The sequence below is a fragment of the Armigeres subalbatus genome, chromosome 1 (genome assembly GCF_024139115.2).
Source record: "Armigeres subalbatus isolate Guangzhou_Male chromosome 1, GZ_Asu_2, whole genome shotgun sequence".
NCBI lineage: Eukaryota > Metazoa > Arthropoda > Insecta > Diptera > Culicidae > Armigeres > Armigeres subalbatus.
In genome coordinates, this window is record NC_085139.1 from 133,783,641 (window position 1) to 133,855,133 (window position 71,493).

General features: G+C 41.2%; 6 protein-coding genes across 10 annotated transcripts; 3 read left to right on the plus strand and 3 right to left on the minus strand.

The window, feature by feature from the left end:
- The first annotated feature begins 820 nt into the window (after nt 1-820).
- Nucleotides 821-13,192, plus strand: LOC134205144 (uncharacterized). Of its 4 annotated transcripts, none has more exons than XM_062680103.1 (4): nt 821-1,162; nt 1,213-1,352; nt 11,967-12,069; nt 12,137-13,192. In XM_062680103.1, the coding sequence occupies exons 2-4, from the start codon at nt 1,303-1,305 to the stop codon at nt 13,151-13,153; spliced, it is 1,170 nt and encodes a 389-aa protein (XP_062536087.1). In that variant the 5' UTR covers nt 821-1,162; nt 1,213-1,302; the 3' UTR covers nt 13,154-13,192. The 4 variants fall into 4 exon arrangements, with proteins under 4 accessions (XP_062536087.1, XP_062536086.1, XP_062536085.1 ...); XM_062680102.1 differs by having other exon boundaries at nt 821-1,153; XM_062680101.1 differs by having other exon boundaries at nt 823-1,352.
- A 10,592-nt stretch (nt 13,193-23,784) lies between these two features.
- On the plus strand, nt 23,785-37,983 carry LOC134205145 (hatching enzyme 1.2). The gene is made up of 2 exons (XM_062680105.1): nt 23,785-24,593; nt 37,618-37,983. The coding sequence occupies exons 1-2, from the start codon at nt 23,948-23,950 to the stop codon at nt 37,887-37,889; spliced, it is 918 nt and encodes a 305-aa protein (XP_062536089.1). The 5' UTR covers nt 23,785-23,947; the 3' UTR covers nt 37,890-37,983.
- Nucleotides 37,968-47,620, minus strand: LOC134205141 (uncharacterized). 2 transcript variants are annotated; one of them, XR_009978068.1, is made up of 6 exons: nt 47,487-47,620; nt 47,077-47,289; nt 45,095-46,147; nt 44,473-44,708; nt 43,134-43,837; nt 39,138-39,277 (listed from the first exon to the last, which is right to left on the minus strand). XR_009978068.1 is itself a non-coding variant. In XM_062680098.1 (5 exons), coding segments are annotated over exons 2-5 (1,776 nt in total). In that variant the 5' UTR covers nt 47,079-47,289; nt 47,487-47,617; the 3' UTR covers nt 37,968-38,792. The 2 variants fall into 2 exon arrangements, 1 of the variants encoding a protein (XP_062536082.1); XM_062680098.1 differs by lacking the exon at nt 43,134-43,837 and having other exon boundaries at nt 37,968-39,277; nt 47,487-47,617.
- Nucleotides 47,621-48,023: 403 nt separating this feature from the next.
- Nucleotides 48,024-49,914, plus strand: LOC134205142 (uncharacterized). Its single transcript, XM_062680099.1, has 2 exons — nt 48,024-48,285; nt 48,356-49,914. Exons 1-2 carry the CDS (start codon nt 48,244-48,246, stop codon nt 49,841-49,843), a joined length of 1,530 nt encoding a protein of 509 aa, XP_062536083.1. The 5' UTR covers nt 48,024-48,243; the 3' UTR covers nt 49,844-49,914.
- A 4,390-nt stretch (nt 49,915-54,304) lies between these two features.
- Nucleotides 54,305-56,242, minus strand: LOC134206567 (uncharacterized). Its single transcript, XM_062682293.1, has one exon. It carries the CDS (start codon nt 56,240-56,242, stop codon nt 54,305-54,307), a length of 1,938 nt encoding a protein of 645 aa, XP_062538277.1.
- A 2,258-nt stretch (nt 56,243-58,500) lies between these two features.
- On the minus strand, nt 58,501-60,538 carry LOC134206568 (uncharacterized). The gene is made up of 2 exons (XM_062682294.1): nt 60,250-60,538; nt 58,501-60,188 (listed from the first exon to the last, which is right to left on the minus strand). Exon 2 carries the CDS (start codon nt 60,070-60,072, stop codon nt 58,501-58,503), a length of 1,572 nt encoding a protein of 523 aa, XP_062538278.1. The 5' UTR covers nt 60,073-60,188; nt 60,250-60,538.
- Between the last annotated feature and the right edge of the window lie 10,955 nt (nt 60,539-71,493).

Here is a 71,493-nt window from a genome sequence, read left to right on the forward strand (position 1 = left end):
AAGCAAAAGAAAAATATGATTAAACTTCGGCAAGCTCTATACTAAATTGAGGCATAATATAAGTAGGGCGGAAGATAGCCATAGAATGCGCCAATGATCTAATGAAGGTTGAGCCTAAAGTTTATTATTCCAACAGTCTATTATGTTAACTAACATCCCGCACCCATTTTCCATGAACATTTAATAACATTGCCACCAAAATCCCAGCAAAAATACCAATTTTCGGTCAAATATACCGAGATCTTAACTGTTGAATTATCTGCAAACATTTGCCAAGAAAATATAACTCAGGTATTACCCCGCTGAATAATTGTCTCCGGATTATGGTAGTTTATCAAAAATAAAAGTCTTGGATGAATGTAAGAAAGGCAGTATCATTACTAGGAGAAATAATTTTAGTTTTTATTTAAGTATGGCCCTAACATTTCAAAACACTTCCAATGCCTTGCCTTGATAAGTCCCCACGCATAACGCACATTCAAATGTAAATATAATTTGGATAACTGTTTTCGTAAATATTCACTAAAATAATGCAATAAAAAAACAAACACAAAATAAAGTTTAGAAAGGATAACTCGAAACGGAACGGAAATAGGTATTTCAAAGGAAACTGATATCGAATGTAACTATGAATTATTCACACTTCAAATGACTGAACGGGTAAACTTGAGCAGTTTCGATTTCAACTTAAATTTGAGCGCTCTATCAAGTCTAAATTGGCAACGTTCGAAGCTCCCCTGATTGAGCAGTATATGAACCAAACAACCACATTATGGTTGAAGCCACCCTTTTCATTTAAAAAGGCATTAAATGCGCTCTCATTAAGATGTTTGTTGTCGCTGAGTTGCATTAAATTAAAACCTGTGCCACTGCAGTGTAGAGGATGGGTTAAGCTGGTTACATTCAACCGCACTCGTTCGTTACCACTACTGACTTGCTACCAACTACGGTTGGTCGATTCGAATAGAAGGCACCGCAGCACATCATCTACCAAAGTCGCATGTACTTGGGTCAGAGCCTTCCAAAAACGATTCCCCGGGCATCAGTTGATCACAGCCAACGGAAGACATCGGAGGTAGCATTTACTTCTATCGGCGGGCTGCGTCCGGAAAGCGGTGTTGCATTGGCATTTCCCATGTTTTACATCAATCGCGTGAGAGACGTTCGTGGTTTGGTGGAGTTCCTGGAATAGATTGAATTATTTATTTGCAGACTTATAACGCGATCAAATGAGTATCATACAACTAAAGAACATTTCTGTTAAGTGCTTATGACCTACGAGTTCATAGAGAAAATGAACGTATGGTTTGGGATTTTGCTGTTGTATTCTTTATCATCGCCTGCAGTCATAGGTGAGATCTGGCGCAGTTGCATGTTAATAAAAGTGAATGGTGACGTTAAGGAAGGCTCTAGTGTAATTTTTGGATTGTGGTAACGAGTACAAATAGCCGTATTTAGTAGATGGTGTAGTTTGGTGAAACACTTTCGAGGAAATGAATGATTAACCTTCCAGGACTTGCACCGTTGTGTAAAGTACAACAACAGCAAAAAAGCATGCTTGTCATTCATAATAGGATCAGGACTGTCTATGTGATCTAGGGCCATGCGAGTCTCGGAATAGAACTCATAGGAGAGTTCATAAAGTTTTTTTATTAATGCATGGAAAGCATTGCAATTACTCAATCCTTAATTCTAACCTTCTCCATTGTTCGTGCACCCAACCAGTGACTGTTAGATTTTCTAAGCACCAACCAAAACCTGTATATACGAACTGGGCATATGCGAAAATGTTAGATTCTTATACAGAAAAAGTAAGCTCACAAACAAATATTGTAAGAAAAACTTGCAAAATTGTAAGGTCTCATACAAAATTTGTATAAGAATCTAGCTTTTTCGCATATGCCCAGTTCTTATACAGTTTTCACCATGTCTGCGGGTAAATATTATAACCCATAGCTGATCTTGAAATAGTACGGCGGTAATGAAGTTGGAGTTACATGATGCACGATAGATTTGTGATGTGCTGTTAATGCTACATTTTTTAGGTGACTTAATGTATAAGAAAAATAATTTTCCGTTGCCTTGATAAATTTCTCAAACCTCAAGAGCAATAACGAAGGGCTGAATCATTGGCATGAAGTTTCGATTGTAAAATTGATGAATTTTAATTATCCTCTGTACATTATTAAACTGATTCAAAATTATTTATCAGATCGCTCACTGCAGGTAAACTATCAGAATTCTAAATCTAATAGATTACCTGTAAGAGCTGGTGTTCCCAAAGGCAGCATACTGGGGCCCATATTGTATAACATTTTCACTTCTGACTTACCTAATTTACCACCAGGGTGTCAAAAATCTTTGTTTGCTGATGACACGGACCCCTCAGCCAAAGGACGAAGCCTTCGTGTCATTTGTAGTAGATTGCAAAAAAGTTTGGATATTTTCTCCACTTACTTGCAAAAATGGAAAATTTCCCCGAATGCTTCCAAAGCTCAGCGTATAATTTTCCCACATACGTCGAGAGCTTCTTATTTGAAAACTTCTAGCAGGCATATTGTCAATATTAATGGGATTCCAATTAATTGGTCTAGCGAAGCTAAATGTTTAGGACTTCTGCTAGATCAAAAATTAACTTTTAAAAGTCACATTGAAGGCATTCAAGCCAAATGTAACAAATATATTAAGTGTCTATATCCACTTATAAACAGAAAATCAAAAATTTGTCTTAAGAACAAACTTTTGATTTACAAACAAATTTTTAGACCAGCCATGTTGTATGCTGTGCCAATATGGACTAATTGCTGCAATGCCAGAAAGAAGGCACTTCAAAGGATTCAACATAAAATTTTGAAAATGATTCAGAAGTTGCATCCGTGGTATAGTACCAATGAACTTCATAGAATTTCTAATATTGAGACATTGCAACAAATATCCAACAAAATAATTTCCAATTTTATACAAAAATCGTTGCAATCCTCTATTGCAACGATTAGCTCCTTGTACCCTTAGTATAAATTAGGTTAAGTTTAGTTTGAGTTTAAAACAATGTAATTCCTACATAGTTCAATTAAACCATAGGAAAAATACTAACTGCCAGAGGCAATTGAACTGTATTAATAATAACTAAAAATGTAACATACCAAATAAGGATGATAGTGTTAAGAAAACACGGAACGCCTAGTCTAAGAGAAGAATGCATGAATTAGCCATCCAGAAACCACGTGGTTATATTTTTTCAAGATTTTCAACCCCCTCCCCCCATGTGGTTTATCGTGGGCATTTGGTGGACCCCTCCCCCTCTCACCCACCTATGACCACGTGGTTTTTCCCCTCAAAATATATGATAAACACGCTGAATTTTTAAGATGGACAAAAACAGGAATTTATCCTAATTTAAAATCATTCTGAACGCACCATGATGGGAGTTGAATTTTTTCTTGAATACGGAAATTCCGATGAAATCCTCATGTTGTAATGTGCATCAGGTATTAGGATAACTAGAACTCGCACACCTCTTCGATGCACCAGATTACAAAAAATATGGAATCGCGAATATGTCTCTAGAATTTCGAGAAAAATCTGTTATGGTTTAGAATTTTCGGAATATCCCTAGATTCCTAAAAATATTTGAGATTTTTCGTAGCTCTGGAAGTATCCGGAATCCAGTTCAGGAATCACAGGGTCAAAATATATTCTATGTGTTCTTTGAGATGCAAATAACCTTCTAGTTGTTTCTTTTAGTAGCATTATTGTAGAAATTTCAGAATTGTTTTCTGAATTTTAATATATCTGGAACACTGCTACTTTCCCGGTCTACTGGATGCGAGGTATTTTAGTGAAGGTGCCTAAAAAGAGTATATGCGATAACTGGCGAGGCATTATGTTGCTGTATACCGTTCTCAAAGTTCTATGCAAAGTTATCCTGTTCACGAGGATTCAGAAGAAAATCGATGCGGATCTTTGGCGGCAGCACGTCGGATTCCATACCGGAAAATTCTGTGTGGACCATATTGCCACGATCGTATCATACTGGAGCAGGTCAACGAATTTCAAGAGTACATCAATCGTCTAAATCACGAGAATATGCGGGGTGCCCTGGGACGCAAGGGGATTCCTGATAAAATCATCGGTTTCATCGAGGCACAGTACAAGGCCTTCTCGTGTAGAGTGCTGCACAATGGAATCATGTCTGACCATATCCGGGTCGTAGTTTATGTGAGGCAAGGATGTATTCTATCACTGTTACTGTTCCTCATCGTAATCGACGAGATTCTGGTAGGTGCGATTGACCGTGAACTGAATCGCGGGCTGGTATGGCAGCCTATAGCCATGAAGCACCTAAACGACTTCGAATTGAGGATGATGTAACACTCCTCGCTCAACAGCGTTCTGATATCCAGAGTAAGCTGAACGACCTTGCCAAGCGCTTTTCGGCAGGTTTAATCATCAACGTCAACAAAACAAAATGGTTGGATGGATATCACAGCGACCCCTCCCAGTGAAAGTGTTGAAAACTTCCAATATCTTGGTAATTCCGAGTTTTTAACTTTAATGTGAAATCTGTACTGTTATACGCTAGTGAAACATGACGTGTATCAGTGGAGAACACTCAGGCTGCAGGTGTTCATCAACAGATGCCTGCGGTACCAAATTCGTGCCTGGTGGCCTCACAACTGGATCTAAAATACCGAGCTCCATCGTTGTTGTACCCAGAGACAGGAATTTGGGATCGGAACTAGGGCTGGATCGGCCACACCTTACACAGGAGCGGAAACGAAATCTGCAAACAAGCATTAGACTGGAGTCCAACGGGACATCACATGATATCGATTTTTGAATAGGGGAACTGTTCCGTTTTCCATCTCACTGAACATATATTCATCTCATCGCAAAACAAAGAAATACAGCACCAATCTCGTCGCTTATTTTTGCTAACATGTGAGCACGCATGTGAAAAAATCACAAAATTAAGAAACAAACCAAATTCCTTTTCATTGCTGTGTTTTTAATGGGATGGAAATAGGAGCTAAGGGATGAAGTGCTGAACCGTTCCCCTATCATAATGTCTCGGCTCCGCTGAGGAAGTGCTAATAGTATACTAAGTTGAAAAGCCGGCCAAGTTCCAGTTGAAATGTAGAGCCATTGAAGAAGAAGAAGATGAATAAGCAGAAGAATGAATTTTACGATCAATTATCCTAATTGGTCAATGGGATTATCATAAAAAACAGGCTTCCTAAGGAAATTTATTGCCTGGAATAATTTTCAAGTCCCAGTATCGCAGGACTTTTCGTCGACACCTATGTTTTCTTCATATTTGTGCAGCTTCCCATTTGAATTGATTAATTTGGTGTAAGGGTGGGTGCTGAGGGTGGCTTCGATTTCTGGTGCCGGTCTAGGCAATTTTCGGATTGGAAATTGTCTCGACTTCCCTGGCCATAAAAGTATCATCGTGTTAGCCTCATGATATACGAATGCATAAATGGTATCTTGGCTTAGAAACCTCGCAGTTAATAACTGTGGAAGTGCTTAATGAACACTAAGCTGCGAGGCGGCTCTGTCCCAGTGTGGGGATGTAATGTCAATAAGAAGAAGAAAAAGAAGAAGAAATTGGTGTAAACTTAATAATACCATCAGAGTCGTAGAATATAAGAAGCAATTTATTTTATCTCTTCAGAATCGATGCATAACTAGAAGTAGGAACAAAAATGTTTGGTGTCACGCAAACAACATTTTAGCCAGAAGCAGCATGTTCTGTCTAGGATTGCGAAATTATAAAACAAACAAAAAATCGGCTGTAACAATGTCAGTCTAACTCATTCGACTTCGATCAGAACTATTTAATTTCCCCGATTTTTTTTTAATTTCGGCTGAGTTTTTTTTTAATTTACATAATTTTTGCATCAAAAATTGTTCGGAAGGTCAACATTTTTTTTTCAATTCGCGAAAAGTCTATCTGAATTTTAAGAATAATTATGCTGGAATTCCATGGGAAACCCTTCATAAAACACACAAGAAATTCTTTGGAGTCCCCACGGAAAAAAAATTGTAACTTCCACGACAAATTGTTCGGAAATTCCTTGGAAGAATTCCAATGTATTCAACTGTCTAAGTATTTCTGTGGAAATTTCGAAGAACTAGCGGTGGACGGATTTTCCGAAATACATAACTATTTACGATAAATATTCCAATAAACATCCAATTCCGAATAACTTTTCGAATTAGAAAGAATGTCCAGCTGATTTTTTTTCAGAATTTTTATTTGATTTTTTTTAATATCCTAGGAAAACTTTTCCGAATTTTCAAAGGAAATTCTTTTGATTTTTCAATGGAAATTTTTCTATTTTCCAAAAGAAACTCTTCAAAATTTTCAGTAGAGTTTCTTTTAGATTTACAAAAAAAAAAACTATTAGAAATATGCCAAAATAATTGGAGGAACGTCCATGACCGACGATTATGGAGCTCGACAATACGCCAGGCATAGGCGTATCGACGCTGTAGCCAACCAGGTAGGGGTAGCGGGGGTAAAGTGAACAGGCGGGGTAAAGTGGGTAACGGCTTGTTTATCCCCTGTTTATGAATTTATCGTATTATTTTCCATGCTACACCATAAATCAAACATTTCATGCTCTCTGAGCTATTTCAAATCATGAAATATCTATTTAGCAGCTAGGTTTTAGCAAAATTCTGCGCGCTTTCGCGAAATGCTAGCTTGATGTAATTTCGGCACTGTTGCATTTAAGCCATGAAAACTCTAAATTAGTAGTTCTAAACCAAAATATCGTTCACATCGTTCATTTTGCTTGTTATGAAGCGGAACTGGTTGATAGAAGTTAGTTTTTTAATTGTTTTTCTTAGTTTAGGTTTCTTAGTTTATTTGAAAAACATGTAGCTATGGGGTAAATTGGCCATGTCGCCTGGGGGTAAAGTGAGCAATGTTCTGACAGAGAAATGGAGACAAACTAGCTCAATTTTCAACCTTAATCGGTTCGGTTGACAGTGGGATCATTAATCAGGGGGTGAAGAAAAGGGGGATCTGGTCATTTACGCTACACATACACATTGTCGTACAACTTCTACACTCCTGAGCGAATATTTCCATACAACGCACCTCGTTCATGGAAACATCCATATCTCAGATGTTTGTCATCCGATCTGTGATATCCATATATCAATCAACTCAGTAAAAGCTCTTGTTTATGTAAAAGAGTATAACAAGGGCCAACATTCTATCCATTTGAATAATATAGGCGCACAAAATCTAGTATTTTTGAGTTGCCCTAAAATAATCCAGAATTTCTCCTGCGGCCAAAACAAGATTTTTCATCCGTTTTTTCAAAACTAGATGAATTTCTTGCCGAACCATGCCAAAACCAAAGGAACCTGGTAATATTTCACTGAGCAATGGTCAATTGAATATTTAAAAAATCCCGCCCTATAATTTTGATCAAGCACGGTACGTCTGTTTGTCTGTGATAAAACGAAGGGTTTATACCTGTCAGGGAACATTTAGAATATTATTAAGAATATGTATTTAGTTTAAAATATTTTGATCGACTTATTTGCTTTATTTACAATATTGTTCACTTTACCCCACCGCCTGACCATTTTACCCCGCCCAAAATAAAATTGAACTATTTTGGACTAATTTTAAATGATCAAAATAATATATTCAAATATTTTTCCAAATTTTTTTCACAACAGGCTTTGTTAACCAATAAGATAAGCTTCGACACACCTGCATTGAACAATACGAATTCTTGATAGCCACTTGATAATCAGCAGCAGTTCTTAGGGTGTCCAATTTACCCCCACCACCCCTATCCATGGATCACTTGCCAAATTAATTCCTAAGAACTCCCAGTAGAAATTTGAAAATAGTCCATCTGAATTTCCAAAAACAGAATTTCCCTAGAAAATTCCGAAGATTTTTTTAGTGCAAATCACAAAAGAACTTGCGGTTGTGTTTTTAAAGCATTTTAAGCAGGAATTCCTGCTGGATGGAGATCGCGAACTCGTTACTTCGACTGGGAGTACCGGTAGGACTGTACAAGATTATGGGAAGTTACTTTCAGAAGCGAGTATGGATCTACGAGATAGACGAAGGCTTGGTTAGCGCCCCCATCACGGCAGGTGTCCCACAGGGATCAATTTTAGGTCCATTGCTGTGGAACGTGATGTACGATGGCGTGCTGAGGTTAAAGCTCCCACCAGTCGTTAACAACCGGAAATCGGTTTAAGAGGCGACAATTAGAGTCGGCGGCTGCGACATCACCTCCAAGAGATCTCTAAAACAATTGGGGGTGATTCTCGACGATAAGTTAAGCTTTAAAAGTCACGTCGACTACGCCTGCAAGCGCGCGTCGACGGCGATAGCGGCACTATCGAGGATGATAGCGAATAGCTCTAGGGTGTGCTCCAGCAAGCGCAGGTTGCTGGCAAGCGTGGCGGTTTCAATACTACGATACGGAGGTCCAGCCTGGGGATCGGCGTTGAGTGTAAACTGCAACGTGCGGAAGCTGGAGAGTACGAAAGCCCTCAGAGGCACCGATAACACTCGAAGGAATATCAAGGCAGCAACGGTAGCCAAATGGCAGAAGGAGTGGGACAACTCGGCTAAGGGAAGGTGGACCCATCGCCAAATGTGCCAGAACCCAGAACAGTGGAGAGCGCGGTCGCAAGAGGATAGCCAGAATAGCCAACATCCTACAACGAAATTGGCGAATAGAGCAGCAGCAAGCAGCTTTTACAGATAGCGGACCATGAGTACTCCGCCGCGTAATTCACCAATATATGTTGATAATGAATGGGAACGCCAGCGCCAGTAGCTACCGCGCGTAGCCTCAGAACGTGACGAAACGGCCGGTTTCGGAGGAGCTCCCGCTTTCGGGGAACTTCTCGTCGGAGTAGGTTAGATCCGCCGTCGGGGACTATCCGAGTCGTTCGCGATCGCGACCAAGGCGGTAGCTAAATGGCTCATCGAATAAGGTGAGAGCTGAATGGCTCAAGTCAATCGAAACTCGGTTATCAGAGTAGGCTAGGCCCTCCGCCGGGGACCAGCTGAGTAGATCGTGGCATGCGAATGCACTGGCTCTGGGTCGTCAGGGCACCATTGAACCGGCAGTTATCTCCACCCGGAATCCTTGGTCTGACCTCGGCACTCGTCCGGTCACACGTTGAGACGGGTCGCCGGTTACGGGGAGCTTCCGACGTCGGGGAACTCCTCGTTGGAGTAGGATTGATCCACCACCGGGGACTATCCGAGTACTTTGCGACCAAGGAGTGAGCTATATGGCTCAACGGTTAAGCAAGAAGCTAAAAGGCGCAGTACATGGGAAATCGGTTAATCGGAGTAGGCTAGGTCCACCGCCGGGGACCAGTTGTGTAGATCTTGGCGCGCGAATGCACCGGCTTTGGGTCGTCGGGGCATCACTGAACCGGAAGCTATCTCAAATCTTTGGTCAGACCTCGGCACTCGTCCGGTCACTCGTTGAAGTGAGAATGTGCATAGGACTTGAGTGGATCTATGAACATGCTAACCAGGTGAAAGTGTAGTGTTGGTAATGTAATAGCCTTCCACGGATGCCGGTCGTCGGTATAGGGTGAGCTTCCGCCGCCGGGGGACTCCCCGTCGAAGCAAAATAGATCCGCCGCCGGGGACTATCTTAGTAGCTTGCGAGTGCGTTGAGAGCTAAATGGCTCCTTAAAATAAAAAGAAAATAGATGTGGTGCTGAATGGCACAAGGAAAAAACAAAGGGCTCAACGCTTTTGTGTGCTTGCTGACACCAACAAGGGAGCCAAAGGGCTCAGACGTAGAACAAAACATCGAAGAGAGGCACTGTGAAAGGCGTCGTTTTGGGAGGAGTACTTTCAGTACTGCTTTCCCCCACAGAAGTAATACTGTAAGGTAGTCCCAGGAGGGACAGGACATTAGAAGAGAAGGTAACTCAAGTAACCTTCTGTTACTTGGGTTGGTTCAGTGGGTCCGGCGGTCTGGCCTTCTGCCTTCCGCGCCAACCCCATTCCTTGAGTGATAATTTCAGGTGTCTGTATGCAGATTTGCCTTCATCCCTTTATATAAAAAAGCAGGAATTCCTAAAAAATATAAATGAAAACTTCGAAGAATTGTTGATTGATTTGGTAATTTCCTGTGGATGTCTTCATAATTTCTGAATCATTTTTTGTGCAACTTTCGCATGGAAATTGGTAAAAAAAAACACAAGAAAATGTAAAGTAAAAATTTTAAGCAATGTTCAGCTAAAACAATAAAGTTATCAAAATAACTTCCCGAAATGAATGAATTCCCGATTAACTTCGGATAAATTTGTGGTGAAAACTTAAAACAAAATCCGTGTGAATTCTGAAGATTTATTCTTTGAAATTCCAAAGATTTTTCTGAAGTTAATCCAAAGATTGTTACGTGGAAATTTTGAATAATGGCTCGGATAGAGAGAGAGTAAAAGAGTCCCGAAGAAAAAAAAATCCTTGGAAAATTCTAAGAAAAATTATTAAAGCTCTTTTAGTGGAATGTATTTAACTGCCTAAGACGAGTTTAGCACTTTCCATTTAATTCCACTACGTTATGTTATCTTTACACGATAGGTATTTCGACCTCATCTGTGATGCCGTCTTCAGTGTCTCGTACTTGACTCGAGTAAAGTGTATCACATGAAAGTTCAATAAAAAGAGTTTTGAAGTGTTTTGAAAAACTTCGGAAATTCTCGTGAACATTCGGAAGAATTCGCTAAATAAATTCAACAGAATCGATGGTAGAAATAAAAAAAATGTGATCTTTTTTTTAACCGGAAATCATTTGTGATTGCTTGGATTTTTTTTATTTTTATTTTCATTTTTTTATTCTTTATTATTTATTTTTATCCTACATTGAAATCAAGCACCACATTCACCTTGATCTCTGATAGCAATCTGAATAAGGATTTCAAAAGAAAAACATGAGTATCACTAGTGTCCAATCTACGAAGAACACCGTAACTATGCTATGCTATGCAGAGTTGCTTTGAATTTTTAGACAGGACTCCCATGAGAATATCTTCGGAGTTTTAAGGAAATTTACACTGGAGATTGTTTTTTTTATCAACAATTCTTACTAATTTCCAAGCAAATTTCTTCAGAGATTCTTGAAATGAGAAATTAGGATCCACGAGAAATGTCTAAAAAATAATCGCAATTCCAACACAGAATTGTATGAAGCAATTTCAAAGCTCTTAAAGAAAATTTTGTTACGGGATTTTCTTGAATATGGACAAAAAGTTCTTTTGAAGTTCTTAAGATTTTTTCTTTATTTTTTTCGTGAAAACATGAATTTTACCGAAATTTTAGCAGCAGTGGGCTAATGTAAAAGTGTCGGAGGCGTTATGCCAAAAACCATCTGCAGCGGTGGCGTGACCAAAATTTGTTTTTATATCGTATGCTACATTCCAAAATTCTTTGTGGACATTAAGAATGAATTATTTTTTAACTGATGTGTGTTTTTCACATCGCTGTTGTTGTAATACACCAAGAGCATTTCGCGTAGAAAACTAAAATTAAAAAAAACCACGTGGTTCGGAGCTAAATCCACCTCCCCCCCCTGTGACTTATCGTGGTCATTTTCCAAACACCCCCCTCCGCCACTATACATATAACCACGACACCACGTGGTTTCTGGACCATTATCGTTTTAGTTTCATGACCACCATCCGATATTTGTTATCGGGTAGGGTTGTTCTCAGTAGTAGGCAGCACTGACCGACGACGACTTGTAAGATTTTTCCAATATAAATAAATATAAATAATTTTTATGTATATGGGGCGTAAGAAAATGGCAGATCCCTCTTCCCCCCATAAGTGCTTACGTAATTAGTGTACGACCCCCAAGAGGCTGAATCGTATATGCTGCGAACTAATACCACAGACAAACAGACATAACACCTAATACTATACTTGTATTTTCTGTTTCAGGCAGATCAAGATCCAGCCGGCATATTTATAACCAAAAATGTGCATCTCGTCTAGAGTCCGCATTAGACACCACGCTACGCAGAAGTCAACAGCGTTCAGGATCCAGTGTAAACCTTCATTATTCTTTACAAATTTGCATTTTGCATTTTTCTATTTAATAATACATATTTTCAGTCCCTAATCGATTTTTCGGAAACCGGTCCACAAAAACAGTCACTTTTCAATCGATCTCCCTATAATAATTACGAAGAAGACATTGAACAAATTGTATCCGAGTACAAAAATAAGTTTAACAGCCACAACAAGCACCCTAGCAGTGGGAGTACGTTTTTCCCGCCGTCCGGACTCTCTACGACATCACAAGTTGAAGTTGCCAATCTCAAAGTCCGTATTCCACAGAACCTGCAATGGGTAGTCGTTGATCGATGCAACTTCATAGAACAAAATCGAACTTTGGATACCAAACTTGAATTTCCAGACCTACAAATCAGTGGAAGGATAATAATGCACCCCATTGGAGGCCGCTGTGACATGATTTTACGATTAAGAAGAGCTGGCATAGAGTTCAGGACGATTCCGCTGATTCCTAGCGGATTGGGTGAAAGAAGTAGGCAAGCAAATGTACGGACCGACTCGCACTTCTCTGAACCTGGTTTCATATCTGTGTTTGCTCATAGTTGTGAGGGGCCTACCGGCATCAAGTATCGTATTAACTCCAAACGAAGACATTTTCTTGCTAAACATCCAACAAATTATGATGCTTTCTACAGTAAGGATTATAATAACGAATTTCAGCGAAATATGGAACATAAAAGATCCCTCAATTTGGACGAGGATCCTGAACTTACGGATAGTGACGTGTTTCAATTGACCGACGGAGATTCGCTATTTCTATCACCAGCGGCATTTCTTGATGAGGACTCCCATGATCCATCCACGTTCAGTGCGGATAGTAGAACTGTTTTCTCCGACCGAAATCCGTTTGCTTATAACGCCTATGCTGGCAATGGTGCTGGTTGGCAAACGGTCGAATCAAATGACGCACTAGATGAAGCGTATTCCAATGAAATTGACAATCTATTTTCCAAAGGAGTTCGTGGACTATTGACCACATACATGCAGAAGGCTCTGCAGCCCGCGATCAAAGAAACGCTGATGGAGAGTATGGGGTATACGCTGTCATATGGTTGAGCAGAGGGGAATGAAATAAATGTGAAAATCTAAATATAATATTGAGTTAGTCTATCGTTTGTAGTCTCTGGAACAGTTCGTTGCCATGAACCTATTGTCTCACTTGACCCTCAATGGCAAGCACTTATTGCTTCCTGTCATTATGTTCGTAATTTGTCATAATCTATTGATTATCCATTGCTAAGCGGACTTTTGACATCAGTTGTATGAGCCAGTTCAAATCAAGTTATTCCAATAACTACATTTACGATGACATTCCTTCAATTTTGTTTGTAATTTAGAAAATTTCGCTAGGAACCTTTTTTAGTTTTTTTAGTATCTTTATTAAAGAGACTTTCAGCCCTAGGCTGGCTCGTCTCCGTTACGCTAGGAGTCCTTTTGACCTTCCCTCAGGGATCCCTTCGAAAAATCCTCTGCAAAGGCCTTGGTAAATTCATATCGGATATCGAGACGAGCCAGCCTTCAAAGTTCCTGCAGGATTTATTCCAGAAATTTTGTTGGAAGATTTTTCCGGAAATGTATTAACGAATTTTTGGAAGAGTTTCTAACGGAAATAACAAAGGAATTTCCAGAAGAAATATTCGAAGGAGCTCTTGAAGAAAATTCTGAATAATTCCTAAAAGAATTGCTTTAGAAATTCTTCGTAAATCTCTTCAGAATATCCGAAGGTCTCAACGAATTTCTAAATAAATTGCCGGAGGAATGTCCAAAGGAAATCCTTAAGCAATTAGCAAAGGAATTCATAAAGGGTATTCTTCTAAGAAAATTTTGGAAGTTTTTCTTCTTTCAGTATTCTTAAAGAGATTATCAAAGAAATTCCTAAATTAATTCACGAAGAAATTATCGAACGAATCCCTACAGAAATTTCTGAAGTAATTTCTGAAAAAAATAGACCTTCCTGGAATTCCTTAAAAGAACGAGAAATTTCTCCTGAAGGAATTTCCAAAGATATTCCTAAAACAATTTCCACAATCAAGTGGTGAAATTAAATGGGATAGTACAAACTCGTCTTATGACAAGTGAATTTCTGTGGGTATACCTGAAGGAATTTCCAAAGGATTTTCCATTCTATAAAGGAATTTCCGAACGCAACTTCCAAACTAAATACTAAAAAAATTTCCGGCATTCTTAAACTTCTGCAAGAATTTCATCGGACATTCCTCCATGAATTCTTTCGGAATGTCTTCAAACGATTTCTTCAGAAAATCATCCAGAAATTAATTCGGAAATAAATCCAGAAATTCCTTTGCTAGTTCCTTAACATATTCCTCATACACTCAATAGCGCAAGCTGGTATGCCATCGCGCTCTTGTGTCACCGGCTTAGCCTGCCGGTGGGCCTGTACCGGATTTTGGGAAGCTATTTTCAGAACCGTGTTCTATTATACGAGACCGATGCCTGTCAGAGAAGCGTTCCTATTACTGCAGGAGTTCCGCAAGGTTCAATACTGGGCCCGGTATTATGGAACGTTATGTACGATGGGATTCCCGAGGTAGCACTGATCACAGCACATGCGATCAACACGGTGGCGGATTGGATGAGCGCTAGAGACTTGGAACTCGCTCAACATAAGACAGAGGTGGTTATCGTCATCAACCGCAAGTCATGTGGGTGAAGTCGCGATCGAATCAAAGCGGAGTGTGAAGCTCCTTGGGGTCGTAATAGACGACAAGCTGACCATCGTCAGCCATGTCGATTATGCGTGCAAGAGGGCTTCGACTGCTGTTGCGGCATTATCGAGGCTGATGTCCAACTATTCCAAGGTGTGTGCCAGTAGACGCAGGCTACTGGCAGGCGTTGCCGGATCTATTTTTAGGTACGGCGGCCCGTCCTGAGTGAGAGCTCTGGGGGTAACCAGTTACCTGCGGAAGCCGGAGAGCACGTACCGCTTGGTATGAGAACCTAAGTAAGTCCCACATGGTGTTTCAGAACTGTGTAAGGAGGAGTGGCAGGGTGTGCTAGAGTGAGCACCCAAATAAGTCTCAAATTGATGTGCTAGAGTGTGAATCATGTTGCAGGGTGAGCATCCAAGTTAGTCTCACATGGTGCGTAATGGGAGAGCACCCAAGATAGACTCATATGGTGCGTCAAAGAGAGTTTCAGGATGTGTTTTTTTTTCTTCCTAAGCAATGGAGGGGGAATCTGCTCAACAGACATCCTGGGTTGTCCAGGAAGTGCGGGGTTAGGGGCCACCTCCAACGAGGGAGGCAGGACTGCATCCCCGACCCGCTAAACCGTTTCCATTGCCGCCAAGCCCATCGTCCCTTCGGTACAACCAGGAAAGTAATGCTTCAAAGGGGGCCAGTGCATAACGCACCCTCGAGGTTAGCTGCGTGTCCTTGCAGCATCGAACATCGTGACTCGCTTTTTTAGAAGAACACCATGGTATCGTGCCAACGCATTGCCGGCTTTCCAGGTGGCCTTACCACGCCTTATATCCTCGGAAGGTGGGCAGGGTCGACTTCGCGCCCGCTTCCCTCTGCACGACTGGTATCAAGAATGATGATGCCGCGTGCACCCCAAATTGACCTCTCTGCGATAGGGCCTATTCGCCAGCACACAGAGAGGGACTTGCCGACGCGGTGCCTACGCCTGCCCCAACCTTGACGAGGACCCCTGTCCGTCCTCGGGCTCGGAATCCGCCCGGTTGACCGACGCCGCGAAAGCGACGATACCATGTTGTTTTTCACGCGGCCACTTGTTCGATAAAAGGATCGAGTTCGACCACAGGGCACCGGTATGACCACCTCTTATTTGCGCCTAAACTAGCCATTCCTCGAGTCCACGCGCCACCTTCTGTGTAGCTCCGAGACGATTTGGACGATAGCCGATAAAACGGCGTTCCAGCCAACTTCATCTTTACACATCCTCCGGACTAGGTTGTCCGGGGTGGTGTCTAGACCACATGTGGCAAGCATGTGGTTACGCATTGCGCGAAAACGCGGGCGCACGAACAACACGTGTTCCGCCGTTTCCTCTAAACCTACGCACACCGGACACTCTGGCGAGACCGGACCCAGTATGGAACTTTGCAGAATCCCTAAGGTTATGTCAACACACTTCCGACCCGCCTCCGTGTCGCATACCAGTACTCGATTCTGGAAGTAGCTTCCGAGAATCTTGTACAAGTAATCTGGAATTCCAAGACGCAGGAGCGCATCTGCAATAGCTGCCCAACTGGCACTATTGAATGCATTCCTCACGTCGAGAGTCACTACTGCACAATAACGAACTCCCCTCCTCTTACGCTGGATAGCTATCTCCGCTGATTAGCTAACCTACAAGATAGCGTTTACGGTTGACTTACCCTTTAGGAAGCCAAACTGGTTACTCGATAGACCATCCGCACCCTCCATACGTATCAACAACCTGTTAAGGATGATCTTCTCGAGCACCTTCCTCGCCGTATCAAGCGAGCATATTGGTCTATATGCCGACGGATCCCCCAGTAGTTTTCGCGTCTTTGGCAATAGGACCAAGCTCTGCCTTTTCCATGCTTCAGGGAAGACTCCCAGGTATCTCTGCATAACAGATCTGAACATCTCGGAAGCCTCAGCAATGGCCGCTTTAATGGCCAGATTCGGAATACCATCCGGTCCTGGCGCCTTACCAACACTAAGGCACTGTGCAATCCCCGTAAGTTCCACCACAGTTACCCTTCCCTTGTCGGCCACCCTGGCCCCAGGCAGCTCCATAAAGTGAGGCCAGGGACTTGGGTCATGACGTGGGAAGAGCCCCGCGATGATCCCCTCCAGCATCTCTGGAGAACGCTCTGTAGGCGCCATCGTGTCTTGGCCATTACGACCCTATAGGCGTCACCCCATGGATTCGCGTTGGCACTTAATTTCAGTCTTCAGAGCGGCTCTAGCAGCCACGAACGCCACCGTCGTTCAACACGCTCCTCTTCTGTGCGTGCTCGCTGCCTCCGCCTCTGTGCCCGTAGGCAGGCGCGGCGCAGGTTCGCAATTGCTTGAGTCCACCAGTAAGCCGGTGGCCTTCCATTCCTAGGGTGTACTTTCCTAGACATGGTGGCATCGCATGCACGCGAGAGTACTGTTACCAGCTGCTCGCCGCTCAGACCAAGAGTATTGTGCTTGCGGCGGAGCGCTTCCTTAAACACCTCGTCGTCGAAGTACGATGTCTTCCACATACGAGGGCTAGGCCTCGCCCCTTCTTCCGTCCGCTGAATGCTGGTCGTATAGTGTAGCGAACCGCCAGGTGGTCGCTGTGAGTGTAGCCATCATCCAGTTCGAACTACTCGTTTGGCCTGGGCTCCACAACGAAACGTCGATAATCGACTCGGCGTTCCAGCTGTAGGTACTTTTGGTACCGACAACCCCAGGGTGAGTGATAATTTCAGGTGTCTGTTTGCAGACTTGCCTTCATCCCTCTATAAAAACGGTATCAAAATAGTTCTAAAATCTGGAGCAGTAATATTTACCCACCAAAGAAAAAAAAATCTGTTGAATATGACGGAGACGATCATTGATACCTCACTGGCATTGCATTGGAATCCAAAAGATCTTAATAACTGCAGGTGTATATCTAGAACTATAAGTGGAGAATCAGCAATAATCAACTTGTTGCCAAATTCCTCAAACACGCCTTCTGACGAATACGCATATTATGTCAGCATAATGTGTGTATTCAAGGCACGCCTCTGTTAAGTACTATTCATTTGTGCGTGAAACTAATTAAACATGTATACTTAAATAGCATCGTCCAGCAAGTACCAACGATGACAGGGACCACTGATACACTAAGGTAGCTTTTTACACGTTTTGTTTCTGTTAGTTTCTAGTCTTTGTGTTTGATGAAACATTGCGTTTACTCCTCAAAAAAAAAATCATAAAAAATCGAAGAAAAATCATTAGTTATGCATAAAGTTGTGGACATGGAGGTAGGCCGAAAAATTTATTAAGTATATCCGCTTAAAAAGCGACCCCACTGTATTAGTGATATTTGATCATCATAATTATGTTCGCCAGCAAAGGCGGCGACGATCAACGCAAAGTATCTTGCTGGAGGGGAGAGTGGAGCAATAAACCATATTTAAGTTAATGTTACTTCATGCCTTTGTTTGTTATGTTCTGTATTTTGTTAACAATTATGTTCATCAACAATACTATATTTGCTAATTGCCAATTGTTAGCAGACACAATATTTTAATTTTAAAAAGTCGATAATAAAAATTTTATATTGTATTTTTAAAAGTGGTAATCTTCTGGTTCTAAAACACAAAGATAAATATGCTAGCTACAATCTCTTGAGAGACAACATACCATGCATCTCCTTTTTTTTTTTTTTAACTAATTTTATTTGCTAATTATCTAATACATGCATTCATCTCTTAGACTAGGTGTTCCGTGTTTTCTTAACACTATCATCCTTATTTGCTATGTTATAATTTTAGTTATTATTAATACATTTCAATTGCCTCTGGCAGTTAGAATTTTTCCTCTGGTTGAATTGAACCATGTAGGAATTACGATGTTTTCAACTTAAACTAATCTTAGCCTATTTTATACTAAGGGTACAAGGAGTTAATCGTTGCAATAGAAGATTGCAACGATTTTTGTCTAAAATTGAAAATTATTTTGTTGGACATTTGTTGCAATGTCTCAATATTAGAAATTCTATGAAGTTCATTGGTACTATACCACGGAGGCAACTTCAGAATCATTTTCAGAATTTTATTTTGAATCCTCTGAAGTGCCTTCTTTCTGGTAATGCAGCAACTAGTCCATATTGGCACAGCATACAACATGGCAGGTCTAAAAATTTGTTTGTAAATCAAAAGTTTGTTCTTAAGACAAAGTTTTGATTTTCTGTTTATAAGTGGATATAGACACTTAATATATTTGTTACATTTGGCTTGAAGGCCTTCAATGTGATTTTTAAAAGTTAATTTTTGATCTAGCAGAAGTCCTAAATATTTAGCTTCGCTAGACCAATTAATTGGAACCCCATTCATAGTGACAATATGTCTGCTAGAAGGTTTCAAATAAGAAGCTCTCGGCTTATGTGGAAAAATTATAAGCTGAGTTTTGGAAGCATTCAGGAAATTTTCCATTTTGCAAGTAAGTGGAGAAAATATCCAAACTTTTTGCAATCTACTACAAATGACACGAAGGCTACGCCCTTTGGCTGAGAGACCTGTGTCATCTGCAAACAAAGATTTTTGACACCCTGGTGGTAAATCAGGTAAGTCAGAAGTAAAAATGTTATACAAAATGGGCCCCAGTATGCTGCCTTGGGGAACACCAGCTCTTACAGGTAATCTATCAGATTCAGAATTCTGATAGTTTACCTGCAGTGAGCGATCTGATAAATAATTTTGGATCAGTTTAATGATGTACAGAGGAAAATTAAAATTCATCAATTTTACAATCAAACCTTCATGCCAAACACTGTCAAATGCTTTCTCTATATCAAGAAGAGCAACTCCAGTCGAATATCCTTCAGATTTGTTGAGCCGAATTAAGTTCGTAACTCTTAATAACTGATGAGTGGTTGAATGCCCATGGCGAAAAGCAAATTGCTCATCTGCAAAAATAGAATTGTTATTATTATGAACCATCATTCTATTTAAAATTAGCTTTTCAAACAGTTTGCTTATTTAAGAAAGCTAACTGAATGGGCGATAACTAGAAGCCTCAGCTGAATTTTTGTTCGGCTTCAAAATTTGAACAACTTTGGCGTTTTTCCATTTATCTGGGAAGTATAATAAGAAGAATAATTCCAATTGAAAACATTTGTTAAATAAATTAACCAAAAAGGATAAAGAGCTCTCAGGAAGTTTATTGATAAGTATGTATAAAAAACCATCAAGACCCGGGGCTTTCATATTTTTAAATTTTCTAGTAATAGATCTCACTTCATCCAAATTAGTTCCCAACGAAGGGTCAAAAACATTCTCTTGATTGAGAATGTCTTCGAAGCTCCGTGTAACCTGATCCTCAATTGGACTAGTGAGACCTAGACTAAAATTATGGGCAATCTCGAACTGCTGAGCAAGTTTTTGAGCCTTTTCGCCATTTGTAAATAAAATTTTATTTCCCTCTTTAAGCGCTGGAATTGGCTTTTGAGGTTTTTTAAGAATTTTTGTTAATTTCCAAAAGGGTTTCGAACTGGGATCCAACTTCGAGACATTATTCTCAAAGTTGGTATTTCTCAGAATAGCGAAACGTTTTTTAATTTCATTTTGCTTCATTTTCAAATAACTTTCAACGCGGGATCACGAGTTCTTTGGTATTGCCTTCTTCTCACATTTTTAAGACGGATCAGTAGCTGAAGATCGTCGTCAATAATAATGGAGTTGAATTTAACTTCACATTTCGGAATTGCAATGCCTCTGGCTTCGACAATTAAATTTGTCAAAGATACGAGCGCATTGTCAATATCACTTTTGGTATCGAGAGGAATATCAACATCAAAATTCCTATCGATATATGTTTTGAGAAATCCCAATCAGCTCTATGATAATTAAAAGTAGAGCTGATTGGATTATAAATGGCTTCTTGTGAGATTTCAAATGTCACAGGAAGGTGATCAGAGTCAAGGTCAGCATGAGTTACCAATTGGCCACACAGCTGACTTGAATCCGTTAAAACTAAATCAATTGTAGAAGGATTTCGACTGGAAGAAAAACAAGTTGGTCCATTGGGATATTGAATAGTATAATATCCCGCAGAACAATCTTCAAATAAAATTTTACCATTGGAATTGCTTTGAGCATTATTCCATGAACGGTGTTTGGCATTGAAGTCACCAATTACGAAGAATTTTGATTTGTTGCGAGTCAGAATTTGAAGATCAGCTTTCAACAAATTCTTTTGCAGCCCATTGCATTGAAAAGGCAAATAGGCTGCAATGAAGGAAAATTGACCAAAATTTGTTTCAACAGAAACTCCCAAGGTTTCAAACGAAGAAAATAATTTATGTTTGATACGTCTATTAATGACAATGGCGACCCCACCACAGGCGCTGTCAAGACGATCATTTCTGTAGATAAAATAATTTGGATCTCTTTTAATGGAGAGTCCTGGTTTTAAATAAGTTTCTGTTATAATGGCAATATGCACATTATGAACTGTTAGGAAGTTGAATAGTTCATCTTCCTTACCCTTTAGAGAGCGGGCATTCCAATTTAGAACTTTCACACAATTATTTAGATCCATTAAAACGGAGTCCGATAACAATTTTTTGTGTGTACTTTATACCAACCTGAACAGCTTCAGGAATGGTATTTGCTTTGAACATTGCATCAATCATGTGATGCAATTGTTCAGTTAAAAAATCAAAATCGGAAGCAGTCATGCTTCCTGAATCGGCAACATGAGCGTTATTTTCCGTTGGGACATGGGTATAAACCTCATTTTGAGAAGAGAAATGTTGTCTACCAGCAGCGATGTTTGCATACGTAGGTACATTGGGAAAATTAGAATTTACTGAAGTGCTTGCTACCCGTTGACGAGCGGCAAAATTTGTTTGTGAATTGTGGTGGGTATGAATTGCTCGACCGGTAACCGGCTTCGAAATTTGAGCGTTTGAAGAATTTCTACCCGTCGAATCTGGGATCCGATTGGAATTTCCCGTCATCAATTTTGCACGGGAATTCAAAACTTTTTTGCGTGAAGGGCATTCCCAGAAATTGGATTTATGATTGCCCCCACAATTTGCACATTTAAATTTATTGGACTCTTCTCTCACAGGACATGCGTCCTTGGCGTGAGAGGTTCCACCACAAATCATGCATTTAGCATCCATGTGACAATGTTTGGTTCCATGACCCCACTTTTGGCACTTACGGCACTGGGTGGGGTTTTGGAAATTTCCCCCAGGCCTGCGGAAATGTTCCCATGTAACACGGACATGGGACATAATACAGGCCTTTTCCAAACTTTTCATATTATTTAGTTCACTTTTGTTAAAATGAACTAAATAAAATTCTTGAGAAATGCCCCTCTGGGAAGTTCCAGAGTGGGATTTCTTTTTCATCTTAATTACTTGGACAGGTGAAAATCCAAGTAATTGAGAAATTTCAATTTTAATCTCATCCAGTGATTTATCATCACTGGAGAGACCTTTCAAGACGACTTTGAACAATCGCTCAGTTTTGTCGTCGTATGTGAAGAATTTATGGCGCTTCTCATTTAAATACTGAAGAAGACGTTTGCGATCGTCAAAGGATCCCGGCAAAACGCGGCAGTCACCCTTCCTAGCAATCTGAAATGAAACCTTGATCCCCTGAAGATTACTCAAAATCTCATTCCGGAAGCCAGAAAACTCGGCAACAGATACCACAATTGGCGGAATCCTTTGCTTTTTCGCATGAATCGAATCACCTGGGCTAGAGGTATATTCGATTTGCTCAATTTCATCATTAATCAAATCGAACTGATTGCTCAGTTCGATTGGAGAAAAATTATTTCCGATATTAGAGTCAGAAGGAATATCTGAATTCTCCAGCTTCCTTCTATTTTTTCCGCGCTTAGGCAGGACGGTCTTGAAACCTTGTTTCTTTGAAGGAAGTGGAGAATTCAGAGACTCACCCTTCCTCTTGTTTTTATTAATGCTCATGGCTGAGCGTGGAGACGTGACCTTCTAAGAGGTTTTTTCCCAGAACGGTGTCCACCGGATTACCACCGCTTGTCGGAATTTTACTTCCGCAAACGGGTCCAACGTAAAACGAAGGCACGGGTCCTTGCAAAGATCGTAACGGGATCAGTGGGTACAAATAGCGCTAAGAAGCACCGTTGAAATTAAAATAGCTTCGGGTAGTATTAAAAACTTCCTTCCGCAAAGAGAAAAAGAACCGCACAGCACGAAAGCACGATGCGGTCTGACCATGCATCTCCTTTTTTATTCTATCGCTCTGCATCAGCTGTAGGTCAAACAGGCCAAAATCTGAAAATATAAAAAAAACGCTTGGCTCCCGAGGGCGTTATAGGGCATTCTCCCCATTTCAACGAACCTTTAATTGGCAATGCAAATCGTGTGCTCGTGTGTTCAAATCATTTCACCGCTATCGATCGAGCGGTGATGCAGCAGGCATCGATTTTGACGACGGCAGTCCAAACGGGTTCCACTTTCACTTTCATCCGCCGCACTGTAGACCAGAACATAGGTAGATGTCCACGGTTGAAATTTATGACATTAAAAATAATTATGATAACTATAGTAAAGACGGTTGCAAAGAAAACATGCTTTTCTATAGAGAATTCCATATTTCAAGTCTTAGTTTTATCAATAGATACGAAGTTGGTCACTAATCTAACAGATTTTACCTTTAGTGCAATTGCTACCTTCTACCAATAATCATAATGTAACATTGATGCATTCTTTCATGGGTAACTGATCGCTATGATCTATTTCGAGGAAATAAAATTAAATTATAAAGCAACAATAATGCGGCCCATGCATATTTCTTAACTAATTTATTTTATGTAACAACTAATTAAAGTTTACTCTCGGCTTAACCAACCGTCACAATGCATATATGATTAACATTAAGCCAAGCATCATCGTGTGCACAACACATTCAAAATGCCTACGTATAAAAAACACTCACTTGAACCATGCATGCTGCATGCCAATGGATTGATGGCATGGATATCGGTAATCAAAAGCCCCGGAATAAAAATTTCTCTCATTTCTCAGTTGATCTACGGCAGCGGTTTCGGTCGGTTCGATAAAGTTAATCCGCGGGCCCGCACATAAAGATTTCGGGTATTCACGTTCCAACAAAAGTTTAAAAGGCGAACAAAAAAGTGATCAATTCTCGTTGAAAATATGCGTAAAACATTTCGATACCTGTGGCGCCCAGCCGGGGCACTGTTTTCATTAAGCCTCGTTAGTGCAGCAATAATTTTCCCCAGAGTGCCGGATGTACTCAATCCACCTGTACCAGATAGTGTTGATTTAGTAGAGCAATCGGCTGCCTTACAGGAAGGAGAACAGGACCCGGAAGTAACACCGGGATTATTCCAGGGAGACATGGCCATGGACAATCGCATGTACAAATATTGGAGAGTAGGCCTCAAGTGGGATGTTTTTCCGGAGCGCAAATGGCCCAACGGAACAGTTCCCTATGCTATCAGTCCGTTGTACGATGTTGACGATCAAGTGACTATCCTTCAAGCTATAAGAACGTTGAACTTTATGACATGTGTTAAATTCGTCCAGTGGAACGGGAAGGACAAAGATTTTCTGTTAATTTGGCCTATCAAATACCCTAAAGGATGTTGGAGCTATGTAGGAAAGACCGGTGGAACTCAGATCGTGTCGCTGCAGCCACCAGATCATCAAAGTGTTAACTGTTTGGGAAACGAAGGGCGTGCAATACATGAGCTGATGCATGCTATTGGTCTGTTTCATGAGCAATCGAGAGCTGATCGCGACCGATTTGTAAAGATCAATTGGGATAACATAATTCCAGGTATTTGCAGCATTTAATCAATGTTATTTTATAAGAACCATCATTAAATCACTCGATTATTTTAGAGATGTTATCACAAAAAAAGGTTTTAAAATAATCTATAGATTATTTTATGTAATCTATTACATATTAAATTGATTACACCCAGGTTTTACATGGTTGGAATTTATTAATTTCTCAATTAACCTAAACTTTCACAGCTTGTTTAAATACTACCTGAATTTTCTTTGATTTTTTGTGAATTTTTTCGTGGGGTTAACTCAGTGTTTCATTAACGCTATATACACATATATATAAAGATCCCAATCAACTAAAACCAAACTGTGTAAAAAAGACCTGGGTGTATCCACTTATTGGTACACACACCTTCGTTTTTGAAACGATTTCAGGTTTTTTTTTAATATAAAAAATCACAAAGGACATAAAAAAATCAGTAAAATTCACATGGGATGTCTATTAGGGTGGCTTAAAATAGTACAGGGTCCGTCAATTGAACTGCTATATTTGTGAGTAAACTGATATATTACAAAATACGTATTAGAAACGAGATTGGAAACCAGTTCTACTGTCATGGGCACGTCGTTATTTTAGTACCAGGGATCACACGCCAGCTCAAAAAATGAAGAAAACTAAAATAAGGGTTTTATCAGGGTTCATTTCGGGCTAAGAGCGGCCAGCGAGTTAGCCAGACCTGAACCCTATATGAATTTAACTGTCTGGAGTATGCTGGAAGCCACGTCTGCTCTAAAACATCATGTCTTTTGCGCACGTCCTACAGCTGCATCTGGTGGCAATTGGTAAAACGATTTTGTTTCATTGAAAGTATATATGAATTTGAAAAAGTGTTTTTTGAGCCACCTTAATGTCTATGGATGGGCTCATAACTCTTAAGTTAATGGAAGCTAGCCTAATAAAGGCCATGGTTGTGAATCATACTTAATGGATTTTTTGTTTTACGGAATTAATAGAGTTTCCTTTGCCGCTCTAACTAGTTAGCAGGGATTGAATCCTAAAGAGAAAGAACAAGTCTCTCACTTATCATTTCTGTATACATATATGATATGTAGCATCAGTGGCGTAGCCTCAGGGGTGGTTTTGGACATAACCCCCCCCGAGACAATAAAGGAAAAAAAAATCTGAACCAATTTTCTTGCTACGCCACTGTGTAGCGTACCGCGAGACTTTTTTTCGCATCCTGTCATGATAGAGAGTTGATTCGGGATGCTATACCCCATGATAAATTTCTTTTAGAAAGCTCCAAATGCGGGGAGCACTGGCTCTGATAATGCAATTTCCTTTTGTTCTACCACAGTTGCAGAAATCAACACGAAAGGAGCGAAAACAAAGCGAGTATCACCATTTTTCTGAGGGGGCTGCCTATCCGATTCTGTTTTTTTGCACTTGTATACAAGTTTGATAAATTTGTTATCATGGCTTGTTATGATTTGGAACAGTTTTTGCCTCTCTTTTATAGTAGTTCGTTATCTATTGAGAACGATTTTTGCAAACCCTGCTAGTTAGTTAATAATTGCCTACTGTTGCTCGGCAACCGAAACTGCATTCTTTTTCTCCACCCTTGACACATCCCCGAATAAGGTTATCCGGCGTTGTGTCCCATTGCGCGTTGTGTTAGTAGTGGAGTAGATTGCATAGGGAGCATCCATAAATTACTTAACGCTTGGACGGGGAGTGGGCTGCCAGAAGTGTGACGATCCATTTAACATTTTCAGATGCTACATACAGCCAAGGCGTAGGATTGCAAATCCAGAGAAGGCAAGTTCGATTCTCGGTCCGGTCTAGGATGTTTTCGGGTGGGAAACATTCTCGACTCCCTGGGCATTGTGTATCCATTGTACTTGCCACACAAGATACATCCTCATGCAATGGTGGGCATAGAAAGCTTTCAATTAATAACTAAGGAAATGCTAATAGAATTAAGTTGATAGCAGGCCAAGTTCCAGTTGGAATATAGAGCCATTGAAGAAGAAGAAGCATAGGCAATCTAGTTTAGGAATAACATCATATGCGAATTATATCTTCTTCTTATTGTTGGCATTACATCCCCACACTGGTACAGAGCCACCTCGCAGCTTAAGGTTCATTAAGCACTTCCACAGTTGTTAACTGTGAGTTTTCTAAGCCAGGTTACCATTTTTGCATTCGTATATCATGAGGCTAACCAGGGAAGTCGAGACAATTTCCAATCCGAAAATTGCCTAGACCGGCACCGGGAATCGAACCAAGCCACCCTCAGCATGGTCTTGCTTTGTAGCCGCGCGTCTTACCTCACAGCTAAAGAGGTGAAAGTTTCCGCTACCTGTTGATGGTGCTGGTTTGCGTGGGAGAGCTATCAGATTCGTCAAATCGTTGTTTGAATCTTTGTTTACAAAAGCAGATAAGTCGTATTGAAAATTTTGTCTTGAAAAGTTCCTTTCCCTTATTTGTTTACAATTGGAATTATAAAGTTAATTATTAAAGGTAATAAGCAAGAATCAAATATGAGACTGAAAGTAATAATTTGAATTAATTTCCCATAAAATGTCAAAGGTACCAGTTATTCATTTTGTTTAATAATTCAAATCGATCCTATAAAGCCCATCAAAGAACCGTTTAACCCAGTTTACCCGAAAGTCAAATTATTTTTAACCCTTTTGTTAACGACAAAAAAACTTAACGATACCGAAAGGGTATCGACCACTTGAAATGATCATAACATATAACATAGTCAGTTTCCAACCAATTTGGATGAGTCCGGTTGCTACGAATTCAGGAAGTTGTTCAGGAACGATCCACATCACACAGGACCGCTTCGAATTACATGGTTACTGGAATTCCGGATTTACTGGGCCATGTCCCAGACTTTGTATAAATTGAAGTTATATATCATTTCATTTATTCAGCTAAGGGGAAAGACTGCTTTGGCAGGTTTTGTTCTATTATTGGCAGGGGGGTTTTTGTCGACCATACTGGCTGGAAATCGTACGTACTTTGGACTCCGCAAGACGCTCCGATCGAATAGAGTTCGCAGCCGTACCAAACTGACTATCTACAAAACGCTTATAAGACCGGTAGTTCTCTACGGACACGAGACCTGGACAATGCTCGTGGAGGACCAACGTGCACTTGGAGTTTTCGAAAGGAAAGTGTTGCGTACCATCCTTGGTACCATCTATGGTGGGGTGCAGATGTCGGACGGTACGTGGAGGAGGCGAATGAACCACGAGTTGCATCAGCTGTTGGGAAAACCATCCATCGTTCACGCCGCGAAAATTGGAAGACTGCGGTGGGCCGAGCACGTAGCCAGAATGTCGGGCAGTAATCCAGTGAAAATAGTTCTCAACAACGATCCGACGGGAACAAGAAGGCGAGGTGCACAGTGGCTAATTTAAGTGTATTCCAGCAGTCTTCAAGAGGGGCCCATCGAGCTCACCCTCCTTTGGCAACGCTGCCTCGAGATGCTGTGTGTATGCAGTGGGTTGACATCAGGTTGCTTCAGTCGCTCTAGGTCGTACCGCGGCGGTCGTCGGTACCGAACATTGTTGATGACGGATAGTTTTGGGCGCTGTTTAACCTTCACCAGATAGTGATCAGAGTCTTCAAAGAAGGAAGAAGGAAGAAAACTTATATGTGAATATGTACATTATGTGGAAGGTAATGATTTGAAAAATGTATTGGAGGTAACCACTTTTCCCTTCGATAGGACACGAACCCACGACCCTACAGTACGCTAGAGACTAGTGCTTTAACCAACTAAGCTACGATGGACCTAGTCGGCCTTCGCAACCTAGCGGCTACTGAATGAGCTCGAAATTCCCAAATTGGACGCATAGTCAAATCACTCGCAATCCATTTGTCAAGCAAACACTTCCACATGTGTATAGTACACGTGAACATGTGTATACAGGGTGGCCAGTGAGTCGAGAAATCGGGAAATGCGGGAAATATGCGGGAATTGAAAGTCCATGCGTGAAATGCGGGAAAAAGTCGGAAATTTCTAGAAATTATACAAAAAATCGGGAAAAATGTAACCAGCTGTTCATGTAATTAATTCATGTACATATAATCAATCTAGTGGAAAACATAAAAAAAAACATTGTTTACAATTTTAAATGCGTAGACTTTTCCACATACTGTTTGAAACTTTTTGAGACTATCCGACTATGTCAGAAGTATACTGAAAATGATATTGAAACCAGATTTCTTTAATGTCGAGTCTAGAGCTCTTCTCGGTAGTGATAATGTAAAGCAACATGACACCTACGCTTCGAAAGGTTTCTGCGACCAAGGATATCTACGAGAGTCCTAGAAGAAGTTAATTAGCATCTCGTTGCAGCTTGTGGATTCCTGAAGATGATGCTTGACTGATACTCTCTTGAAAGCGAATCGAGGTTTGTCTGGATACTTGTCGCTCGTAGACGAGTATGCTGCCCTAGGCTGACTTATCTTTGGAACATGAAGGTGTTGGAGAAGATGGATGCCAAAATGTTGGCAGAAGCAAAAATGTTTATTCGCTCCACGGATTCGTCAATTTATTTAAAGTTAACTCTAGACCCACAATTTGAAAGGGCGTAACAGCCAAAATTAATGAAAGCTAGATTAACATTTGAAAAGGGCGTAACAGCCAAAATTTATTCCTTCTGATTCTTCTTCTGCATATAAAGCTTTATATGTGGACGAAGAATCAGAAGGAATAAATTTTGGCTGTTACGCCCTTTTCAAATGTTGGTCTAGAAAGAATACATTTTGGTACGTGTGAATCACGAGATTCGAATATTTTTCAATTGTTTTGGTGTATGGATGCGTCATTTTATTAACGAATCAATCCACTTCGCAATTTCGGCGCTTTTTTAACAGCAACATAATTATTTCATGAAATGAAGAATTTTCCAAACATTATTATTACTGTCTTCATTAACGAGATTTTCGACCTTTGGCCGGCTCATCTCGTAGTATTTTTTAACGTGAATGAAACGTGGAAATCAGCGAATTTGTTATATTTTATTCAACTGAATTTTGTCTAATTATACTCTTAGGCTGTGAACCATTCCACCGATTCGTTTAACTTTTAGTTAAAATTTGACACTTTGATGTGATATGTAGTTTACCAAAGGAAAAGGATTGTCATCGTAGCTTAACGAATGACCGCGACTTTCGACTGCTCGTACCAGACTGGTTTATTGCCTTTCGTGTTAGCACACTTAAAATACTATTTTCATCTCGGTAAAATAAATTGACGAACATGGTCGTAAAAGCTTATTTCAACTGATATCTCGTCAATAAATATGACGTTTACATAAGTTACTGAAACTCGGTAGTCAAGTTTGCCATCGTCATCGGTAGTTCGGAGTTTGACTGAGTTTCGGCAAACCCATCTGTCAAACATTGAAACTCTGGCATGCTCTGTAAAAAAAAACACGTGAAGCAAAGCAAGAGCAATGGAAAAATAGAATTTTCATCTTTGAATTTTTTGGTAAGTATTCATTCTGATTTCAATTTTTTCTGTACGGGCAGAACACTATAATCTGTTCAACATTCACACATTTTACGTCGATTTTAACATTGGAAATAACCAAAGTCATGTCCATATTAATTTCAGCTCCAGCTGTAATTAAAAAAATACCAGAGATACAGCAAGGATGAAAATTGCTTACCCCACATGAAGGAGTCAACAAATGAACACGTTAAACATCGTTGGAATCATCAGGACTAGCCTACTATAACTTGTCCTGTATCGGGTCCTGTGCTTTATGGAATCATGGAACAATATCATTAAATGGCTGCCAGAGAGAAAAGAAATTCTGTTCACTTTGGTAGGCAAATCAGGTTTGATTTAGCATTTCATATCGTTTTTCAAACAAAAATTACCAAAAATAAAATCTACTTTCGTATTGATTAAGGCTTTTTATTTCTGTTTTGATTCATCTGAAAATAAATAAAAATAATTATTCACTGAATTTCAGCAAATTCATTTACCGAATTGATCGGCAACGCACTACCGAACAGCACGGTAAATTTTGACAGCTGGGTGGTGTCGAACATTTTACGACCAATCGGTAATTCGAACTTTCACCGAGATTTTTACCGAGATATCAGCTGTTGGATTCTCGGCAATTTATTTTGCCGGCCTCGGCGAAAAAAATTAAGTGTGTACATTTGTCTTATTGCTATGGTTAGTAATAGCTGTTCTGCGTGGTTCGTTAAAACTGCGCATATCCTCAATAATGCTGACTACGCTAGGTTCCCACGGGAAGGTGAGCACGTTGCGCATACATTGCATTTCGTCGGGCATGCACACTTAATTTTTTTCGCCGAGGCCGGCAAAATAAATTGCCGAGAATCCAACAGCTGATATCTCGGTAAAAATCTCGGTGAAAGTTCGAATTACCGATTGGTCGTAAAATGTTCGACACCACCCAGCTGTCAAAATTTACCGTGCTGTTCGGTAGTGCGTTGCCGATCAATTCGGTAAATGAATTTGCCGAAATTCAGTGAATAATTATTTTTATTTATTTTCAGATGAATCAAAACAGAAATAAAAAGCCTTAATCAATACGAAAGTAGATTTTATTTTTGGTAATTTTTGTTTGAAAAACGATATGAAATGCTAAATCAAACCTGATTTGCCTACCAAAGTGAACAGAATTTCTTTTCTCTGGCAGCCATTTAATGATATTGTTCCATGATTCCATAAAGCACAGGACCCGATACAGGACAAGTTATAGTAGGCTAGTCCTGATGATTGATGATTCCAACGATGTTTAACGTGTTCATTTGTTGACCTTCATGTGTAAGCACTTTTCATCCTTTTATCTGTTATATTTTTAATTACAGCTGAGCTGAAATTAATATGGACATGACTTTGGTTATTTCCAATGTTAAAATCGACGTAAATGTGTGAATGTTGAACAGATTATAGTGTTCTGCCCGTACAGAAAAAATTGAAATCAGAATGAATACTTACCAAAATTCAAAGATGAAAATTTATTTTTCCATTGCTCTTGCTTTGCTTCACGTGTTTTTTTTACAGAGCATGCCAGAGTTTCAATGTTTGACAGATGGGTTTGCCGAAACTCAGTCAAACTCCGAACTACCGATGACGATGGCAAACTTGACTACCGAGTTTCAGTAACTTATGTAAACGTCATATTTATTGACGAGATATCAGTTGAAATAAGCTTTTACGACCATGTTCGTCAATTTATTTTACCGAGATAAAAATAGTATTTTAAGTGTGTAGAAGCTTAAAAAATGGACCTTAAATTATTTAGTTAATAAATTGACTGAGACAATAGAACTGGATAACTTTTTTGACAGTAAACGTCAAATAAAAGCACTTTTAGAATAAAACTAGCTGACCCGGCGAACTTTGTCTCGCTAAAAATTGATCATTTTTCTGATACAATTTGTTGGGTGCATAATTTATCTAGAAAACAAATTGGTGTATACAAACAAAAATTAGCACGGATCGATCTTTCCATTATCGGGTCATAATGCCACCTTCGTGTTATTTATTTGTTATTAAGATTTGAAATTCCCATATACAAAATGTACGAAAAACCATTTCATTGAATAGATTGTATTTTGATTTAGAAATGTTTCCAGTTTCATCGTAAATAGAAAAAGCAAACGAAATTGTTTTATATATAGACAGCGCCGTAGCGTGTGGTTGGCAGGGTTGGCCCCCGCCAAGGGCGCCAGGCTTTAGGGGGCGCCGAAATCCAGAATTCCGCTATGGGAAATATGACAAATTATTCACAAATTCACTGGTCCAAAGTAATACAGATTTAACCTCTTAACGATTCTCTCGGGGACTACATGTATGATGTTGGAATGCTGGGAAATATTGTCAAGTTAGAGTCTAACCGTCATTAAATGAAATTTTCAAAACGTGTAGGCGATGAATCAAAGCGGTGAATTTTGGTAAAGTGGTTGGGAAATGAATACGGTTACCAAAAATATGAGCTCCAGAGGCTTCGATGAAAAAGGCAAGAAAAGAAGAAAGCGACCAGTCGAGGTACGAGATACTAAGAACCTACAGCCAATTCGCATCTTTGAAGTTTATTTCATTCCTAGTGAAACTCCGAATTTGGAGATAGGTCCAATATTGTGACTTTCGGGAACGAACTAAGTGGGAATCCATCTACGTGCGTGTGTGGTGATTGCGCCTTTTCGACACCTCTGTAGGTGCTATTAACACGAGAACGTCATCTTGCAAGTCGGCGTAGTTATCCGCTACCCTAAGTGCACCTCCGGAGCAAATACTGCCAGGAATTACCATTCGTTTCCGGGGTTGCCAACTGTTGGCCCCAGTTCTGCGAGACGACTTCCGTGGACCAAAGCTATCCAGTCGGCAGACGACTTCTTCCGAGATCGTCGAAAAGCAACGCCTCTCGGACTCCGCTGGGTCATTCGACGACTATCCTGCTACATGATGCGCCAGTGCCTAACGCCATCTGCAAAAGTGCCACCGCTACCCAACCAAGCCATTGCCACTGTATCTCATCGCCGCCCATACCGCTGAATAAATTATAAAGGTAAACTGTAAAGAATAAATTCTATTTAGATTATTCACCATTCGAAAACTTCTCACACTCGCACGCCCTGGGACCGGTGGTCAGACCAGCAGCTTGGAGTCTAGGCTAGTCTATTTATGGGACAGCAAGAACTCCCGGGGTCATAACGTTTCAAGGTATCAGGTATCATCAGCGTGCTCCCCTAATTTGGAAATGTCTTTTTCATAATTTACTTGATGTGAAAGGAAAGGAGAGAAAAAGGAAGGAACAGGAAATGCAAGGAAAGGAGCATGAAACAAGCTTCTGGGAAAGGAGCACTAGATAAGGACCTTAATAAACCAAGGGCGAAACACAGAGTAGACTAAAAAAGCGTAAGTCAAATACATATAGTTTTTGTACGCGACTAAAGAATTCAAACCAAAAAAGCGTAAATCAAATAGGGGAACGGTTCGCCACTTCATCTCATAGCTCCTATTTCCATCCCATCAAAAACAAAGAAATGGAAAGCAATTTGGTTTGTTTAATATTTTTGTGATTTTTTTCAGCAGTGAGCACGCATGTTGACAAAAAGAAGCGACGAATTTGGTGCCGTATTTCTTTGTTTAGCGATGAGATTGATATATGTACAGTGAGATTGAGATCGGAACAGTTCCCCTACATATAGTTTTTGTTTGCGACTAAAAAATTCAAAGCTTTATCTAATAATAGATATTCGGAAGAAATTTGTGTTAATTTGAGATAAATTAGCTCATTTTATGCAGACAAACTATGCGATCGCATTTGATCCTTATAATCTTTATTGTAATGGATTGTAATTTTTATAAACGGGTAAAGGTTAACGGGGTAAGTATTTGAAATGATGGTATGCTGAATATAATAATATGCATCGAGGGATTTCATTAAGACTTTCGTCAAAGTTGAAATTTATTGGTTCAACCAAAACAACCAGTGCCACCAAACTACCGTCAGACCCACTCCAAAAAATTATATATCTTGATCCGAATAGCCCCTTGGTTATTCTGGCCATCAATCAGTACACTCCGGAATTGTTTTGTTCTTGATACGACTTGGACCAATCGCTATTCTCACAATCAACCAATTCACTCCAAATTTGAAGTTCATTGAAAGATCAGTAGTCTCTCTGGAGTTGGATTTTTCGTCATTCGAAGGTCATCCAATCCACTCCATAAAAGTGTTCTTCTTGATGTGACTAGGTTCGATAGCAATCAAACCACGGACTGGCACAATTGAGAGCTATTTTATTGACCTAATTAAATCCTATTTTTTTTTCGAGAATCCACGCACTACTGGATCTAGTTTGTTTTACTTGCATTGGTTTTTTATTGAATCTTTCAGAAAAGCGTTAAACTTCTACGTATTGGAACACATGCAGGTTATAGAAGCTCATATCCTAATGAACTCCAAAAATTCATTAGATCCTCCCCGCAAAAAAAGTTAATTTTTAATCTCTTTGCTCTGAACATGCTCTTTGTTTTGAACATTTGCAAAAGTGAGGGGCGCCCAATTAAGGTTTCGCCAAGGGCGCTGGGAGTCCACGCTACGGCTCTGTATATAGACGATCAAAATGGAAAAATGTCTTGCAATTCGAATGAAAAACCATTTCACTGAAAAGATTGAGTTTTGATTTTTGAAGGATTCCAATTTCATCTTAACATTTGTTAACATTTGTTTTATATATATATAAAGAAAAAAAGAAAAGAAAGAAGAGATATAGATATGAGTGCTGTCCAATGAGCAGCTCGAAGTAGCTCGAAGTTGTTCCCGTCCTGCTCGTTCTTTTTTGTCAACAAACGGGCATGAGCGTGACAGGAACAACTTCGAGCTACTTCGAGCTGTTCATTGGACAGCACTATGATCTTTCACGATTTTTGTTTAAAAACTTGAATATTAATTTTTATTTGGAATCAGTGTTGTCGTACACTCTGTGCAAAAAATTCTGCTCTTTAATTTTACTCCATCCAAGTGCAACTAATAGAAGGATATTTGAATTTTCTTAAAGTCATGTCAAACAGTAAAAAAATGCACGCCAGAGCCACAGGAGCGCGCGCGCTGAAAATACACTCCAGTGTAGAGCAAATTTTTTTGCACAGAGTACGACAACACTGTTTGGAATCTTCAAAATTATATCGGGAATTTTTCATGAAATATCGGGAAAAAGTCGGGAAATATGCGGGAATTTTAAAATGTAACTTAAGTGGTCACCCTGTGTATAGTATAATGTGAACGTGTACTATACACATGTGATCACATTTTATTCCATTTTTAAACGTAGAGCATATGTTGCCTGAACCAGAAGGCGAGGTGCACAGCGGGCGAGGTGGATCGATCAGGTGGAGGACGATTTGCGGATCCTCCGCAGACTGCGTGGTTGGCGAAGTGCAGCCATGGACCGAGCTGAATGGAGAAGACTTTTATGTGCAGCACAAGCCACTCCGGCCTTAGTCTGATAATAAATAAAAAAATATGTTGCCTATTCTAAGCACACAAGTCCTTTGGTTACGCGTATATAGGGAGTGAGTGCTAGTAATGGACCCCTTAAGAACGGATATTTACTTCAATCGCTTCGCTAGAGTCAGACTCATGACATAATGCCGTTCTGTAGCACCAGATGACAAGTAACAGTTATCAGCAATGCGTTTCCTACATGAAACGTGCTAAAACATTCATTTTTGCTACTAAAATAAATATTTTAAAATAATGTACCCAGATTGCCTATTATGGCCACCCCTGGGACCATAATACGCAACATACAGTTTGTTTACATACGTATTATGGTCCCCCCTACAGTGACTATAATAACAGTGTCGTCAAGTGTCAGAATTGGAACAGAATCGTCTGTCAGTTCCATACGAATGCGCGTTCCAAACGAGCAGGAGACCTGTCAAACGTGCCACATGGCGTTACTCTTCTTATAGGACTCTAGTCCCCCCATTTGATTTCCATGTTCCATTTCCACATGTTCCTGTTGCCTATTATGGACCCCCCTTGTGTGCTAGTAATGGACCCTCTAACGTATTTACTTTTCAGTTCAAAATCAAAGTTAATTGCCTATTTCCGGGGATTAAACCACCCGACTTGGACGTTAATTTACAATATTATGAAAACTCATATGTGAATATGTACGTTATGTGGAAGATATTGATTTGGAAAATGTATTGGAGGTAACCACTTTCCCTTCGATGGGACTCGAACCCATGACCCTACTGTAAGGTCATGGGTTCGAGTCCCATCGAAGGGAAAGTGGTTACCTCCAATACATTTTCCAAATCAATATCTTCCACATAACGTACATATTCACATAATTACTTTTACAAATTAGTTAATATAACTTCATTTTTGTATCCCAAGCCAAAACAATTGCATGGAACAACTACCCTGATATGTGAAGCAACTTTATCCAATGGAAATTTGCAGGAAATCGTTGATTCCAGCGTTAACTTTTGGTTTTTGTTCAGGGGGTCCATTACTAGCACTCACTCCCTACCCTCAGGCCTTTCTCTAGGGGTTTCTTGTATGATTGAGGATTTATCCGAGAGATTTTCTTGGATAGCACAGAACATATGTAGTGATGACGTTCTATTTGAAGGATCACAAAGAGCATGTACCATTTTTGAAACAAGTCGATAGACTCTTGGTTACGAGGTTGGAGGTTGAATAAGAATATTCAGCCAGACATATTTTGTTAATAATTTACGTTTATTTTACATGTCTTTTATTTTGCATTACTTTCGCCCGCGTTCGTGTGTGTGTGTGTCGCTTGCCGTGACCAGTAACCGTGACCGTGACCGTAATCTGGATCTCACTGGTATTAATCCTGATGCGACGGTTGACGCTCGTGTTGGGCTTGTGCGCTTTGAGCGGCACACGATCGCTTCCCAGTCAATATAAAATCGTACAAATATCGTACGTGGTGCAATACAAGATGCTGAATTGGAGAAGATATACATACATGTTGTATGGAAAAGTACCTCTATCGCCTCCACTTCAGTAGCCTACACGACACCATATACGTTCATGTGTTGACTGGATTTGAAAGGACCAGCCTATAGACACATGCAGCTTTTTGTATAAGTTTAACAGAGACCACTGTCAAACCTTTGATAGAAGTCCCTTCAGAGATAAAAACCTCTTTTAGTTAAATTAAAACTTATTTCAGAACCAGTACAAAGCAACAGATAGGGTATCGCCTCGTACCCCGGCATCCTATTGCCATTCGGCTTATTTATAGCCGGGATTGCAGCTCTAAGTTAAATTTCAACTAGTTGCAAGTGATGATACACGATTATGAAGGTGTTTCAGAAATGTTTCTATCAAGAGGTGAGCCAGGCTAGGGCTGAAAACCTTTCAAATAAAGCCAATTCTTTATTTTCTATCTTCGGTTTTATAGCCTGTGACGGGAATGGGATTCTGCCTGAAATACCATACGCAACCCTATCATATGTCATCTAGATAAACTCTGAATAATTCAAATGTTTTTTTTTTATTTCCAGCATTCAAATCCAACTTTGAGAAGCAATCGCTAAAGAATACGACGTATAACTTCGAGTACGACTACAACAGCATCATGCATTACGGGCGAAGCTACTTCAGCGTTGGAAAGGGCAAACTAACTATTGAACCCAAAATGCCTGGAATTAAAATTGGGCAGCGGCAAGCGCTAAGCAAAACAGACTGCCTGAAAATTAACGATTTGTATGGTTGTTTGGATAACCCTAGGCTCACAAAGAAATACTACAATCTCTGTAAAACGCTTGGAATATAATCATGTGTGTCTGTTGAGATTTCTTGTCATGTGCCATTCAAGGGAATGTTGTTCGTTAATAAATAAATAAAACCGTAATTTATTGAAAAGTGAACTGATATTTATTTTATTTCTTCATCGAGCAACCTCGTGGTGTGCTATCATTAAATACACTGGAATGTCACCGCTCTTGTATCGAACGGATCAATCCGAACAAAGGCCTGTTTACTAATACAGCAACAGTTCGCTAACTGGGCGCTTTTTAACTGGACTGCTTTTTAACTGGGCGTTCGCTAACTGGGCCAAAGCCCAGTTAAAAAGCAGTTATCCGTCAAAAAACAAAAACAAACACTAGGCTGCGAGGGGAGTCTAAATGGTATATTGTGGTCGTTCCATGTAAAATATTGATCACAACAATGAATCGTAAATCCCCTCGACAGCCCAGTTAAAAAGCGACGCTCGTTAACTGGACTGATGTTTTAGCCCAGTTAGCGGATGGATGCTGTAGTTCTTGGTTTATTAATCCTTTTTTTTTTTGGTAAATGATTGCCTTTTTAAATTAAAATTTAAACCCATCAAACCGATTGTTACGAACGTGATACTCGACTGATGCTATATCACAGCAATTAGGATTTGTAAGTATTTTTATCTTCTTCCCGAATTTCTCCGGTGCGCGATCGATTTTTGTTTTAAACTTCGGAGGGTGGAAATTCACTTTCTCTAATCTAAATTAAAAAAAACTAATTCGCATCTTTCGTGTTCTGCAGTATAAAACTGCAAACATAAATCAACTAAAAAAACAATACTTCTCTTACGGCTGATTTGTTTGAATTAAATAGATTATCATTAAGATTAGAGATAAGACGAGTAGCCTAGACTAAATCTAGTAGAGATGAGACAAAGTACAGCACAAATGTGACGTATTTAATCGTCAAACTTTATATGCTTCGTACTACTGCTAGCTCCACTAGAGCCGTTGCGATAGCTACTGGAGCTACTTCCGTAGCTATTCGAACTTCCACTGTAGCCATTTGACGACGAGCCTCCATAGCTTGAACCTCCGAACGATCGCTTCGCACCACGGTCTCCGCCTCCGTACCGGTCGCCACCACCGCGACCAAAGTCACGTCCGCCCTTGAATGTTCCGAATCGGTTGCCACCGCCGCTGCCGTAGCGGTTGATGCCACCGCCGCCCATGTGACGCCACTTGAGCAACTCCGGGGGCACGTCCTGTTTGGCTTCCTCCAGGATCGAAACCAACTCCTTGGCCATCTTGCGCTCGTTCGACGTGAAGAACGTGTACGCCTCTCCGGTGGCATTGGACCGGCCAGTACGACCGATGCGGTGCACGTAGTCCTCCGTTTGCTGCGGGTAGTCGTAGTTGATGACCACCTTGATACCGTCGACATCTGTATTGGGGGCAAAATGTACGAATTAGTAATCGCTGGTTTTTTTTCTTTGTGGTTCAGTTAGAATGGTGGAAAATACTTGTTGGAGATCGGTCTTATCAATTTGCAATGATTAACATTCGTAGTAGAAAAATGAAAGAAAAATGTTTGAGACAAACAAACAAATAAAAAAATATGCAGCTAAGAAAATGAGAAAAATTCATTGGGACTGTAAAAGCAGTTTTTTTTTCAGGCAGAGATATCGATTATATTATCTTTATTTCAACATATCTGCGTATAAAAGTAAGTAAGCGATTTTATGTCAAAGTTTTCAGAAGCTTTGTTATTAGCTGAATAAAAAAGAACATGTTAACAATAATTAGGCCATCTCAATGTATGCTTTTTAGCCTTACATTGATGAATTAGCCAAATGATGAATATGACATTTCGTATGATACTTTTTTATGCGGTGCAACACTTAGGGCCGTTTTCTTCACCTCCGCTTAACTCTTAAGCGATGCTTACCCATACGTTTAAACCTGGTTTAAGTACTAAGCGGAGGTGAAGAAATCGGCCCTTAGTCTAAATACCATATCAAAAAATGGTGCGTTCCTTGACTTGATCCAAAGTTAGGGTTTACAGACTAATAAAGTTAAAGCTAGGGAAAGGACTAAAGGTGCTATTTTCTCACTCCCATAAGAATGCATAACAAATCCTCAAAACCCTTTATACGGCAGACGAATTTAAACAATTTATTACCGAAAACAACAATAAGACACAATATTTATATGGTAATTAACTCAAATGTATGTTTGTTATACATTAAACAGTTAAGAAAAATTGATGGCAATATAGTTGCTACTGCCTTGCAAGCGGGACAAAATTGGTGGCAATATATTTGTCACTGCCTTGCAAGCGGGAAAACAGGCAACAAAAATAAGTCATTTTTAAACATTAGGATGTACGTAAAACAAATCAAAACAAGGCACGTTACCGTGGAAGCACCATATTTGACGCAGGTCCAAACTTGGCGCACTCTTAAATCAAATGATGCAGAAAACCTATTTTCGCCAAAAATATATCAACGAATCAAGCTAGATAGCTTTATTTGCTCTTCTTCTTTGCATATATGGCATAAAAAGCATATTATTAATGAAGAATCAATTTACCCTAACAAAATATATGGAAGTCATACTCATAATGCGTCAATTTTTTTCGTTCTTAGCCACAATGCTAAGGATCGAATGATCATTTTTTCACGCAAAATAACTTTTGTGAGAATCTTTTACCCCTACCTACAAACAGCTGAGCATTATGAGTAAGCTTTACCTTTACGTTGAACATTGCAACATTCGATCGCATTTTCAACCCAAATGTTCTGCGTCAAATTAGGCTCCACAATGCATTGTGATGTTCCTAATTAATCTTATCATACGAATAGACAAGGCAGTGCAGTTGAGGTTTATTACTCAATAATAGTCTTAGGAAAAGCAAAATGTATTCATTAAGTTTTAACTAACTCTCAACTACTTTAAATATTAGTCAACATTGGATCATTCCACTAAGTGTCCAGCCCATGATAGTATACCTTATACTGCTTTCGATTTTGATGCGTTTATTTAACGCGTTTCTTACGGGTATTTGGTAATTATGCTCTTTTTATATGCTAGTTTTAGAATTCTTGCGAGAAAACAATATTTTAATATAAATTAGTATCATATAATTCAATTTACTTTTTTTGTACGAAATTCTAACAAACCAAAATAATGAACACATTTTCAATTTGTTACTCTGTCGCTTTCCTGTCGCTACTAGTCGTGCAATCCTGAATATGAAATCAAACAAAAATATGGCTGCCTTTCTCATATAAGCTTCAGTTTATGTTAATAGTTCATTGAAAAAATGTATATAGATGGGCAGCTCATATTTTTTGAGATATATCTGCCGGTCACGTAACACTTGCAGATTGGTAGCTTCAATGTGGTTCTAAAAGCGTTCATATACAAGTTGCGTTTTCTGTATCCTTCTCAGTTTAGACAGAAGCTATACGAACTTCTCAGTTTATAGATTCAAAATTGCAGATTACCAAAGAAAGTTATTTTTTTATTACAAATACAACAGACCATGGTAGGCTGGTTATGTAATGAAATGTAAGAGTTAATTTTCCCGTAAATATATATTTTGACATGATTCTTGCACCTAAATAAGAAGCATTTTGAATGATGTGCAGAGTTCATGAAACTAACAAAACACTTACATCCCACAGAGCATATAACTTGCAGAACAACTGAACAAAAAAAATAAAATGCCTCTTTGTATAATTAATAAACTTTTTATTTTATATCGTACCAAGTTCTATTACACTGTCTTTATATAATAAAAAAATAAGGCATTTAATTGATTGAGTTTTAACATAGTTTTAAAGTGCGTCAAATTAGGAACAACTTTGCGTCAAATAAGGAACATAGTAAAATTAGTGCGTCAAGTTGGGCACCTCAAGTACTACATAAAAACAGATTAAAAAACTAAGAAATACACTTATATTTCGAAGTTTCATTATTTCAACACATTCTATAATAGTAGTAAGCTCGTTATGCAGAATATTAAGCGAATCCATATTGAAATTATTTTTTAAATAATGATTCTTTTAAAAAAATTTCTTAACTGCGTCAAATATGGTGCCTCCACGGTACATTTGTTAGTGAAGAGTTCTTGTCAAAAAACGCATTATAAGTTTCGCAATTTCGTCAATGGGGAAAAATATATCTTTGTTGTTTTATTTAACGAATTATAAGTGAACCTAAACCTACGATCGTTCGTAAAAAAACCGTTCTCAAATTGAAATTTCAAATTTTTTATGGCTCAAATTCATCTGGAATGGTTCTTAGTTAGCAAATGTAGCCACTACATGGGGAATAATAAGTAGAGCTCTTAATAAATAGAAAAAAAACATATAATTTGTTGGTGGCAATCTTGAAAGCAAGAAATTAAAAAAATCACGAAGATTAAAACAAATCAAAATTATTTTTACATTTCCATTCCATTGTTTTTTATATGATGAATATGGAATAAATCAAGCTCTATCTGGAATAAGGGCGAATGTCGCCAGAGAGATTATTCTCTTCGCCGACTTCCCCTCTTTCAAATTAAAGTGACAAGCAGATGATTTCGTTGCGGTTTTTCCCCTCAGAACGAAAGAAAACAATGAAAACTTGCATTCTGAGATGATAAACCGCGATATAATCCTCTGCTTGTCACTTTTATTTAAAAAAGGGGAAGTCGACGAAGAGAATCCTCTCTTGTGACATTTACCTTTTTACTAGATAGAGCTTGATATATGATGAAGAAATGGAACATGAACATGAACGTTACATGCTTTTGTCAGCAATAGCTCTAATTTGTTTCAAACTTTGTGGGGTAAAATATTTGTTATATGTAGTAAGGAGTATAAAGAAAGCCAATACAAAAAAAAAGATTCCACATCCTATGATCGCATAGCATTTCCATATTTTTCGAGTTTCTGATGGGACCAATATGAGATCATTTGCAATATACTGTTTCTTCCGCGCTCATCACGAAAACACTGCAACGCCATACCTTTATGGGGCGAAGTTGAGTTTTGTATGTGCCGAAGAATATTGCTGTCCGAACGAAATTTAATTAGCACCGGCATGTGAACAGCAAATCATCACAAGCAGCGACTCTATGTTCGGATTTTTCAAACTTTACATAGCAATCGATACTGACCTCTCCTCAACACGTTTGTTATACAAATAGAAATATGAAAAGGTTTATCTGAATGGATGAATGAACTCATATTATAAGTGGGTGAATGGTGACGGGTGATGATAATCCAAGGAATGAACCAGATACAAACCATTAAGTCCAATACATAAAACTTCTCATATTTTGGAATCCGGAAGCGCCTCCCGCATCCAGCATTGCAACTGAACACAGAAGACAATCCGGGATTTGGGGTATTGGACATCAACATTCGCAGCAAATCACAAGTGACACGAGGAGTAAGAAGCTACCCCCTCCGAGGAGGTATGTACGTCACCAATCAACCAGCAATCTCAACGACTCCGGATTTGAATTCCGTCTGTTTCGTTGGTCCAACACTGAATATGACTCCGTGACGGTTGCTAAGTTTCCTCAGCAACGATGCCTCTGTTCTGACCGCACTTGATCCACAAACTCCTACCCTGGCGCTTCGGTAGAACGTGGATCTGTGCGGGTGGTTGGAAATGCTGATCGACGGTGATTAGTGACAATAACCTCACATCACAAAACCCCCATTCCGCGAGGCCGAATTGAAATCTTCATTGGATGAGGATAGAGTGCCATCTCCGCGACTATTTCCGTTTGTTCGCTGACCTTATTAACGCGATTAGCCCAGAGTGTTTGATTCACATACACTTTTCCCGGTTCCTTGTGGGGCCTACCGCGAGGCCTCAACCGGGTGAAACATATGCAAAGCGCTGGGCGTACTTTGAGTGCAATTATAACGGAGATGCGCAGTTAGTAGCAATCTCAAACGATTGCCACTTGTATTATCCCCATCACGAAGCGTTCCGGCCTCTGGAAGCAGAAGAGTGAGAGAAAAGAAAATGAAAACGATAGGTGAATCAGCTGCTACAAAGCCTTTCGGGGGACTTGAATCATTCCAGGTCAGGTCGACAGGATGGGTACACGAAATGGTTAGCCATATCGTAACATGAGTTTAACTGTCAGTTGAATCACATTTTGCCTTAACTTAAACTCACTTATCATAGAATTTCAACGGAACATTGAAGCGCATTTTTAGATCATAATATTGGCACTCGCATTATCATGGGAGCAAGTGGCATGAGAGTGCTCTCTTTGTCGATTTCACTTTCACGCTGTGACTTAATTGCGAACAAATCATTTGCTAGCCACGTCTATTCAATGGAATCTCTCTGGAGATTTATGCTCTGTGAAAGCTATCCGTAAAATTACAGCATTGATACATTAGAAATGTAACCGGCCTGACCTGGAATCATCCAAATACTGTTCGTAAATGATCCAGCGATGAATCTATTTGGAAATGGCCCACTCTAATCTACTTGGTATATTACTACGATGGGAGTTTCCGCGTCTGCTCACTTGCTGCGACTGTGGTTCGTATATTACATTATAATAATGATCGATAGAGAAAAAAAAAATACAACATGATGGCTGTTATTTGCACTTACCTAGTCCACGGGCAGCGACATCGGTGGCGACCAAGATGCAACTATTTGAGTTACGGAAACGGTTCAGAGCCCTTTCGCGTTCCTGCTGGCTCTTGTCACCGTGCATGCCAACTGCGTCCTGGCCGTAACGGCGTAGATAGCTGGTGATTTGATCGCACTTGCGTTTGGTAGTGCTAAAGATCAGAATTTTTCCGGCGGGTCCTCGGGAATGTAGATTGTCCAATAGTTTTCCAAGCCTGTCATGAAAAAGCACGTACATAAGTGGGTGAAGTTGAATAAATCTAACTTAATTTTTCAAAAGAAACAATTTTCGATTATGATGAATAATTTCGATTTCAAATTATCTTTTACAAACATGGGTGCGAAATCGAATTTGAAAAACTGGGAAAAAGGAATGTATCTTCAACGTTCATCACGAAAACACTGCAACGCCACGAAGACGATTGAGTTTTGTATGTGCCGAAGAAGTTACTTTTCGAGCGGTTTTTATAAGCACTGATGGGACAGAGGTACGTAACTTAACATCCCAACCAGCGACTCTGTGCTCGTAAAACACCTAACAGTCAATAAAACGAAGCTAATTGAGTTTGACTTCGTCTGTGTGTCCATTTTGAATACTTACTCTTCGTTTTTCTCGTGTTCCTCGATGACTTTCACGTATTGTGTAATGTTGTGATTAGCAGATAATTCCAACGAACCAACGTTAATCTGGACGTACTCTCCGAGGAAGTCTCGGGCCAAACGCTGCACTTCCTTCGGCCAAGTGGCACTCCACATCAGAATCTGACGATCAGGCCGAACTTGTTCCAAAATCTTACGAATCTGTGGCTCGAAGCCCATGTCCAGCATCCGATCGGCTTCGTCCAGCACCAAATAGGTAACGCGTTGAAGAGTGGTAGTGCCAGTTTCAAGAAAATCAATCAAACGACCGGGAGTTGCGATAACAATCTCAACACCACGGCGCAAATCGCTAGCCTGGGGTCCCTTGCTGGAGCCTCCAAACAAGCACGTATTTCGAACGTACGACGATGATCCAAAATCAGTCGCAACTTGTTGAATCTGCTGGGCCAACTCGCGGGTTGGGGCAAGAACAAGAACCAGAGGGCCCCGAATATTCGGGTCCGGCTTCTGGTGGTTGATGTGAACAATTGCTGGAAGCATGTATCCAAGTGTTTTACCGGAACCGGTTTTGGCTACGCCAACCATGTTTTGGCCACTGAGGGCAATCGGCCATCCTTGGGCCTGAATCGGAGTAGGTCTTTGAAAACCTTGCTTTTCAATTTCGTTCATAACGTAGTCCGGCATGTCAATTTCATCGAATTCAGTAATTGGTTTCGGACAATTTCCGATTAGTGTAATGTCGTGCTTCTCCAAGAATCGATCAACTTCGCGCTGAGGGCGATTCTTGATAGACGCATGCTCGCGATAAAAGTCCTTCTTGAACGGAGCCAGTTGCATTTTGCTCCAGTTGATTCTCTGGAGGGGTTTTGACTCCATGGACCACTTCTCGCGGCCACCGCCGGATGAGCCACCGAAGCGGCTTCCACCGGCACCTCCACGGAATCCACCACCGTCACGACCATCCCGGCCAGACGGGCGTTTGAATTCCGTTCCCGTGCGCTTCACGCCACGGTACGATTCCTTCTTGTAGTCGTCACGTTCGAATCTCGGAGCCCTGGAATGGAATAGCAAAATAAAGTAAATAATTAATACAAAATAACTGCTCGTACGGCCGAATCGCAGAATAATATGCAAATAATAAATTGTAGTATTAGGTGGCGGTCTTTTTTATCGTCCCAAGTCATTTGAACTGATTGCGACTTATCATAGAATGGTCACTTACACACAACAAATACTTTAGACTTGATGCTTAAGTAGCGACTTTTAAACGCCAGATGGTCTCTCCAAACGCTCCAAACTTTATTAGAAAATGTTATCAGTTGTCAAAAAATCGTTTAAACTTATTGTTCTTAGTACCAAGAGCAAACATTGAAGCCAGATACTTCTGAATTTCAAAATGAAGCAATGATTGATTCATTTTATGCTTCTAGTGGAACAGTTCGCACGGCAGTAAACGAGTTTCGCTATTCTGCGGTAAAAACCCCATTTTCAACATTTGTCCCACATTTCGAACCAAATCAACGTTTTGTCGTTGTCTGTATTTTAGCAAACACATCACAAACACTTGACAACAACCGTTACTTCCTTCTTCAGCACCGAAGGCATCAAAATGACGTCACACATCGTACAGCTGACTCATTCGCACCTGAAATTCACTTTCCGTTATGTTCCTTGAACTTGAACATGACGTTGCTATGCTCACCCGGCTGGCTGATGGTGAACGACGTCACAAACAGCAGCACGTTTTCGCTCATGAAAGTGATCTATCACAAGTTGTTTCAGATTGCAACGCCATTTTGTTTTTTCACCCCGTAATGGAAAATCACTTTTTTGGTGAATTTCAATGAAATCGACACTTGAATCGACTTTAAAATGTTAAAATGGGAATTGATTTACAATTACAAAACTAAATATTGATTAGAATTCTCATTAAAGTAAAATTTATGAAACGCCACGTGTAAAAAGCAAAATCCGGATACTTACATTTCACTGAATTTATCGTCGTTCTCCTCGTCGACTGAAAATGATGCGGTCGAGTAAAAACTGTACTGCTGAAGAACCGTTAAATTCCGTTTCGAAGTGGCCTGATACCCTTGCTGTTGTTGGTAGTAGGCGATGGCTTCCGGACGCTGCAAGCTGAAGTGTCTTGCGGCGAAGATGGAACTACGACGTGCGCTACTGAAAGGTGTCGATTTGCTGCAAGCAGAAACGATGACTGCGGTTAGTGCCCGTTTCGATTGACGAAGAAAGGACATAGTGGTGGCCGTCGTTCTTGCGGGTAGACACCCTCCGGGAGGTAGGAAAAAAAGGTTGCGGTCCTGCCGCACACTTCCACTGAAAATGTGCCCCACACGCGAGCAACGAACGGAACCAACACTCCTCGCGATGCTTACCTAATCACGGTCACTGCTGGAAAGAAACCACGCGAGAAAGCTACACTGAAAAGGGACACGATGAGAAAGCAACTAACCGACGAGAAACGAACTTTGACATTTAAATATCCCTCTCAAAATGTACCTGTCAGCAGCAGGGCTGGACAAAACATACCTAAAACACGTTCATTTATTTGTACCCAACCGGTACCGCCTTCTTCAAAGCAAAAGTTCTGCGGAAAATTTAATATTTACTATTCCATAAACTATCATAAACTATATTTTTAGAACTACTATGAAATTTTCGTTAAATTAGCCTTGGTTTCAGAAAAATGCATAACTGTTTCAATTCATGTGACGACACTCCGCCTCGCATTCCGCTTCATGGTCCACAATCGAGTTTTACTGCGAGCATAGTAATTAATTTTAAAATCAAACGGGTTTGTTAATTGTCATGCACTTTTGAGAAAACGTTTAAGCAAATTTCGGCGCTCTGCAAAATCCACCCAAATTTCGACAGAACCGGGGTTACTCATTTTGGGTAGACACCGCGTTTTTTATATAAATTGCTTTTGGCAATTTTCAGTTTCGTGTGTACTATGTTTTTGTAATGTTTTGTTTTTAGTCACTGCGATGACGTTTTTTTTATTTATTTATTTTACTTTTCAAAAAGTAAACAAATAAGAATTTTTGAACAATCGTTCACATCGTGTTTATGTTTTGCTACCCAAATTCTGTAATAATTATAATAAAATTTATTTAATAGTGATGTGCTACCATGGAACCAAAAGCCAAAGAATTGAATGATTTACCATCAGATGTACGTCATCATCCGCGGCCTAGGAAACGAACACTTTTATCCTCATACTCGCTTAATTTATTGTCCACAGGTTCTGCTGTTGATCTTCGATCAGCTGAATTTCCGAAGCCGACTCACCGCTTCATTGGTTTGTCATCAATGGCATCAGCTGGCATTCACAACTAAATTCCTTCAAAGCCTACGCCTATCGCTCGACATTCGCAACTTGGATGGACTGGCGAGCTCCGCGGGAATTCTACGAAAATCCCATCGACCGTACCGGAACATGAGAATTGTCTTCCAGGGATGTAGGCAGCAAAGTTTGGACTCGATTGTGCAACTGCTGAAACCGATGGACGCATTGCTAGACCTTGAAATGGTATTCTATTTCTACTGTTTTCGAGAAAAGTTACATGTCGTTCTGCAGGAGCTGCTAAGCACTCGCTCGTCTTTGACGACCATGTCGTTCGAAATACGCGGACGCCTAATGAATTGGGGCGGCTGGACGCACGACCCACTTCCGTACCAGTCATCAGCCATAATCGATGTCGATGAAGAGCGTCAAATCTTCCCGTCCCTAGTTAGTTTAACAATCAAACGCAATCCTGGCATGTTCAATCCGAGATTTTTCGAAATGCAGATGTCACCTTCGTATCTCACGTTTCATTCCCCACCGGAGCCGCAAATAATGCCCAACTTGCGGCGTTTGACGATGGCCTGTGAAACAGAACAGCAGCTGAGTTTGTTTTCCTGCTTATCCGGCCAATTGGAAGCAATATCGGTGGTATTCTTTGACCCGCATGGACAACAAATCGAACCATTCCTAGAACTCGACTTTCCTCACGCTAAAGAACTCAAACTGTGTACCATAAGTCTACCTCATTTCACTGCCCTGACTGGTTTTGTTCGGAAACTACGAAGAATCGAAATACTCCATTTAGGAGATGTACTAATAGATCATGATGTCATTGATGCTATACTTCAAAACTGTACGGAGCTGCGATTGCTTGAGCTGCAGATGGAATCATTGAATGCTGGGTGTTTGAAGCACATTACTATCCTGACAAACTTAGAGAAACTGATCCTTGCTGGAAAGAAGTCAGTTAAATATGAAAATTACGAAGACTATTTTAGGGGGAGCTCTGGGCAGCTCCCGAACTGCAGGTCGCTGACTCTGCAATCGTTCAGTTTCTTATCAAACGAATTCGTTTTCAGTCTTGCGCCACTAATGTGCAACCTACAGGAGCTGCGACTGCGCGAATGCAGAGGCAAGAACAACGTTATAGGGCCGATTTTCGAGCATTTTCAAGGGCTCACTCGGTTGGAATTTATTAAAGTAACCCATGGTGGGGCCCGACCGACCTGGCCGCCCAAGTTGGATACCGTTAGGTTAATTAACTGCGCTTGGATAACGAGTGATCATCTGATCAAGCTGGTATTACGGTGTCCCAAGCTGAAACACTTGAATATCTACGGCTGCGGAACATCGAAAGACATGCTGCAGAAGATTGCGGAAATCGTTCCGGCCGGGTGCTTCGTGGAACGAACACATAATTTTACAACAGATAAACAGACTTAACCATGTGTTTATTTAAGTTAGCTTTAGATGTGAATCAATGTTTGTTAATATAATTTTTATATTTCTCCGTATTTTAAATTCTAAGCTACTTTAAATTCTTCTGTAACAATACCACATAATGTACAAGAACAAGACACTTTTATTGTGAGGTGACTTTTCCAATTACAATAACATTCATCTAAAAAGGCATTCAAAACATCGATATCCGTTAATGCGTTGAAATAAGTTGATTTTTTAAATAATGTTATTTGCTAATTATCTATAATAGATCCGTTCATGTTTTGTGTTTGACCAACACTTTCATCCTTTTGTGTTATGAATAATGATTTATTTTTATTTTTTAATTATCACATATCGATCGCCCCTGGCAATAGAAGATTGCAACGATTTTTAAGTTCCTGTGACAACATTCCGCTAAATGCATCAGAGAGGCAACATCGAAATCATTTAAAAAAGTTTATTTTAAATCCTCTGATTTCTGCCTGTTTTTTTTTTCAATTTGTTTATTTAAAGGCTCACTCGCAATACCCAGTTTTGCAGAGCCAAAATTCATATTCAATTTACCATTCTCTGTTGTAACCCGTCCCGCTTTTATTGTTCATGAGCAATATTTTTTTTCGTGCAACATTTATGATTGTTACCCTTGTTTGCGGAACACTGGCTACTTCAAACAGTTTTTGATTTAACGCGATTTAACTTTCATCATAAATATTGCTTTGTCTGTCGCCGCTTGTTAGACTTGTATGCCAAAAGTGAGATCGTGGATTCTAAAGGCATGATTTGGTGGTGGCCCTTCCAAAACCAGTCCTATGAGATAAGATTAAAATAAGGGCAAATGAGACAATTCTGGAGGAAATCATAAATCCGAAAGTCAAGCTGTGGAATCACCAACGCTGGATGAGAAGAGCTGCTTGGAAAGATGAGGTCTCGTTCGAGCTCTTCAAACTTGGAAGCGAGCAGCGGCATCACTCGATCCTCCACATTATTCAGAAAATATGGGAGGATGAAGATCCGCCTACCGGCTGTCGCGTATTCTGTCCTTCGTCAGCGAATACCATGCAGGTTTAGGACCGATGTCCACTTAGCGGCTTTTTAAGCTGCATGCACGCCGCGTTCACGCAAGGTAGGGTAAATGATATATTTTGGACATGTACATATTTTGGACAAGCCTGAGCTTCTTCGATCAATTTTAGATAATGTGTAGGCAAATTTTTATCGAAAATATGATCATTGCATACTTTTACCTCAACTCTAGCGGCTCCTGATGAGAATTCACAAATCAACTATTATTTATCTTTAAAATTATCTAAAATGTAAAGCTTTCTACCAAAGTGCCTGCTGGACGCCAGTATGCAGGAGAACATGCATTATAGGACTCTTCGTAACATGCACCTGAAACACGTTTAAATTGGTTCAAACGGCAATCTTGAGGTTCTGCGGCCAAAGTTTGATTGTAATTGAGATACTAACATATTCCAATCGCTTAACATGAACTTGAGACGGATGAAAAAGGAGTGACCAAAATGAAGTTATGTTTTTATGCATCAGACATTTATTGGTCACCCCATGTACAGTACATGGATGAACCATTAATTGCCAACTTTTAGGCTGTTTTCAGAGATATCGATAAGATTGCGAAACAATTTTAGTTTCTGGTTTAATCTATGTCAGTTAAGCAAATAAATGCATTTAAACGAATGTGGATACGTGTAGGTAAGTCATACCATTGAGATCTGTAGGTGGCCATTTTTAAATTAGGAGAAAATGACTCTGTCCAAAATATATGCATTTTCCATGTCGAAATTATATATTTGATGTCCAAAAAGAAAATGTTTCAGTTCGCAGTATATCACAGTTTACACCTAGTAAACGTAATTTACTCAAAAATTGGGCAATGGAGACGCAAGACTAATCATAGGTTATGTATTTGGATGAACCTAGTGGTTTTCAATTGTTTTATACTATTCAATCTCGATATATTTTCTAATGAATGTCCTGCGCTTGTCCAAGATACATCATTTACCCTACCCAGCATCAAATTGAGTAACGACTACATTTGATGCTTGATACCTTAAGGCCAGTATCGACTTAAAAAGTAGAGAGGTTACGGAATTTTGTTCAATATTACCAAGAGGAATTTTGACAACTGATCTGCATGGAGCAAATTGTCACTTTTACTTACGGAATAATCGAGCAGAATATTTTTCCGAAAGTAAAGTGACAGCTCCCATTACTTTGCGTGGGAACCTTCTAAATGCCAATTTTGTTTTTTGTTCTTTTCATGTGGATACTGCTATAAGAATTTTGTTTCGATTCTTCACTTTTCCGATTCAGTGAACGGAATTTAACATGTGATTGAGATAGAAAAATAAATTTCTTTTGAACACGATACCAACCTTTACGTGGACGCGACGTGCACGCAGATTAAAAAACCGCTGCATGGACATCGTTCCTTAATTGAGGGCCGATAGACGAGGGATCAAAATTTAATGTTTAGCATGTGGATGATCTTTGATAAATTCCGGGAGTACAACTTATCATGTACCCCGGCGATGTTCCATCATCGACCACAATGTACTCCCCCCTGTATTGAGATCGCAACAAAAGAGGTAGCAGAGTGAGTAGAGGGTCAAGAAAAGAGTTTTCTTTAATCCACACACTAGTACAAGTAACCTTACTTGAATAAAGACGCATACTACAAGTCGTTTTCCTTTTTTCCGTTCCTTCCGTGATTTCGAAGTTTTTCGCGGTTGTGTATAGGCTAGTTGATTTGTCGGAATTCCCTGCGTAACCTGACAGCTAGATACGGCTTCTGTGCAGCGCTGATGGTGGCGTCCTTTTTGGCTGTTTGCTTTTTATTGCTTGTCGAGCTTGTTATGTTTTCTTGGATTGCGTGTATAACCTGAATACGCCCCTGGTTGTAGAGGTGAGGAAGGTGAGGAACGACGGTGGACAAGGAAAAAGCATAAAAGCGTGTTTTGTTACTTTGATTAAATTCTTATTTTATTTCGCTAATTAAAGTGTGTTAGAATCAAGGTTAGAATAGCAATCCTGGCATAGGGTGACCATATCAAATTATTCCAAAGGAGGACAATTCACCCGAATTGAGCGAAAAAAGGAGGATATTTGGTTAAAAAGGAGGACATTGAAAACATGGATCGATTTTTATTTTTAAATACGATTAAGAATGTTATATTTGTTAGATGTTTGCACACTAAACTCTATTGGAAGAAGTTAGTAGTAAGTAGAAGAAGTAAGTAGATGCAAATACAACATCACGCTTCAGACTCTCATTATAGTCTACTAGCATTTTATAATTATTAACTACCAGCAAAATCTTTTTAATGCAAAGATTTTAACTTCAAATAATTTAGTCATTAGAGAACAAAATGTTGAATATTATAATGCTGGCATTTTCAGCGATATTCCACAGAATTCTAACAAGAATCATTGTTTACAATTGTAGATACTTTATTGCAAAAATAAATAACTGACTGAACATTAGGTTCTATAAGAACCGAATACAAGATGCTTATTAAATAAATTTTGACCTTTGTCATCAAAAATTCTTGTAGGTATGACTTGTAGCAGAGAAACACGGATTTAACACGGTTAGAACTAGGTTTATTAGGAACAACTTATTACTTGGTTTATATGGAACTAAATTAGCATGGGTGATATGTTCTGTTCCCGATAGGGAAACCAAGTTTTCCCGAAGCAGCTGATTAGTTTTCAGAAATGCTGAACTGTAATTTATTTTTAATATTTAGAATAAACAACAATAGTTCATTAATCTAGCTTACTTACAAATAAACTGGTTTCTCCCACTGTACCAATGCTCCTCGATTCCTTATATTTGGGTGTTGAAGTATGGTTCAACCACCCTACTTTTGCCAGCGACTTTTCCGTGGAACTGCTACTCAAGTATAATTACTAAATTTTGCTTTCCTAGTTTAGATAATTTCTCACGGGTACTACTTACGATCGACTTTACTTTTACTGCAAATCCACCTGATTGGTAGCCGAAGTCACTCCGAACTGGGATTTTGATTTTCAACCGAGTCTGCAGGTGAGTATAGATGAGATTATTTACATTGATTTTTCCACTATTTTAGCTTTCTTTTTAGGTTTTACTCACTGGATTTATTATCACAACTGACTGATACCTTTTCTTGCTAATCGTAAACGATTTAAAAATACAATTAAATTCCACGAGAACTATTTTCGATTTGGTATCTAATTAATTGTGAATTCACATTCCAAAGCAATGGCGAACTTTGTTTATTATTTTTCTTCCTCCTGTTTACTTCCTACACTACCTACCACCACCGTAATAATTCTCTCTGTCTTCCTTATACTACCACTGATGCGTGCGAGTTGTCATGCTGCTGTTATGCTGTGACCAGGGCTGTTAACGCGGCGTCGTAACACCCCAGCCCGTAACATCCGGTCTTCCCGGATTTACTGAATCTCCAACGCCGCTAGATTCACCACACCTCGTCTCTGAACCTTGCCGTCCGCCATTCGAATCCGTCCGTCCGAACCCTTCATCACCGCCACCACAATGCCTCGTTTCCAGGACTTCCGGTTCTTCCCATCGACCACGAATACCAGGTCGCCTTCGTCGATCGGCTTCTGTTCGTCGAACCATTTCGACCGCTGGTTGATCGTCGGAAGATACTCCCGGCACCATCTCTCCCACATTTTGTCTGCCAGAAGCTGGGACCGCTTGTAAACGTTCCGCAGAGCTTCGGCAGGACCCGTCGAAAACCTCTCCACCTCCAAGTCAGCACCCGACACCGTTCCCCGTAGAAAATGGTTCGGCGTCAGTGCTTCTGCTTCGCCAGAGTCTTGCGGCAAGTAGGTCAACGGACGCGTGTTGATCATGTCCGCCGCTTCCGCCAGAGTTGTCGCCAAGATCTCGTCCGAGAGCTTTCTCCCGTCGTCAAGCGCCCGCATCGCCTCTTTCACCGACCGCATCATTCGCTCCCAGACGCCTCCCATGTGTGGGGTACCCGGCGGAATGAAATGCCACGCGGTAGATGAGCTGCCCACGATCTCTGCACACTCCCGATTGATGACGTCCATCTTCACCATCTCGTTGTTCGCTCCGCGAAAGCAAGTGGCATTGTCGGAAAATATTTGGCTTGGCTTGCCAAACTTGCTGCGGAAACGAGTGATGGCCATTCGACACGACTCGGTTGTGAGACTGTGCACAACCTCTAGGTGCACTGCACGTACAGCCAAACAGGTGAAGACTGCCACCCAACGCTTCTCTTTTCGCCGGCCAACCGTGACTTCCACCGGACCCAGGTAATCTAAACCTACGGAGCTGAATGGCCGAAGACTAGACGTTACCCGTTCAACCGGCAGTGGAGCCATTCTCGGTGTTCGTGGACGACACTTGTTGACCTTGCACCAGATACATTTGCTAACTACCTGATGAATCGCTGGACGCATTTTCGGGATCTGGAACCGCTGCCTCATCTCGTTGAATACGGTCTCCGAATTACCGTGTCCGAACTGCTCGTGGTAGTGCTGTATCAGCTTCTGCGTTATCGCGTGTGAACGCGACAAAATTATCGGGTACCGTTGGTCGAAGGAACTCTCCACGCTGTTTTCCAGTCTTCCATCCATGCGTAGTACCCCTTCGTTGTCTAATGCCGGTGAACTTTTGTAGATTTGGCTACTCTTTTTTATACTTTCCAACCGTGCTCCCGGCGGTCGTGCTACGTAATTGGTTAGCGTGCTCATCTCATCCGGAAAGCTATCCCACTGAGCCTGCCGCCACAGGATTGTCTCCGCCTGCTGGAGCTCTTCTCGCCGAAGTGGCGCTTTGATGGCTTCGTAGTTCACTGCCGTCGTCTTCTTCAGCTGCTGCTGCTTTGCTGTAGCCTGTGCAGCAACTACCGGCTCTCCTCGTATCTTTCGCCGACAGTTGGCGATGAAGCGTACCACGGTCGCTGTCACTCGCAGTAGCTTCGCCCAACTGGATATCGGTTCGACGTTGATCGCCCCGTGGAATAGGACGACACCTCGCGCTTCTTCGTTGGTCTCTTCGTACCCTACTTCAAGCGTTGGCCACAGTTCTTGCGGCCGATATAGGAACGAGGGTCCGCAAAACCATTCTCCCTCACTTTGTAACGGCGGACCTTGACCCCACTTCGTCAGCACGTCTGCGATGTTCAGCTTGGTCGGAATCCATCGCCAGTCCGCCACCTTCGTCAGCTCCTGAATCTCTCCGACTCGAAATGCAACGAATTGCTTGTAGCAGTGTTGATCCGAGTTGAGCCAACTACACACGGTGCGGGAATCCGTCCAGAAAACTGTGCGGGCAATCTGGTACGAGTTCATGCTCAGAATTGTCTGGCTCATTCGCGCACCCAGAACGGCACCCATCAGCTCCAAACGGGAATCGACTGCCGCTTTATCGGGCTACTTTGGCCCGGGACATCATCAGGCTGCAGCGAACCTCACCCTCAATTATCGCTCGCAAATAGGCTACACAGCCGTATCCGTGTTCGCTAGCTTCGGTGAAGATGTGGACTTGGAATCGACTTCAGCGGACTTGGCGCCTCCGATGTGACAGCGAGGAATCCGGATAGTTTCGACCTCCGGCAACAAATTAATCCACCGCTGCCACAACGTCCAGGAATTTTCGTCGATTTCTTCGTCCCATCCACAGTTGGAACGCCAGAGATGCTGGATGATGATCTTGCCGTGGATGGTAAACGGCGACAGCAACCCAAGGGGATCGAAAAACCCATCACGCAACTTGCGACGAGCCGTTTTGTCGGCCGCTTTCCCTCCAGCAGGAACGGCTGCAACTCTTCGCGGTGCATTGTCGAGAACGAAAACTCATCCGCATTCGGGTCCCAAATCACCCCTAATACTCTCTCCTTCGACGTTTGTTTGTCCCGGCAGAAGTGTACCGGCGCTGCCGACTTTTCCTCCCCCAGATTCCGCAGAAACACTGATGAGTTGGACACCCAGTTCCGGATTTCGAATCCTGCTTTCAGGTGGACCAATCTAACCTCCTGCGCCAGCTTAACGGCCGCTTCCACAGTGTCGACGCTGTCAAAATAGTCGTCGACGTAATGGCGATGGATGATCGCCGCCGATGCCTCCGGGTATTGTGCAGCAAACTCCTCCGCGTTCCGGTTTTTCACAAACTGCGCAGAGCAAGGGGAGCTTGTCGACCCGAATGTCGCTACGTCCATGACGTAGACGCTGGGTTGTTTTTCCGGAGATTTCCGGAAAATTAACCGCTGTTTCTGCTTGTCCTCGGGGCGAATCTTTAGTTGGTGGAACATCTCCTTCAAGTCGCCACCGAAAGCAATCCGCCATTCGCGGAAACCGGAGAGGACTTTGACCAGTGGAACGAGCATGTCTGGTCCTGACAGCAACTGAGAGTTAAGGCTGACACCTCTCACCGTCGCTGCAGCGTCCCAAACGAGACGGATCTTTCCGGGCTTCTTCGGGTTATGGACTACGTTGAGAGGTAGATACCAGGCCTGATCGAAAGGGGTATCTGCCAGTTCTTCGGCGGTAGCGACATGTGCGTACCCTTTCTGCTGGTACTCCTCTATTTGTCGGCAAACGTTCTCATGCAGCACTGGATTTTTTCCGAGTTTGTTCTCCAGCTGCTTCATCCTTCGCAGGGCCATTGGGGAAGCTGTCCGGGAACCGTGGATCATCTGCCTTCCACAGCAGCCCAGTTTCGAAACGATCGCCGACTCGTCTCGTTGTACGCTCCAATATTTCTCGAGCACGCCTCTCTTCTGCTGTTTCCTGCGGTATCGCCACCACCGATTCTTCCAACGCGTAGTGGCTTTTGAGCAACTCGTGTAGGTCGTCGTTGGTAATATGCTGATGGTAACCAAGATAGTTGCCTGCGGCAACCGTGGTGGATTGTCTTGGCCCATACACTGTCCAACCGAGTTTGGTTCGAACCGCGATCGGTTCCATTGGGGTGCCCACCTTCGCTTCCAAAGGGGCAAACGAGTGGATATTGTTTGCTCCAATGAGCAACTGCGGCTGCCCGTCGTACGACTCGATCGGCAACCCCCGCATGTGCTCGTACTGTGCAACGAGTTCTTCGCTGTCCAACATCTGATGTGGCAGCATCAGCTTTCCGACTGTGTGGACGGTATGCAGTAACATCTTGCCGCCCGCACTGGTACTCGTGCCCGATGCCCACAGATTCATCCTCCGCGTATCTTCCACTCTGGAGACATTGCCGGTCCATCTAATGGTCAGCCGCTCTTGTACTCCGACCGCTCCCAGGCGATCGGCGAGCTTTTTCTCCACCAGCGTGACGGAAGCGCCTTCGTCCAGGAACGCCAATACTGTAGCAGACTTCCCACCGCAGTACAGTTGTACCGGAACAATGCGGAACATGACCGTGAAGTTTGTCCGGATATGCGCACTCATCCCGACCACGTTTCCGACTGGGTGCATCAGCGGATTGTGGAACTCCCTGCAGTCGCCGATGTTGCAGCGGATTTTAAACTTACACTGGCCTCCGTGTTCGTTGAGACACACGTGACACAGGTTTTCACGGTTATCCAACTTCTGGCCTTTGGTGTACCGCAAATTCTCGAACTCCGCGCAATGTCGCAGCCGATGACTCGTTCCACGACAGCAATTTCACGGTCTCAGCAGTCTCTCGTTTGCGATAACATTGGAACTGCTGGCTGCAATGTGGAGATAGAGTCCTCTCCTTTCCTTGGACCCATTTTTCCCGGCTTGCTTTGGAGTATGCGCTTGAACTCTACGTCTATGTTAGCTTCACAGGCATCCGCAACAATGTCCATCAGGATATCCGTCAGCGTCGTCTCTCCTCGGCCCCTCCGATAGTGGACCCACTCGCGCTTTTCCCGATCCGGCAGCTTAGCAACCAGCGATTTGATCAGCAGCGGATTCACGAGGTGCTGCCGCAGATCGGCTGCCTCAAGATGGCCGCACAGCTGCTCCACCGTATTCCCAAAAGGAACAAAGCTCCGGAGGTTGTCCGGCTTAGGGGGGTCCAACCTGTTCACCTTGTCCAGCAAACTCTCGAGCAGTTGCTCCGGGCGACCATAATGCCGACGCAGCTTTTCCAGGACCCTCGGTATCGACTCCGGCAGTAGTAGCTGGCCTGACACCAGCTCGAGTGCGTCACCTTCGAGCGCTTCCTGCAGCCTCATCAGGTTTTCGTGGTTCATATAGCCACAGGCATCGTTGGACGCTTTGTAGGCCGCGTAGAACAATGGCCACTGCGCTGGTTTTCCCGAGAACTTTGGGAGCTTGTATGTTAGCCCCTTTCTCGCGGCCAGCTGCGCCTTTGTCGGTCCGGTCTGCTGTTGTCCTAGCCCAACATGGCTTCCTTTCTCCACCCGCTTCTTCCGCGAATCGCGCCGTTTGGCTCCCTTCTCCAGAGATGACTCGGAGCTACGGCTCGATGATTCCGCTTCTTCTTCCTCATCGGTATCCTCGTCTTCCTCTTCGGTGTCCTCGTCGTCTTCTGCCAGCATCTTGACGTTCTTCTGGGTCAGCTTCAACACATTTTGTTGAATTTTGCTGGAAGTTCCCGCTCGTAGATCGTCACCAACATATTTCGACGACGTCTTGGGCACCTTGGAAGCCGAAAGATCTGCCATCTCCTTGTCCATGGCCGCCATTTGCCTCTCGAATGACTTCTGACTTGCTTTCATCCGATCCATCTGCTCCTTCTTCTTCTGAAGCATCTCAGCTTGCCAGGCCCTCTGCTCTTCTTCTTCTTCGGCATGCATTTGCAGCTCCATCTCCGCCTTCTTCCTCTCCAGAGCACGCTGCATCTCCTTCTTCTTCTTCCGCAGCTGCATTTCAACCTCCAGCTCCTCCATCTGCTGCTTCTGTCGCTCCTCTAGTGCACGCACCTTTGCTTCCACACTAGAGACAGCTAAATAGGCATTCTTGCTGGATTTGTCGGATTCATCGGCTTCTCTCTGGCTACGGGTCTGATGCTTCTTGACGGTCTTCTTCTTCTGAGACTCCTTGGCCATCTCCTGACAGGCGTCGCTTGGGCAAAACCACTTTTTCGGAAAATTTCCCTCGGCGATGCCTACGCAACGGGAATGGAACCATCCCGAACAACCGTCACACCCTACCATTTCCTCATCATGCGTTGACGGGCCACATATTTCGCATGGCGTTTCCGTGAGATTTAGGACCGTTTTGTCCTTCACGGATTCGGAACCGGATTGCATGTTGCAGGCACTACAAACTCACTGAACACTATTTATTTCAGTTTATTTTTCAGTTTGTTCCCGATAGGGAAACCAAGTTTTCCCGAAGCAGCTGATTAGTTTTCAGCAATGCTGAACTGTAATTTATTTTTAATATTTAGAATAAACAACAATAGTTCATTAATCTAGCTTACTTACAAATAAACTGGTTTCTCCCACTGTACCAATGCTCCTCGATTCCTTATATTTGGGTGTTGAAGTATGGTTCAACCACCCTACTTTTGCCAGCGACTTTTCCGTGGAACTGCTACTCAAGTATAATTACTAAATTTTGCTTTCCTAGTTTAGATAATTTCTCACGGGTACTACTTACGATCGACTTTACTTTTACTGCAAATCCACCTGATTGGTAGCCGAAGTCACTCCGAACTGGGATTTTGATTTTCAACCGAGTCTGCAGGTGAGTATAGATGAGATTATTTACATTGATTTTTCCACTATTTTAGCTTTCTTTTTAGGTTTTACTCACTGGATTTATTATCACAACTGACTGATACCTTTTCTTGCTAATCGTAAACGATTTAAAAATACAATTAAATTCCACGAGAACTATTTTCGATTTGCTATCTAATTAATTGTGAATTCACATTCCAAAGCGATGGCGAACTTTGTTTATTATTTTTCTTCCTCCTGTTTACTTCCTACACTACCTACCACCACCGTAATAATTCTCTCTGTCTTCCTTATACTACCACTGATGCGTGCGAGTTGTCATGCTGCTGTTATGCTGTGACCAGGGCTGTTAACGCGGCGTCGTAACATGTTCCTTTTTGTACCCTTTGGTTGTTTACTTGTTGCTATGGCTATACCTTGACGACGACGCTCGGTTGATTGTTGATATCCTGACAACGACGGTTAACGCGTGTCTCGGCAGTCCCGGATTACTTTGTTTTTCACATGTTTTCACCCCCTCTCAATCCGAAATTCCTAGGTTTGATGTCAGCAGTTGGAATTGGGTGGCTTCCAGAGGCTTCGTGAACGTATCAGCCAGTTGATCACGAGTGCCAATGTATTCGACGTCCAGCGTACCTTTCTCGACCAGATCCCGGATGAAGTGATGCTTCACGTCGATGTATTTGGTCCTCTTGCTCTCCAGGTTTTTGGCCATGCACACACAGCCACGATTGTCCTCGAAAATGGTCACCGGTTTGGCAGCAACATGCAGATTTTCCAAGACGCCACTGATCCATACGGCCTCTGTCGCTGCTACACTAAGAGCGACATACTTCGCTTCACTTGACGACAACGATACGGTGGATTGCTTTTTGCTGCCCCACGACACGGTGCACCCATACACCTTGGAGATGAACCCGCTTACCGACTTTCGGCCCTGCAGGTCGGCCGCCCAATCAGTTTCAGCAAAGCCGACGAGCACTTCTGCTTCGCTGTTCCTTTGGTATTCAAGGCAAAGGGTTTTTGTCCCGCTTAAGTATCGCACCACTCGCTTCAAGGCGTTCCAATGTACGGTCGACGAATCTTGCTGGAATCTCCCAAGGTACCCGATAGGGCCATCTGGCCTGACACAAAGCATAATGTACATCAGGCTTCCAAGCAGTTCTCGACAGAGTTCACCGGCATTAAGTCCACCACGTGACAGTTGGAGGCCTTTCTCCATCGGAGTCCTGGTCGGATTGCACTCGCTCATCCCGAAACGATTCAGCACCTTCGTGATGCTAGACTCCTGCGACAGTCTCAACGTTCCTTCGCTAGGGTTGTAGTCGATCCGCATACCAAGAAAATGCCGCAACTCGCCGCAGTCTGTCATTGCGAACACGGATGCCAGCATCTTCTTGACGGCGTTGATGGAACTCAAGTTTCTTCCCGCAATCAGGAGATCATCGACGTACATGATAATGTACACCTCGTCGCCGTGTTTCCACTACTGGGAGGTAGTTCCTGGGGGAAACGATGGCGGAGCCCAAGGGAGTGTAGTCGGTATTACCGGTACGGTCGAGTCCGACACTCCAGTACACTTCCGTGTGGTAGTTTGGCAACTAGAATGCACGTGTGCTGGGTTAGTGTGTAAATGCATTCTCCCTTGTAAAAAAAAAAACAACTCGTCGCCGTCTCGGCACCTGACGTATAGGCAGTAGTCCCTCTTCAATCGAACAAAGCCCAGCTTCTCGATCTGGCTGGTGAACTTCTGGTTCCAACAGCGTGGCGATTGCTTCAGCCCATACAGCGACTTCTGCAGCTTGCACACCGTTCCGGTGGTGCCGTTACACCGTCCGGGCACTAATGTAGATGATTTCCTTCACCTCACCGTGAAGGAAAGCGGTCTTCACGTCCATCTGGTGGAAGAAGAATCTCTCGTGAACGCCTACCGCCAGGATGATTCTGATTGTCGCGTACGCGGAGCGTACGTTTCTTCGTAGTCCAGCCCCGGTCTCTGCAGGAAACCTTTCGCTACGAGTCGAGCCTTGCGTCGCACGGCACGTCCGTTCTCGTCCTCCTTGATCCGAAAGACTCACTTCGTTTTCAACGGCTTCACGTTGGCAGGACATGGCATTAGCCACCACACCTGGTTCTTCTCCATGGACTGCAACTCGTTTTTAATGGTTTTTAGCCACTCGTCACGATCGTCTCGGTCCAAGACTTCCTGGTAGCTTTCAGGAACATCTAGTGTAGGAGGAAATGCAGCAGAGGTTGCTCGGAAACCAGTAAAATAATCAAGCAACTTACCCGGTAGCCTGCGCTCCCGTTCGCTGTGCCTCGACGACTCACCATGAGTGTCGCGTCTATCTGTTGGCGAAGGGAGCGCGACGGTTGTTGGTTCGGTTGGCTCGTCCACTTCCGGATCCTCGAAGTCTTCTTTATCATTGCCCGAATTTTTCTTCATCACCGGCAGGCTCTGGAATCGCAGGCTCACCAGTGACTTCTTCTTTTTCATCCTCTTGCTCGTACGATGGTAGCACTACTAACGGTTTCTCATCTCTGCTTTCAGAAGCGAACGGAAAACAGGTTTCGTTGAAACGGACATCACGAGTAATCACCACCTTCCTGCTTTTTTTGCGGAGTTGGCCGGGGACCCACGCGTATGCCTTGCATCCAAACACGCGTAGCTTTGACAGATCCGGTTTGGATCCAATCCAACATTCCGCCGGTGTGGTACCCTCCGACAACGCTGCTGATGGACTGCGGTTAATTAAATACACCGCTGTCAGGGCTGCTTCACACCACATTGACTTCGGCATTGATGAATCAGTCAGCATGGTCCTCACTTTTTCCACCAGCGTCCGATTGAATCGCTCGGCCACGCCGTTCTGTTGAGGCGTATAAGCGATGGTAGCTTCGACCTGGATGCCCTTCTTTTTGTAGAAGCCTTTCTGCACGGTCGAACCATACTCACGGCCTTGGTCCACGGTAAGCTTCGAGATGCGCAAACCAAAATGCGCGGTCACCAGTGCTTCATACTCCTGGAACTTTTCGAAGACTTCCGACTTCCGCTTCATCAGGTAGATCATGGCGAAATGCGTCTTGTCGTCGATAAACGATACAAAATATCTTGATCCATCCCAAGACGGTGGATCGATGGGGCTGCAAACGTCCGAGTGAATTCGCTCGAGGGGCCGCTTCGCTCGTTGACGAGTTCCATCGAATGGGTCCCAACCCTGCTTACCCTGGGCGCAAGCATAGCAGAATTGATTCTGGCCTGGCTTGAAGTCGACACCAGTGGCCATCTTCTTATGCACGATTTTGGCCATTCTTCCTTGGCCGAGATGCCCCAGGCGACGATGCCATAGCTCGTTTCGTTCCACCTGGCAAAGGTTAGCAGTTGAGATACTCACCTTAATATCAAGCTAGCGATGATATTGCCATCCTTCTTTAGCACCGCTTTGCCCTTGAGGAACAGCACTTCAACGCTAGCAGTTGCCAGTTTTTTCACCGAGAGCAGGTTGTCGCGAAGGTCCGCGATGTACAGCACCTTTTGTATATTCAAGAGTAGGCCGTGGTTGCTGTAACCATTTATCTCGCCCTCTTCCTTTGCCACCAGATCCGCTCCATCCTTGGCCACCACTTTTATGACCACCGGGCACGGCAGCCTTTCGACCGAATGGAAATACGTATCCAGCTCAGGGATGCCAGACATACAGACATGTCTGTATTTATACAGACATTTGGTCTTGCATACAGACATCATACAAATTACAGACATTATACAGACTTTTGATTAAAGTTACAGACTTTTACAGGCATTGTTTTCGAAAAATTTGGGCGGCCAAACAGAATCCTGTTGGGCTATCCAATTAAACCATTTTGGGTTTCCAAACAAAATTGTTATGGGATTTCGTAAGGATTTTTATCTTGTCAGAATCCCATCATAATTCCGTTGGAAGATTCCTTTCGTAAACCCAAAAGAATTTCGTTCGAAAATTTGAAGAGATTCTGTTAGTAAACCCAGGAGGATTACGTTCGGAAGTTCACATAGTTCTGTACAGAAATCCGTATGAATGGATGTCTTTTGGGCACCGTAATGGAATTTTTTTTTGGGCTTCCGAAAGGGATCATTTTGTGTTTCAGAATGGATGAATTTTGGACTTCTGAATGGAATCTTTTTAGGTTTCACAAAGGAATTAAAGAATCTATCCGTTTGAAATTCTAAAAGGATTCTTTTTGACACCCAAAAGGAATCCCGTTCAGAAGCCTAAAAGGCTCTACTTGAAATTACAAAATGTTACCGTTTGGAAACATTATAAAAATGATTCTGAACATAATCTTTCTTGAATCATGAATGGAATACTTTTGGTCTTCCGAACGGAATCCTTCTGGACTTTCCAAAGAAATACTTCTAGACTTTCGATTGGAGCGTTCTGGGCTTCTGAACGGAATCTTTTTCTGCTTTTGAACAAGGGATTCCCATTAGAATACTTGAGCGATTTCCTATCGAAGCCTTGAAAGGATTTAGCTCGGAACTGCAAAAGGAATCGCTTAAAAAACCCAGAAGAGTTCATTCCGAAAGCCAAGACGAGCTCCGTTCAGTTCTTCTTTAAGTGATGAACTTTGTACTGAACTTAAAAATCATTTTAATAAAGCTACGAAAAAAAGCTCCGTTCAGAAAACCAAAAAAAATCTCGGTTGGTAAATCCAAATGAGTCCTTTCTCTGGGTTTCCGAACGAAATGATTTGGGATTCTGGAAGGAATTCTTCTATATTTCTGAACGAAATTCTTATAGGCTTCCAAAATAGAGTTCTTTTGGGTTTCCTAACGGAACCTTATTGGGCTGCTGAACGAAATTATTTTGGACTTTACTTTCGAACGGATTGCTTCTAGACTTTCAAGAGGAATACTATTGGAATACCGAGTGGAGTCGAATTTTTTTTTCTCATTCTGTATAAGGGATATCCTTTTGGGATTCCGAAGTCTTAAAAGATTCCGTTAGGAAGCCAAAGGTATTTTGTTCGAAAGCGCACTTGACTCGACTAAGTATTACAATGACGCTTGTGATGGTGGTCGCCCGCAAACGCCGCCGGCCTGTCGTCGAAGTTCCATTTGATCGTGTTGGGAACAAAATCCAATCATAGCAACCATAGATTAACAAGTTGCTAGGCTACTGAGCGCTATAACAAAAATTTTAAATTTTAATGCAATACATCAAAGCAATCATAGAATCTAAGTAGGTTGCTAGGCAACGCGGTTGAAGAAATTCAAATTGAACTTTAGGCATTCATTCGTAAAGTAAGCGTGATGGAGAACACGTGGAAATAAATTGAATTTGTAAACCGTCGAAACCGTTGTTCAGTGAAAAGTGGTGTTTATCCGAATTGCTAGCGTGGTCGTTAGTAAAAATAGCGGTGGTATATCGGACGCATTGGTCCTTCTCTCCCCCGGCAGGTGAGCCCCGGTGTATATTGCGCTGCGTTGCAATTTGTAACATTGGTCCTTCTCTCCCCCGGCAGGTGAGAACCGGTGTATATTGCGCTGCGTTGCAATTTGTAACATTGGTCCTTCTCTCCCCCGGTAGGTGAGCCCCGGTGTATATTGCGCTGCGTTGCAATTTGTAACAGATTGAAATTGATTTAAATAATGCTAAAAGTAGTATCACATCTTGTAAGTCTTGTCCACTAATTTAGTTCTCATGTGCTTACAAAAAGGCCCAGACATATGGAAGCTCCGATATGTAAACTAGCCTTAAAGAAAGTGAGGACTAAAATCCGACCAAATTTTCACTCGATTTGAAACTGCCTTAAAATCGATTTGATTTTGTTCAGTTGATTTATTGATTATTATTATTTTTTAATATCATCGTTTTTTTACAGTTAATGAATTCGAAATAATCTGAATCATTCAGAAAGATTTTGAAAAAAAAAAATGAATTAGCGTTCTTCGCAAGATGTAAAAAAATCGAAAATGAACTTAATCTGGAAATTGGTATCCACTAATGAAATTGGACAAATTTTATTGCCAACTTTTTGGAAGAATCAATGAAAAACGGAACAAATTAAGGATTTTTCAGACTACGACGGGACAGCACAATAAGGTCTAAAAAACGGGACTGTTCCGTTAAATATGGTACGTATGGTCAGCCTAGGCGGACCAGCAGGTTTTCGAACGAGTGCAACGTACAATACTCGGTGGGAAACTAGAAAATGCTATGTGGCGGCGTGGCGCAGACCCACGAGCTAAATCAAGGGTATAAAATATTAAAATATTGGAAATCACATAAAATACGACAGACTTCAGTGGGCTCGTCACCACTTTGTGGGGGTTCTATGACACTAACCCGAATGCCACTGCCCCGAACGCCAGTACCCCGAAAGGTCACTACCCCGAATACCCCACTACCCAACCCCGAATGTCATATAAATATATTATGCTATAATTTTAATTGGGTTGTTTAGCAAAGAAAAATATGAGGTTTTTTATAGTTTAACATAAAGAGCATGCTTTTCTGATCTCCAACATATTTTTAATTTGTTTGTAAACCTTTTATTTACATTTTTGTGCAGCAAACAATAAGCCATTTCAATCGATAGAATGACACTAACATTCATAGAATGACATTTGGCCCATGCAGCATAAGAACAAATTTTTAGTCCCATACAAATTTAAAATGCAAATTAAAAATAGTTCCGGGGCTCCAAAAATTCTGAAAAATTGGGGTTAGGCTCAGTTTTTTATGCAGATTCAGAATATGTAAAAACATATATACCCCTAAACAACCCAATTATTGCTTTTGCATATGCAAATAATTATCCCAATATTTGAGCCGGGAACGCTCGGGATAATGCGAAAGAGCGAATGCTAGAGACCTTGCCACAGACGGTGCCTATATAGAGACCAACAAAGAGAATGAAAGCAAATCTGGCTTCACGACCTTCACGAAAAATTTGTGCAAACGTGATGTGACTTTCAGTATAAGCAATTATTTCTTTTTCTTTAATACATGTCCTGTCTGTGGAACGGATATTAAGGTCTTCAGCAACAATTAATGTTAATGCGCTAAGTACAATACACGCACTTGTCCGGGACAAGGCGAGAGAGTAAATTATTTTTTTCTTTCAAATTATGCACTTGCCCGGAATAAGATGGGAGAGTAAAGCCCCAAACACAATGTCAGCGGAACGGAAACGGCAAATTTGACAGTTAGCCCATATATTTTCTGTCAAATTTGCCGTTTCCGTTGCCGTTCCGCTGACATTGTGTTTGGGGCTTAAATGTCACCTTCTTGTACAGCGTGCTTGCCCAGAATAATGCGAGGGAGTGAATGCTTCCTTAAGGTCACTCCTGACCGCATCCAAGATTGAAAGTGCTCGCGTTTCCGGGGCCAGGGATGCCAGATTATATTTTCATATGTCTTCACAGTCGTTTAAAAATGTCTTCAAATGTCTTCAATATTAAAATTATGATAATCAGCGAGAAATTTCAAAATTCAATAGGTTTGTAAATTCTATAATCTCCTTGTTAATTTTTCACATACAAATTGTTAGAATTCAAGAGAATGCTCTTTTAAAATTCTTTAATTTTTTTTTAAGGATTTTCCGCTGGATTTTGTACTGAGTCGGATTTTTAAACTAGATTTTCACTTGGAATTTTTCCAAATTTCTTTTTAAAGAAAACCCTATTTGGATTTATAATTTACTGTGAAATACTTGAAGAAACATCCAGAGAATTTTCTGGAGGAACTTCCGGTAAAATTTCTAGATCAACTTCCGGATAAATTCCTGATGGAGCTTCTTATACTTTTGCTAATTTCTTCTGGATGGAGCTTCTTATTACTTTTGGAAGTCTCCTGAAGAAATTTCGAGGAATTCCTGTTGGAACATCCAAAGGATTTACTGAAGAAACTTCCGGAAAAGTTCAGAAGGAATTTCAGGAGGAATTCCTGGATGAACTTAAGTAGAAATTTCTGTAGAAACTTCAGGATGAATTCTGGAGGAGTTTTTCTGAAGAAATCCCTGAATGATTTTCCTGATGAATTCCTGAAGGATATTCCTGAGGAATTACTGAATGAATTTCAGGTGGAATTCCTGAAGAAACTTGCGGAGGAATTCTTGGAGGAAGTTCAGGATGAATTTTTGGAACTTCTTGAGGTATTGCTGCAGAAATTTCCGAAAGAAATCCAGATAAATTTCATAGTATACTTCCGGAGCCATTCTTGAAGAGTCATTCGGCAACTTTCTTAAAGGATCTTCCAGAGGAGGAACATACGGAGGAATCCCTGGTGGAGCTTCCGCCGTCATCCCGGGAAAAACTTTCGGAAAATTTGCTGGAAGAATTACTGAGGATTTTCGGAAAATCCCTGAAATTCCGGACAATTTGCTGGAAGAATTACTGAAAGAATACCAGGACGATTTTTAGAAGAAATTCTTAGTGGAATTCGCAGAAAAACACTGGAAGAATGTCCACAGATATTTCTTTCTTTTTTTTTAAGGTCTACTGGCGGGACTCTGAATAGAGTAGAAACCTCTGCACCAGGCCTTTGATGATACCGTTGCATAATTCCGTTCGAAGCAGTTTGCCAGCCGTACACGGAACATGTCGTCCAAGAAGACGCTGTTGCAACTGAATCAGAGGGAATTACGTTCATAGATAATCAGAGCTAACTAACATCGTAATCGTTTAAAGTCATTTTTGTCATTTTCTTGTCAGAGTCACATTATTTAGCCAGTTTTTATGCTATTTAGACGTCTATTGTCATTGTACGCGTTCAAAATCAACCGAAGCAGTTTATCCGACTCACATGGAACATGCTGCCCAATGCTTCATTGTAGAAACTGAGACGGAAGTTTTTTTTTTATCAAATATAAGAAAGTGTTCAATTCCCGATTTATAAAAAATGACAAGCTAATAACTTTTGAAGCAGTTTTACAGCCGTACAAGGATCATGTCGTCCATTAAGACACTGTTGAACTGGCTCAAAAGACATTATATTTACAACTTTAATAGATATTCTCTCCCATTATCTAATTTTTAATTACCTACATAGATTAATGTGTACGATGTCATTTTTGTCTTTATAGTCAGAAGGATATGTCTTTGGTTGCCATATCAGTGCTAATAGCGTAAGCCGACCCACCGCGGCAAGGTAAGGTAACATATCCGAGGGAAGAAAGAATGTCCACAGATATTTCTAGAAGAATAATCAAAGGAATGCAAGGAAGAATTTAACGAGAGTGTGTAGCAAATTTCCTCTGAATTTCTTTTAGGAGATTTTGCAGAAATTTACCTTGAAAATTATGAGAAATATCCATTTAAAACCAGTACAATTTCAATTTCTAATCGACATTCGTAAGAATTTTCTATGAAAATTAATTAAGACAATTTTCTTGTGGAAATTAAATCTGGTAATCTGGTAATATCAACGCACCCTCTGACCATAGCCTATCTGCGTTGTATTTAAATACCGCTGAGCGATACGTCTACTGGGCAACACGTCCGGTGTGCACTGCACTAAGATCTCCTTAGATGCAACCGGACCGAGATCTTACTTAAGGCTCCGAAGGGTCCCGTTTCGCTGTGATATGTTGCCATAAAATAGTAATTTATGCACTTGCTTTTCTAATCTACGGGAATATTTAAATTTACTAATGATGTTGATTATTCACGATGTATCTAAATATGTGGCAAGTCAATTCATTCACCGATCAGATTAGAACGAGCTCAGTGCAATTAAAATATAAACGCAATACTTATCTGCAATTCACAGAGGATGTTGGGATTGTCCTTGAAGTAATCTCGTTGTGAACACAGACTTCCTGTATTGACGGTGGTTGTAGGTAGTATTAGTTATGAATACCACTGCTGATACCGGAACTATGTGATTTTCTTGAAGTCTTCTTCATCATTGGTCGTCTGGAAAGAGGTAGATAAAAGAATTGGGCCGCTTTCACTCGCCAGCCCGCAAAACATTAGTAAGTAATTAATCTTACTACAAAGACAAAAATACAGTTCTTATAATTCTGCCTTATTAATGGTTATCACACATAAATATCTGCTATTTAACCTAACTAAAAACATATCCTCAATACTTAATAAAATAAAACGATAACTGTATATAGTTTCTATTATTGTCCATATATACCTACTATTCAATCTAGCAGAGATGCATACTGAACAGAACATGAGCCAAGAGCGCGCCTTGGTGTTCTAAGTTTTGAACTCTGAACACAGTTCAGTGTGCACTGGGTTGGTACGCAAGCAAAACGATCATGGTAACTAAGATTTCTTAGATTTTGAACTATGCAAAAACATAGGAGCATGCTTGATTTCTATCCGTTAGACGCCCACGTGTTCCATTACTTATATTGCCTATATTTGTTGTATTAGGTTTGACTGGCTTTGTGTAGCCTTATCAAACACACTTAAAATCTATTGACTTACATCCTTACATTATAAACATCCACAATACAACAATTAGATACGAAGAAATATCAATCCTTATAATACAATCTCACAAGCTATCATCAACTACACAATAATACATTATAAACATCCATATTGCAACAATTTCATACAAAGAAACATCAATCCTTATAATACAATCTCACAAGCTATTATCAACTACACAAAAATACATAATAAGAACAAAATAATCATTTAAATTATTTTAAACAAAATTGGTAATAGAATCAAAATCAAGGTTTCCATGCATCGTTCTTGTTGAAAAATTCTCTGAACTTAACGTTTTTAGGCCATGTCACAGGGTCCATTGCGTATGATTTATATTGTCGTGGTATAATAATTTTGAATGAAATGTAATCTAATTTAGGTTTTCGTTTCCAATATGAAACTAGCTTAGTGACATCTATCTGTTCAGAATCCAGCGAAACAATAGCACGAGAAACTAGCTGCTTAACATCATATTCAGTAGCACTCGAGTCGATGTTTGTTAGCAAAAGAGAAAAACAATCGTCTTCCTTTGTACGTTGTTCCAATAAATC

Bases quoted from the DNA above. Each gene is read 5' to 3' on its own strand.
- LOC134205144 (XM_062680100.1), top strand. From the start codon at position 1,271: ATGACCTACGAGTTCATAGAGAAAATGAACGTATGGTTTGGGATTTTG. The intron at 1,353-11,962 runs GTGAGATCTGGC...TTTCTGTTTCAG, and splicing joins ATCATCGCCTGCAGTCATAG to GCAGATCAAGATCCAGCCGG. The intron at 12,070-12,136 runs GTAAACCTTCAT...ACATATTTTCAG, and splicing joins AACAGCGTTCAGGATCCAGT to TCCCTAATCGATTTTTCGGA.
- LOC134205145 (XM_062680105.1), top strand. From the start codon at position 23,948: ATGCGTAAAACATTTCGATACCTGTGGCGCCCAGCCGGGGCACTGTTT. The intron at 24,594-37,617 runs GTATTTGCAGCA...TTTTATTTCCAG, and splicing joins TTGGGATAACATAATTCCAG to CATTCAAATCCAACTTTGAG.
- LOC134205141 (XM_062680098.1), bottom strand. The intron at 44,709-45,094 runs GTAAGTATTCAA...TTTTCATGACAG, and splicing joins GAACACGAGAAAAACGAAGA to GCTTGGAAAACTATTGGACA. The intron at 39,278-44,472 runs GTAAGTGCAAAT...CCCCCAATACAG, and splicing joins TGTCGCTGCCCGTGGACTAG to ATGTCGACGGTATCAAGGTG.
- LOC134205142 (XM_062680099.1), top strand. From the start codon at position 48,244: ATGGAACCAAAAGCCAAAGAATTGAATGATTTACCATCAGAT. The intron at 48,286-48,355 runs GTACGTCATCAT...TATTGTCCACAG, and splicing joins TGAATGATTTACCATCAGAT to GTTCTGCTGTTGATCTTCGA.
- LOC134206567 (XM_062682293.1), bottom strand. From the start codon at position 56,242: ATGGGTGCCGTTCTGGGTGCGCGAATGAGCCAGACAATTCTGAGCATG.
- LOC134206568 (XM_062682294.1), bottom strand. From the start codon at position 60,072: ATGCAATCCGGTTCCGAATCCGTGAAGGACAAAACGGTCCTAAATCTC.